General features: G+C 35.6%; 2 protein-coding genes across 2 annotated transcripts; both read right to left on the minus strand.

The window, feature by feature from the left end:
- Positions 1-10042: 10042 nt before the first annotated feature.
- On the minus strand, positions 10043-12465 carry LOC125842824 (uncharacterized). The gene is made up of 2 exons (XM_049522126.1): positions 12274-12465; positions 10043-11728 (listed from the first exon to the last, which is right to left on the minus strand). The coding sequence occupies exons 1-2, from the start codon at positions 12463-12465 to the stop codon at positions 10043-10045; spliced, it is 1878 nt and encodes a 625-aa protein (XP_049378083.1).
- A 6284-nt stretch (positions 12466-18749) lies between these two features.
- Positions 18750-20892, minus strand: LOC125842016 (3-ketoacyl-CoA synthase 20-like). Its single transcript, XM_049521206.1, has 2 exons — positions 20224-20892; positions 18750-19615 (listed from the first exon to the last, which is right to left on the minus strand). The coding sequence occupies exons 1-2, from the start codon at positions 20890-20892 to the stop codon at positions 18821-18823; spliced, it is 1464 nt and encodes a 487-aa protein (XP_049377163.1). The 3' UTR covers positions 18750-18820.
- Between the last annotated feature and the right edge of the window lie 51197 nt (positions 20893-72089).

Below are 72089 nucleotides of genomic sequence, written 5' to 3' on the forward strand. Positions count from 1 at the left end.
AAATACCCATCAAGAAAACAATACCAACCCTTTCCTGCAAGTCTATCCAACATCTGGTCCATGAATGGCATAGGAAAATGGTCCTTTTCTGTCCACGTATTCAACTTCCGATAATCCATACAAACTCTCCATCCAGTAACAGGCCTCATTGGAACAAGCTCATTTCTTTCAAGTGGAACCACAGTCATACCACCTTTTTTAGGCACACACTGCACAGGACATTCCCAACTACTATCTGAAATGAGATAAATAACTCCTGCATCCAGCCACTTGATGATCTCCTTTTTGACTACTTCTTGCATAGGTGGATTTAGTCTTCTCTGGTGCTCGATACTGGGCTTATAATCTGGCATGAGTTGGATTTTGTGAGAGCAAATGCCGGGATGAATCCCAATGATATCTGCTATAGTCCACCCAATAGCTCGCTTGAACCTTTTCAACACAGTCACCAAGCACTCTACTTGTCCTGCATTCAAATCTGCCGCAATGATGACCGGCAAAGTATTCCCTTTGCCCAAGTATACATACCTCAAATGCGGTGGTAGTGCCTTAAGCTCGATTTTTGGTGCCTCCACAATAGATGGTCTTGCGGGTGGGGACTCACGATTCTTCATGTCTAATTCATACTTCTTTGGTTTGGGCCGGTATTCACACCTATCGAGTGTGGCTACCAACTCGTCATACTCTTCAATGCCATCACTATCGAAGTTCATAATAACTGCTGCTAGTGCCTCAACACCTAGTTGCTCTTCAATTTGCACTTCTGTCCCAGTCTCCACTCTGTAAGTTATGGCAGATACTGTTTGGAGCTCACCACTCTGCTTCATGGACCTACAAATATTGAAAGTTGTTTCTTCATTATTCAGTCTAAATTTCATCTGTCCCTTTTCCATATCAACCAACGCACGCCCTGTGGCAAGAAATGGTCTCCCCAGGATGATGGGAACCTCAAAATCAACCTCACAGTCAAGAATCACAAAATCTGCCGAAAAAATGAAGGACTCCACTTTCACTAGCACTTCATGGAGTACACCAATGGGCCTTTTCACAGTTCGATCGGCCATTAGTAACCGCATTGCAGTGGACTTTGGGTCCCCCAAACCCAACTTCTTGTAAATAGACAAGGGCATAAGGTTGATGCTAGCACCAAGACACACAATGCCTTAGCAAAGTGTAACAACCCTATAGTACATGGGATCGTGAAAGCACCAGGGTCTTCCTTCTTCTGCACAAGAGATCATGTAGCAATAGCGCTACAATGCTGCAATCTATCATCATCTTCAAAACTCACAGACCTTTTCTTTGTCACTATATCTTTCATAAACTTCGCATACCCAGGCATTTGCTCCAAGGCTTCTATCAAATGAGCATTGATAGAGAGTTGTTTCAACATAGTAATAAACCTGCGATATTTACCATCCTCAGTCTTCTTCACTAACTTCTATGGAAAAGGTGGTGGAGGTCTAGGTATGGGGACCGCTTTCTGAGCTATCTCCACCTCTTGCTCTGTTGCTTTCTCAGACTCTGGTCTAACCTTTATCACATCATCTTCTTTTCTAATCTCACTTTCCACCACAGACGACCTAGGTGAATCTATGGTTTGCTTACCCCCTCGTGTAGTAACTGCCATACAATGACCATCATTCTTTGGATTCTGGATGGTGTTGCTAGGAAGAGTGCCAGGTTGACGTGTGTTCACTGCAGTAGACAATTGAGTCATCTGCTGCTCTAGATGATTTATTGACACTGCATGGGCGTCAACCTTTTGTCCAATACCAAACAAGTCGTTTCTCATCTCCTTCACATTCTCATCAATTGCATCAAACCTTCTCATCATCTTCTGCATCATATCTTCAATACGCGCCATATTGCCTCCAGTTTCCCTAGCACCAGATTCCCAATTTTGAGGGGGAACATAAGGTCCAACCCGATCGTTTCTATTGCCATAGTTGTTCCTGTTGTAGTTGTTGTCGCGATTGAAGTTCCCATCCCGGACATAGTGACTGTCACGACCCAAGACTAGGGACTAGACGTGACATGGCGAATGAGGAACCCGAAGGAACCCCAAACAAGCCTCTCAAACTTGTCATCACACTTCATCGGTCGCGGAAGTACAATCAACATTAATTAACGGGAAATAGGGACTAAGGGCAAACCATTTCAAAATGACATCATAGAACAAGAGTCAAGCTCATTTACAAAATACTTGTCCAACGCACACCTCTACATACATAGATAGGACGGGGGCCATGACATACTACCGGCTCCCCTCATAGTCAAAATACAATTGCAAGCTAAAGTCTCAAAACATAGGAGTAGGAAACATAACATAGCCCTCGAATCATTGAGGACTCACCAACAAACTCGGATAAGCACCGTACTAGCCACGTGAATGGAGAGAAGGATCAAGAGTAGCTCCGGTCCCTACATGGTGACATCATGTAGGCAAAATATGCGTTAGTACTTGGAATGTACTAAGTATGCGGGGTGCAACACAACAATAGACAAGGACACAATCGAAATACAAGAAATAGTTTCATAGGCATTATGAATAACAATATGAGGATGCATGATCAAAGTGAAGTCAAAACATGTTTAAGTAAATCTATACTAATAGTAGATATCATATGTGTATGCATGATCCAACCAATCTATAACCCCAACTTAGGATGGGGGATGCCGTTCACACCCGGACACCCTGGTGGCAAGGTATAAACCCCTCACATGGTTGATGTTGGTCACACCCCAAGCATCCTAGGTGGTGAGATATAAACCTCTCACATGGTTGATGTTGGTCACACCCCAAGCATCCTAGGTGGTGAGATATAAACCTCTCACATGGTTGTCCGGTTCTTTTCCCCCGGACCGGGCATGGTCATGCAACACTTTATATAGGAAATTCCCATTAGGCTCTAATGCAATCTCACGTATGGAATGAACATATACACAAGCTTAGTTTGTCATCAACACATCTCTGGATTGCCATACATCTCATAACTCAAGCTTTAAAGCATCGATTCATCAATTCTCCATAGTTGGACATTTTGTCAAACACCTTGAAGGCATGTAATGGAATCAAAGAGCATGGAAAATAGGGTAGTAATTATGCAGCCAAACCAGTGAACAACCTACAACAACACCTTTTAACACCCACAATACCACATGAAAATCTCCACATCCATTCCAAATTTAGATTCAAGTTCTAGAGTCACAACATGCTCAAAACAATCACTTTTCATGTTTAAAATTCAATGTGCAGGAAATTATTACAAAGAACAAGACTAATTTATGAATCTTAACTTAAACCATGAATTAGTGAGTAGAATAGAGTCTAGGCACTATGGGTGGAAGGACCCATGAGTTCAACACCACATACCTTGAGTTCTTATGAAGGTCTTGAGAGTGTCTTCAATGGAAGCTTGGAACTTGGAGCAAGAGTCTCTTCAATCTTGAGGAAGGTTTTGGATTAGGGTTCTTGAGAGAACTTGAGAGAAAATGTGTCTAAGTATGGGAGAGGTGTTTTGGGAAATGTTTTAGAGATGGGAATTGAACTAATGGTATATAGGAAATAACATATGCCCTTTGGAAAAATGGTCCAACACTTAGAAAAAAAAATGAGGCGGGTGAACAGTAAAAACGCTCACTGGAAATTGCATTTTCTGCCGGACAAATTTTACGAAAATGGGCATAACTTCTTTGTCCAAACTCCGAATGAGGTGAAACGAAGTGCGTTAGGTAGCTAACTCAAAGGGATTTCCATGAATATGTTATGGGCCACACAATTATTTGTGTGCTAGGAGATATGACCCTCCAAAGTAGACCCTCGAAAAAGGCTTCACTTGGAAATTTTGGATTTTGATACGGTTGCTCTAAAATTTGGGTTAGACCCATTTCCTACTCAATTTGACCCCCTAAACAAGAATATGAAGTCGAATTTTCGAAAAACGAAACGGATTTTTTTTTGATATAGCTAAACAAGTTTCCGGTAACTTCCGAAGCACATTTTTAAGAACTTTTTGGGTCATTTCAGTGACCCTCTCGATTGTAATTTCCATAGTTCCGACCTTGGTTTCCTTGACCCTGGCGCTAATTTTCCATGTTGGATCCTTGGGTATTTGGTCGGAAACCCCCCGTCTGATCATTCACAGCATAAGCATCTTCTTTATAGTAACACTCTTCCGCGGGTGGTGGAGTTCTAGTTAAATAATTCACAGCATTTACCTTTTCTGGTCCTCCGCTCACATGCTTCAATACCAACCCCAACTCGGTCCTCATCTGGGCCATGTCTTCACGAATATCATCTGCAGAGTTGTTATTTGTACTATGAACGTCAAATGTGTTTCTCCCAGTATCTGACTTCCGACTGCTCCACGCTTTATTGTTGCGAGAGATCCTCTCCAATTTTTCAGCAATCTGTGCATATGTACAATCACCATATGAACCTCCGGCAATAGTGTCAAGTACTGCTTTATTGTTATCATCCTGTCCTCGATAGAAATACTCCTTCAGTAACTCATCATCAATACGGTGGTTTGGGACACTTCTTACGAAGGCAGTGAATCTGTCCCACGAGCTACTCACAGACTCTCCAGGTAATGCCACAAAATTGTTGACCCTATCTTTGTGATTGAGCTTCTTAGACACTGGTTAGTACTTTGCTCGGAACACCTCTGCCAGTTGGTCCCATGTGAATATTGAGTTATACGGAAGCTCAGTAACCATACTGCAGCATCGCCTGTCAGTGACAGAGGGAACACTCGTAATCCAATAACATTCATATCCAAGTCTGGTCTACCTACACAACTTTTGCAAACCACCCTTAGCTTGGCCAAGTGAGCATGTGGATCCTCCGATGGCGATCCTGAAAATAAGCCTCTTGCTGTAAAAATCTGCATCAAACTACTAGTCACCACAAATGTGTGCCCTAGAGGTAGAGGAGGTAGGACAATGGGTCCATCAGAGTCTTCTATATCGATGTTGCCCCGATAGTTGTCATGTTGTTATGGGCCTGGTGGACTATGCACTCTCACTGCATCTCCTAATTGATTTTCAACTAGACCCCGGTTTTCCCCACCAACTACTCTTGGCTGTTGTAACTCAACTGCTTCATCTAGATTTCCTCCGATTGGATTAACTGGAAGTCCTTGATTGTTCATTCTTCGCAAAGTTCTGTTCAACTCTTGATCGTACGGAGTAAGTGGTTCGCCTTGGCGCCATGTACATGGCATACACTAGAGTCGGAACCTGAGAGAGACAAAACAAAGGGAAAAAGTAAAATTAGGAAATATTTGAATTACGTTCAATAATGTAGTTAAAAATAAACCTAAAAGCCAGATTCCCCGGCAGCGGCGCCAAAATTTGATATGCTCAAATTACACCTCCTTAAAAAAGTATAAGCGATCGTTATCAAGTAAAGAACCCAACTTGTAGGTTGGGGTCGCTCCCATGAGGAAAATGGTTTAGTCTTTACTTTAACCAACATTTATATTCAATTAGCCAAAATACTTCCAGAAACAAGAAATAAAAAGGGGGATTTGTGAAACAAATTGTAAGAATTCAGTAAGTAATCAATAAACAAAAGTCAATTTCAGTTGTTATCAAGATGAGAAAATTAACGAGGGTAGACGTGTTTCCCACAAGCTCATAACGCAGTAATCCTAGTAATCGCAATCCTTTCCTAGTGTGTTACATGCAAAGTGATAAGTTAGGTATCTCTAATAATGTCTAACCCCCAAAAACGAGGTTTACATGCCCTATTTATAAAAAATAAATCCTAAATTAAAAGGGAAACAAATTAAGGAAAGTTTGTTCAGGTACGCGTCTTCAATCCACGAGACTGACTTACGGACCGTCGATAGATCTACGGTCCGTAAGTCCCTTCCGTCAGCCAGGACTTAGAAAATATTTCCGCTTCCAAAAAATCAGCTTCTCTGAAGCAAACGACGGACTAGCAGTACAGACCGTAGATCGATCTACGGTCCGTCAATCCCCTCCGTAGCTCCATACTTAGAATCTTCAAAAATCTGGTACTGGAACCCTCGCAGTATCACTCTACAGATCAACAACACGGTCCGTAGATCAATCTACGGACCGTCAATGGACCCCGTGGTTCCACACTTGGTCAGATTTCCCTGATTTGTCCTCAATACCATGCCTGCTGATCTACGGTCATCACTTACGGACCGTGGATGAACCTACGGTCCATAGATCACCTCCGTGAATGCCCTGTTTCTGCATTTCTTTCAGCTATCTCTATACTTTCGCGCCTGAACATCTTTCATGCAAAACATGATAAATACACATAAAAACCAATATAAAAAGGCCCTAGACACACACAACTTGTAAGTGAAATGTATTAGAAATACCGTAAACTCACGGTATATCAATATCCTCGTATGAAAATATGAGTTTATTAGCGCTTGAAGATTCAATTCGTTTGGAACAGAAAAAAGAGTGCTTGGAGGCTAGTCGTCAAGATTTGACTAACTATAAGTTACGCTTAGATTAGGCTTTTTCTTCGTGTTTCCCTTTTTTTGTTTTCTTCAGCATTTGATTGATGGTTTAGACAATTTTATAGTAATGAAGTTCTTTTTTCTTTTTTTCATATCATGCATATTTATTGCATAATCCAATTTGAATTTGCTCTTTAATTCTTGATCCCAAGCTTTTAGTAATTCAAAGTCATTCCATATTTTGCATGCCAATAAGAATGAATATAGTGCAAGTTCCACATTTTTAAGTTTGCACATTCAAACTTGCCTTATCAATTTTGTAGAATTTAACTCGTAACAAGTTTTAGGGCTTAACTTGTAAATTCATAGAATTCGAAGACATTGACTTGTAACTTGGTTGATTTAAGAGTCTAACATGCAAACTTGTAGGACTTATCATATTACTTTGTCGGATTTGAAGACTTCAACTTGTATATATAGAGGATTCAAATACTTCAACTTGTATACTTGTCTGAATTTACACACTTCAAGCCTACTGTCAAAGAAGCTCATATTTCATAAGGGTTCGCCTCCATCTATTGGCCATTCAATACTTCGTACAAGTCTACAGTTTGATGAGACAAAAGATAAAACAAAATACTTATCGCTTTGACTGACAAGTGACAGATCAAGTGGGAACATGTGGTTTTTTAACACTTATGCAACTGAACTTAGGATATATTCTAAGCGCCTACGTACCTCAGTGAAGAGGATCAAGTCACAACGTAGTTTTGGGGGATTGAGTGATTTTTTTTTGTTTGTTTTGTGTTGTACACAGTTTATGCTCTTGCGGGCCAGTAGTGACATGCAGTTTAGGCTCGTACCTTAAGGAGCATCATCTTACTTCAAGGGTAGTACCTCTTTGGGAATTTTGCATTAATAGGACCGATCCTTACACCATCTGCATCAACAAGCTTGTAAGCTCCATGTGAATATGCTTCTTGTACAACATACGGTCCATCCCACTTTGAGGTAAATTTGCCCCCAGACTTGTGCGAAGTAATGATGGGTCTTCTTACTGCGAGAACTGGTCTCCAACTTGGAAACACCTCAAGAGAACTTTCTTATTGAAAGCACGAGATAGACGAGCTTGATAACATTCAAGGTTTTGTTGGGCTTCTAGCCTCTTTTCGTCAAGTGCTTCTAACTCGCAAGACGCAATCGAGCATTTTCTTCTTCAGTGAGCGCTTCTTGAATAGCAAGTCTTAAGGAAGGTATTCGACGCTCAAGTGGCAGGACTGCTTCAACTCCGAAAGCAAGTGAATATGGTGTTGCTTGAGTTGGTGTGCGGTATGTTGTCCTATATGCCCAGAAAGCTTCTTCCATTCTTTCATGTCAATCCCGTTTGGACTTGGAGACAACTTTCTTCAGAAGGTTGCATAGAGTCTTATTGAATGCTTCAGCAAGACCATTGGCGTAGAAGATTTACGCTGCTTGAACCCAAAGAGATCACAAACTTTGTTCATTAACTTGTTATCAAATGGCTTGCCATTGTCCGTTATTATGTAGCAAGGGATACCAAAGCGATAGATGATATTCACTCGGATAAAATTTGCAACATTCTCTTTCTTCACTTCTTTAAGAGCAATGGCTTCAACCCATTTTGAGGAGTAATCTGTTGCAGCCAAGATTTACAAGTGTCCACCAGAAGATTTTGGTAGTGGTCCCACAACATCCAATCCCCAAGCGTCAAATCGCCAAGATGCGATAGTTGGGTGCAATACTTCAGGTAGCTGATGTATGAAATTTTCATGAAATTGACAAGCATCACACCTCCGAGCATAATCTAAGCAATCCTTCACCATGGTTGGCCAATAATACCCCATCCTCTTTATGTGAAAGTGGAGTTTCGGTCCAGATTGATGTGATCCACATACTCCTGAGTGTGCTTCTTACAGAGCTTGAATTGCTTCTTCCTCTCCCAAACATCGTAATAGTACACCCTCAAATGATCTTCTATATAATGTGTCCTTGTAGTAAATGAAGCGAGGTGTACAGCGACGAATGTCAGTGCTTCTCCTTGGATTTTTTGGAAGTATCCTATAACACATGTAGTCAATAATGGGTTGTCTCCAATCTTCCTTTATGACTTCAGAAACGGGAACGAGATGCTCAAGCTTATTTTCTAGATATTCTTCCTCATTTGGCGGTGGTACTATCCATCTTTGACAAATAGTAACTTGTGTTTGATCAGGAAGGGTTAACGTTGAAGCCAGGGCAGCCAATGCATCAGCTTTCTTATTTTCTATTCTACGCACATGGTGAAGGGTTACATCTCCAAGACATCCTATCAACTTTCGAGCATAGTCATGATAAGGACGCAATTCGGGGTTCTTCACCTCATAACTTCCCAAGAGTTGGTTGATCACCAACTGAGAGTCACCAAAGACTTGTAAGTGTAATTGCTTCATGTCGACAGCCATCTCAAGTCCAAGTATCAACGCTTGGTATTCAACGACATTATTAGAGCAACATTGCTTCAAAGTAAAGGAGAATGGTAGAATCTCTTCTTGCGAAGTGATGAATACCACGCCAGCGGCAGCTCCGCCACAATGTGCAGCCCCATCAAAGTACATTTTCCAAGGAGATTGAATTTCAATAGGCATCGCATCTTCATCAGGAAGATCATCAGTTAATTCCCAATCGTCGGGTATCGGATGGTCTGCCAAGAAATCAGCTAATGCTTGTCCCTTCACAGCTTTCTAAGGGATGTACACAATCTCAAACTGTTGGAATTGGAGGTACCATCTTGCTAGTCGATCACTAAGGACATGTTTTGACATAACAAACTTGATGGGATTTGCTCTAGAAATGAGGCGGATAGCATGCGCTTGAAAATAATGCTTCATCTTTTGAATTGAGAAGACAAGTGCCAAGCACAACTTTTCAATTGGCGAATAGTTCAGCTCATTGGGTGTCATCGTTCTACCTAAGTAATAAAAAGCATTTTCTTTGCCTTCACTATTCTCTTGAGCTAGTAGGGCTCCTACAGACCTTTCTTGTGCCGCAATGTAGAGTATCAATGGCTTTCCAGGTATAGGGGCTGCCAAAATCGGAGGTTTCGCTAGATACGATTTGATACTTTTAAAGGCATCGCTACATGTTTGATCCCAATTAAAAGGAGCACCTTTCTTCATGAGATGACCGAATGGTTGGCATATTCCCGCTAGATTTGAGATGAATCTCCTCAAGTAGGCTAACTTTCCTTGGAGACTTTTTAACTCATGAATATTTCGAGGCTCAGGCATCTTCGATATTGCATCAACTTTGGCTTGATCAATTTCAATTTCTTGATGTCTCATAATAAAGCCAAGGAACTTGCCAGAAGTAACTCCGAAGGCACATTTCAATGGGTTCATCCTTAGTTGATATCTTCGGAGCAACTCAAACACCATTCTTAAGTCTTTCAAATGATCATCCCTCTTTCTTGACTTTACCACCAAGTCATCAACATAGCATTCAACATTTTTATGGAGCAAGTCATCAAATATATTTTGCATAGCCCTTTGATATGTGGCACCAGCATTCTTTAAACCAAATGGCATCACTTTCTAGCAATAAATACCCTTAGGCGTGCGAAATGCGGTGAGTTCTTCATCTTTTGGAGCCATGCGGATTTGATTATAGCCAGAAGAACCGTCCATGAACAACATCACCTCATAACCAGTGGTGGCATCAATCATCAGCTCCGGAATGGGAAGAGGAAACTCATTAGGGCATGCATTATTAAGATCTCTAAAGTCAACACATACTCTAATTTGACCATTCTTTTTCCTTACAGGAATAATACTTGAAATCCATGTAGGATATTTGACCTCACGAATAAAGTCTGCCTCAATAAGTTTGTTAACTTCATTTTCTATCAATGGAACCAAGTCTGGCCTAAAATATCTTTGAGCTTGCTTAACAGGACGAGAACCATTTTTGACTGCCAACTGATGGACCGCTACTTTAGGATTCAATCCAGGCATTTCTTTGTAACTCCAAGCAAAGACATCCCTATATTCTTTGAGTATATTCATAGAAGCGATTTGTTCATCAACTTCTAGAAAGGCACTCAAGTAAGTTGGCCTTGGGTCTTCATCAGTGCCAAGGTTAACTTCTTTCAAAGGATCTATTGTGGTCTTTATTCCTTCTTTAAGTTCCGGTGCAGCATCTCCAGCATCTTTCTCTTCTAAAGGATCATTGTCATTGATAGATTTATGACAACTCCAGACAATATCTTCTAACTCTTCATCAATCTTCATTTGAGGCAAATAATCGTACTCATTTTGGATTGTAATATGATTTGAGGAGCCTACACTTTCTTCATCTTCCTCGTGCTCCTTGGTGTAAACCACAGTGTGAACCTTTGCCTTGAGTTCCTCTTTACATGAAACTACAAGTTCCACTCGTCGCCTCATTCTAGAAGGAATCGAACTTTTGAAATCCTTTCGAACCAAATGTGAAGCAGGCGTTGTAACTTTTAAATAACTTCTCAAATTCTTATTTTTCTTCACCAGACCTAACCTCTCAAACACAAAAGTTCTTGTAGTCGATTCTCCAAGTCGATCAAAGACGGAAGGCTTTTTGTTGGGAGTAGTGACATCATCTTCAAAAGTTATATGGTTGTTTCTTGCCCTTCTTATGGAAATGCGAATTGGTGGTGGTTGGCTATAGCCTAGGCCTTCACGTGCTTGCCTAAGTGTGTCTTCTGATACAAGTTTCCCTAACATTGATGGCTCATCAGGGTTGTATCCAGCTTTCACAAATAACTTGTAAGCATTGGGATCAAAACCTTCTTTTATGCGTTTTGTAGGGAGCGCCACATCTCGCACTTGATTTTGAGAGATTGACTTTTCTGGCAGCTTTGAAGACAAGTTTTTTGCATCAATCTGTCTGATAGGAAGAGTTAGCCCTCTCAATACATTTTCTTGAAAGTTAGATGATTGATCTTCTTCTTTCTTCACCTTTGGAACATAGCAAAGTCTAGAAGTCAGCTTTTTATTCGAAGACATGATCTTCCCTTCATTAAGAATTGGACAAAGTTCTTTAGTGTCGACGTTTACCTTTCCGACTGTTGCATTGATTCTTTTTCTTATGACCTTATCGGACATGATTGGTTTTACATCATTAGATTTGGCCCCTTTAACAACATAACTTTTCAAATAGAATTTCGCATCGACAAAGTGTGTCTCAACTTCGGTGAAAGGATTATCATATGCAACTATCTTCCTTTCAATCCCGCCATCAAGATACTTCAAACATAGTAAGAAGATGAGACAATTCTATTCTCATGTACCTAAGGTCTGCCACGTAATATATTGTACGACGTCTTTGCGTCAATCACATGCATCCATGCGCTTGATCGCAAATCTTCCATGTGGATCTCTAATTTAATAGAGCCTATGGACCTCTGCCCCCTTGATTAAAACCTTGTTTCAACAGATGATTTTCACTAAGTTCACCAGTCGTGATGCCGAGTTCCTTCAATATGTGGATAGGTAGAATGTTGACTCCAGATCCTTCATCTATTAAGATTCTATTTATCTTTTTCTCTAGCACATGACCCGCCATATACAAAGGACGATTGTGTAGTGTTTCACCAAATAGAAGATCGTTATCTGTAAATGTGATTTTTGTATCACATGCATGTGCTTCTTGGGAAGAAGGTTCAGTAGGTGTTTTAGAAGGTGAAGGAGACATCATTGATGATATTTCCCTTGTTGTCTTTTCATAGTCATTATGAGACACTTTTTGGGGAGGATTCCCTCGTTATTCCTTCTTTGTCAGTAGGAGGCACCTTCATTGTTTTTGCTTTATTAGCATTGAAACATGATGCCTCGACATTGTCTTGAGTAGACTTTATGTCGAGCAAACTTGGTAAGAGTTCCTCTAGAGTCACAGGACGTCGGGGTTTTTGGTAGTGATGCACTTCTACCTTTGCCCTCTTTGGGCGCTTGATTGATTTCTGCTTCTCCAATTTCTTCACCATTTTCCCTTTAATCGGTGGCTTGGATGGTTCTTTTCGTAAGCTTGACTTGTTGCGTCTTCACCTAATTACAAGAATTCAGCCTTCGTCACCATCTATATCAACTTCCTACTCCAATGACTCTTCTTCATGCTTTTCAGAGATATATATTTGGACCGGATCGAGTGAGCCGAACGTGAAAGAGATCTGATTAGAAGTAGCCTTCTCATCATCAAGGACAATTTTCTTTTCGTTAACCAATCGCATCACTCTATCCTTGAAGACAAAACATTTTTCTAGAGGATGGCTCACAAGTCTATCATACTTGCAATAATTTGGGTCATCAGCTTTTCCAGCTTCATTGGGTCACTTCATCTCTGGCAAGTCAATGAGCTTTAACTCGAGCAACTCATCAAAAATCTCAGAAACGTCAGAATCCAAGAAGGGATATTTTTTTCCTTGCATTTCCCTTAGTGTCGACTTTTGATTTGAACGTGCTTGGAAAGCCGTTCTCATATTTTGCTTCATGCCCTCATTCGTAGTGATCTTCGCAGGCGACACATTAACATTCATGGATTCTTTATTGTCATTTCTAGGCACAAATTTACTCTGTATCTTGGGTTCCTACTTGTCGCTTCCTTTGCAATGGTCTCGAACATACGTCATATCTTTTCCAGCAGAGGACATGCTTAACTCCATATCATGAGCGCGAGTAGCAATATCTTCGAAGGATTTTGGTTTTATTCCTTGTAAGATGTAAAGAAGCTCCCAGTGCATTCCTTAGATACACATTTCGATTGCAGAAGCTTCACTAAGCCTATCCTTGCAATTTAGGATCGTGTTCCTCCATCGATTTATGAAATCTATAACCGGTTCATCCTTCCTTTGGTGAGTATTTTTGAGTTCTACCATGCTCATTGTACGCCTTGTGCTATAGAAGCGATTGAGAAATTCGTGCTCTAGTTGGTCCCAACTATCAATAGAATTAGGTTTGAGATCCATATACTAATTAAAGGCATTTCTTTTTAGAGAGCGGACAAATTGTTTGACGAGATGGTCTCCATAGGTTCCAACATTATTGCATGTCTCCACGAAGTGTGCAACATATTGTTTTGGATTTCCTTTACCCTCAAATTGTTGAAATTTGGGAGGTTGATAACCAGCAGGCATTTTGAAGTTATCAATTCTCGCAGTGTATGGCTTGGCATACATGTGACAAGACTTGGTGGAGACTTCATACTTATCTTTGATAGTGCCTTCAATAAACTCTTTCAAGCGATCAAGTGGGATCATTCCTTCAGAAGAAACTGGCATCTTATTAACAAGCGGTGCTTTCTTCGTAGGATCTCCGATCTCTTGAACTTCAACACCCTTTCCAGGCACATGACTCGCTTCTCCATCTAAAAGTCCTTCCATCCTATCCATCAACTTATCAATTCGAGACTCTTGGTGTTGTACATGCTTTGTCAATCCTTCAACCAACTTTGTCAGATTTGCGAGTTGTTCATCAGGAGAGGAAGCAACAGTTACCATCGTTTGCATGATCATTGGAGATGTAGGAGAGTAGCATGGATTGTCGCATAAGTTAATCTTCAGCGGACTCACGTTACGCGATGTATATGGAGATGATTCATTAGTTGAATCATAGTTCTCCCTTGTGGTAGAATTCTTGGAACCAGATTGCTCAAGTAGAGCCAATGTCTCCTTGATCTTTTCAGCAATACTGTTTCCTCCTTCCAAAGAATTTGTGGAGGAACTTGCTCTTTTTGGAGTTAAAGACCCAAAAATAGGAGTTGATGCGGATGACACTTGCAGTGTTTGTTGTCCTAGTGTAGCAGCTTTGTTTCTCGTAACAACTCCGAAACTTCCAAAGGTAACATCAAGAATGCCTTCAACTTCAGTAGAGAACTTGGAGCTAGTGGCCTTAGAGGCAGTTGATCGAGAGTTTTTCTTCATGGAAGTCATCTCGATGTTGTTTGATGCTTGAAAAGTTGAGATGAGAGGTAGAGATTGTCCCACTGGGCGTGCCAGAATTTGTAGACAATAAAATTCGCATCGAGAAAATAATAATCAAGAATGGAAAATTATAGCAACAATCGTATCTATTATTTCAAAGTGCGAGTGTTACAATCTCTATGATTCCTCTGAATTCGCCTTTTCAAATATGAATTCAAGGACTTTAAAGCTTGTTCTTGAATCTTCGATGAATTTGAACTTTGAACTTTATCTTGATCTTGACTTTTACTTGAATTCAAGGGCTTCGAGCTTGTTCTTGAATCTGATGGTCTTGATCTTGATTGTTCTTGAACTCGAATGCTTGAATTCTTAAACTTGTAGCTTTATAGAGAATTTTATGGTGTTTGTACCACAAATTTTCTCTAGCTTCTTGTTTAGAATTTTCTGTCTTCTATTCTGAATTATGAGGACCCCTATTTATAGTTTTAGAATAGAGGAGTTGCGATTGGAACATGATTCCCTTCGACCAATCAGATTTAAGTGATATGTCATATGGGCTTTATGGAGCGGGCTTGTCATCTTTGACACATGTCATGATCCTATTGACTTATTTGTTTGACTTGGCATGCCACGTCATTTGCCACGTGGCACCAAAAGAATGGGCCTCTAGGATAAGATGACATTGGACTTAGCAAATTGGGCTCATCTATAGCCCAAATCAATTAATTTTGACTTTAATTAAATTCATATTTATTGGACTTGAATAATTAGCTCAATTATATTAATCCATAATATTTATTTGGACTAATATATTCATGAATTTAATATAATTCGAATCATTTTATAAATTTATATTTAATAAATTTTAAATGATTACAATATGAGTTATATATAAGACATGAGTTATATATAATTCAAATGTACAATTTTATTAACATTATATCCACTAATAATTATTCATTGATTTCATTTGTAAAATAAAGGGTGAAAATAAAAAAAAATAAAAATATAATAATCGGTGACTGCATAAGTATTATAAATACATTTCAAATAAAAAAGAATAGCGACGAAAATAAATTGTTACATATGCGAAAAAATGACATCTGAAATTAATATTTTATTTTTCAATTACTTTTTGCAAGTATAATAAAAATGAAACTCCTAATCATCATAATTTTTGTTGTTGTTGAAATGGAATAAATATATTAATTGTGCTTCATAAAAAAAAAGTAGAATATTAAAGGACCAAATGATAAGCATTGACAAACATGTAGCTAAATTATTTATAAAAACCAAAGTTTTTTTTTTTTAGCAAAAGTAGCCAAGTAACTAATACAAGTCAAAGTAAAAAAAAAATAGCAAAAATNCCCCCCCCCCCCCCCCTCGTCCTCTTCTATCATCTTCCTTTGCAAGTAGATTCGCCATCATATTTTGCTCCATATGTTAAATTCTTCATCATATGATATCAATTGAATGAAAAAAAATATATGAATAAATAAATATCATATACTAATTAAAAAATAATTATATTAAAAGAAAAAAGAATTTAAATTGTATGTAATATATCTATATATTATTTTTTCAATAGTACTAACAATACTAAATAATAATCATCTCTCGAAACTAACAAATATTATAATCAAATTACATTATATCCCAAAAACTAACTATTCGAAAGAACAATTGCATACTAACAACACATTATTCATTATTACTAAGGTATTTTTTTTTTTATCATACTTGCTTAATGAATGATAATACATACATAAATAAAATATTAAGAAAACATATCTAAGTAAATAAAAGTAAAAAAAAAGACTTGAAAATGAAATATATCTCACCTTCATATACTTCTTTTTTGTTACATGTCAGTTTATAATTCGCAACAAATATGATGAAAAAGAGAAATGATAATATTGAATGTGAATTTTCATGAAACTAAATATAAATTTATATAGGCAAAATAGAGGAAATGAAAAACTAAAGACTTTGAATGAAATGAAACATTTCTAACCTTCATGTACTTTTGTTTTGTTACTTGTTAGTTCATTCACAAACCAATATGATGAAGAAGAGAAAGGATAATCTTGAGTGTAAATCTTCATGAAACTAACTATGAATTTATGGACAAAATAAAGGAATATCATAAGACATTATAAACTTACGAATTTAAGTTTGGAGGTTATGGAAATAAAAATTATGAGAGATGAATATTATTAAAAGTAAAAATTAAAGAGGTGTAAGTCATGACTAATAAATCCTTGTTAATAAATTAAGTAATAAAGAGAAAGATTACTTAAAATATAAAATAATATTTTCTTTTTATGGTTAGAAGTGAGGCAAACGAATAAAAAAAGAATGTGAAAAGTTTTTGTTCTAAATGTTCCTCCATTAATAAATATTTATTTGTAATATCCCTAAATGTTCCTTATATTTAAGGAATCATTTTGAATCTATCATCAAATATAAGGGATATTTTTGTTATTTTCTCTCATATCCAAGTAGGACTTTACCAAGTACGGCCAAAGTTATTTTTGTCATAAGTGAAGTAAAATTAAATGATTTTCATGCAACAAAATAAGAACAGTGACTTTTGAATAATTAATGAACACAAAGTTAGATGACCACATGAAATTTAATAGATTTATGGCAGTCTTGAACTTCTAATCATACTTAAAATATGGCTTAATATATTGATAGCCCTTTCAAGTTGCTACCATTTTTACTTTAACACTTTAATTATAGCTAATTTCAGTTGAACAACCCAATCTTAACAAATTTGTACCAATAGACATTTAACTAGCTAGGACATGTTTGGAAAGTCACAAGAAAATTGTATTTGAGTATAATTGAGCCGTGTAGAAATGTAACATATTTCTTTGACAAAGTAATTACTTGAGTAGTAAGGAATTATGTGGATTGATTTGTGTAAAGGTAATTTGAAATATGCCCAACTGCTTTATCAAGAATTTAAGTTATTCTCAAGGGCTTCTGGCTGGAGGCTAATAGTGACAAGAGCTCTATATATTTTGGAGGGGTTAAACAAGAGGTACAACATGCTATTCTGGAAGCTTTAGGGTTTACAGAAAGGTCACTTTCCTTCAAGTACTTGGGTATTCCTCCGAGTACTAAAAAAGTGATCATTATGCAGTGTTTACCTTTGATTGACAAAATGCTCCAGAAAATCAAATCCAGGAGTAATACCAAGTTCCTTATGCTGGTAGGTTGCAACTTGTGAAGTCTGTATTGTTCTTAATTCAGGTATTTCTTTTGCCAAAGAGAGTGATCTAATTGATTGATGCTACCTGTAGAACCTTCTTGTGGACTGGAGGATGTGAACTATCAAAAAAATTACTTATTGCTTGGGAGAGACTGTGTTTACCTAAAGCTGCTAGAGGGTTGAATATTCTTGATGTCTGTTACTGGAACCATGCTGCAGTTGGCAAACTATTGTGGAATATTTGTAGGAAGAAGGATATATGCATTATGGATTAAATGGGTGCATCTCTATTACATGAAGGATTGTGCAGTGTGGGAGGCTCAGGCACAACAAGCTGGATGGTACAACAAATTCTTAGTGCCAAGAAGACTTTTTCTATAGAAGGGATGGCTGAAAGCAAAGTGACACTAATGCCTAGCTACTCTATTAAGAAGATTTATGGATTGATTAGAGAAGAATGGTCAAATATTTCATGGAGAAGACTAGTTTGCAATAACAAAGGAGTGCCATAATGAGTGTTTTTTCTGTTAAGGCTCCAAACTAGCTAAGGACAAATTAGCTTGTTGGGTGAATTTGGAAGATATTATTTGTCCACTATGTCAAGAGGAGGATGAAGACATTGACCATATGCTATTCCAGTGTGATTATGCAACAAGGTAAACTGCTGCAATGGTTGGCTATTGCCAGGCAAGTACAAGACTGGGAAGTCTGAAGTTGAATGGGCTGTGGCAAACACTTAGGGAAAAATTGCTCAGCATATATAAGGTGTATCGAATGGCATTAGCAGGTGGGTTTATCACATATGGAAGGAAATTAAAGAAATGCTAGAGTGTTTGACACCCATCACAAAACTTCAGATCAAGTAGTTAGGCAGATTATACAAGATATTCATAGTAGAGCTCAGCAATGTAGTAAGCTAGCAAGTAGGCTAATGTCTTTAAATTTCTCTCCATAATGATAGGAAGTTTGCTTTGAGTAGTTGATTGTTGCTATTGTAAGTTTGGGAGCTGTCCAAACTGCATTTTTTTTTCAGGGATGTATTTTTCACTTGGAAAATAAAACTTTACTTACCAAAAAGAAAAAAGAATTTGATCGGTTGAACCGCCTCTGTATAAACCACAAGAGAATTTATGGGATAGAATAGTAATCCGGGGGAGCTAACTATCCCCTTGGACATACAATTGAAATAATTAATAAAAACATTCAACTAGAAAGAGGCATCACTGCAGGAACATGAACTGGGAAGTCTTGAATCTCATCAGTCCATGGATTTTTCTCCAGATCCTTAGGATTAATAGTTTTGAGGGCATGCCAAACAACACTGTTACATTTGAAACCTGAGCCAAAACCTATTTGCCATGCTCTATCACCCTTTTTAATCCTCCCTTTGGCCTCAGAGTAGGCCAATTCATACCACAATGAGCTACTTGATGTGTTTCCGAATCTGTAAAGTGTCATTCTTGACGGCTCCATATGCCATTGTGTGAGCTCAAGATTCTTTTCCATCTCATCCAGCACTGCTCTTCCTCCCGCATGAATAAAGAAATGTTCGAAAGCTAGCTTGAAATCAGGTATATATGGCCTCTTGAGAATATTATTCATTTTAAAAATCTTTCTAACAATGAATGACGCGAAAAAAAGAAGTTGCTCAGACATAGGAAGTACCAATGGTCCTAGAGTTGTTATATTACATTTGAGAGTTTCTCCAGCTACAACTGTTAGGGATTTCGAGAGTGATATGCCAATATTTTCATCTTCGTCTTGTTCTTGGTATACGCTTTTGAAAGCCCTGTCATCGGCTCCTTTATGAGTACGCACGACGTGCTTGAGTTTATATTTTGAACGACGATAGTCTGAGAAACGATTGGAGAGAAGAATAGCGGCTGCCCCCATACGGAATAGACAGTTTGTTATAAGCTTTGATCGATCCTTGCCTAGATAGTAACCAGCATTGATGCTTTCTGTGCTAACTACCAATGCGTAGCCACTCACTTGTGTCTGTACTTTTTCAAAATGAAAACATTATATATAGTCACAAAAATACTGTTTAAGCAGATTAAGGCAATGCCTACAACTGTATAAGAGATATAATGTAATAAACTTGTAGGCCACTAACAACTTTAAATTTTAGTTTTATGGTCAATCTACAATAGATTCATTTTTACATAATATAGGAGATCTAAAAAAATATATTTTTTTTTAATTCATTTTGTAAGAGGCTAAGAGATCTTATTTTGTTTTTTAAATTCTTTGGTATGATCTCAATGTGAGAAATGGTTTCTAACCTTTTACAATATATTTTTTTGTTTTATGATCTCTTAAAAGAGATGTATATTTACACATGAGAGATGCGAAAACTAGACCATTTTCTTTTATTCAAATGGTAAGAGATCAACAAAAGATCTCATTTCCTCAAATTTCAATCCGTACATAAAGTTAATTAAGGGCCTTTGACATTTGCTTGTGATTTATTATTATTTGCAGTGTTGCAAAAAGATTTTCAAAAAAGTGTGTACTACATTTCTTTCTTCAAGAAAAGAGAATGGAGAGAGAAGCTTCAAAACATGTTTTTGGTATGTAGTTATTTTTACAGCAAAAAGACTAACCTGCAAAAGGCGGTTTGCAAGGTCTATAGAAATGAGACCAGCACTACATCCCATGCCACTAATATTATAAGTGAGGACATTAACTCCAAGCTTGTAACGGTTAACAATCATGGACGATAACGAAGGCGTTGGATTGTGGACGCCAATGTTCACTATCACTATTCCAATCTCATCTGCCTTCACTCTTGTTTTCCATAGTAAATCGTCTATCGCTCCAAACATAACCTTCTCTATTTCCTTCCTTGAATTATTAAACGTCAGTAACTTGTCTGGTAACATTCTAATGCCCTCTGGAATATACGTCATGTCACTATATCCACATCTTTCTAACACTTTCTTTTGCAAATCCACACTCTCCTTGTCGAATGTTGATGTAATTATGTCTAGCAACTCTTTTTTGCTCATCATATCACTCGGATCTGGCTTGTAACATGAAAAATCTACCAAATAAACGGATCTTGGACCATGCTTGAAGTAGAGTAGTAGTACCGCGGCAAATAAAACAATAAGAAGAATAGACAATGATTTCAGCGTGATGATTTGGTTGTTGAGGTCTTCGACGTTAAGAGTAAGAAGGTAAATTGCTATGAAGGGAAGGATTAATGGAATCGCATAGAGGTACACAAGTTTTATGTTTTTAACACAAAAGAAAGAGGAATTTTCTTTCATTTTATTGCTCTTCAAAGGATATATTGTAGAGAAAGTTAAAAGGAGTCTATTTAACAGTGCTCAAGTAACTGTTTTAGCAAGCAATACCATGATCAAGTTGTATCAACAATTTATTAATTTTTCTTTGTTTCAGCCCAACTGCACTTTGCCATTTTATCTTATTTTTCATATGCAACTTCTTCCTTCTTCTCTCCCTCATTTTCTTTCTTTTAATTCTTTTTTGCTTTTGTATTATATTTTTAAAATTCTGTTTTGTGCATTTCATTTTCTGGTGGTGTAACAGTTTTCAAATTGGCATATATGATTAGTTTTGAAACATATATGAAGGTTAGATATATATTTTTTAAATTTAGGATAAATTAGACATAATATTTACGTGTTTTTATTAAAAAAAATTAGTTTGAAAGGAAGATGAACTGATATAATGAGGAATAAGGAATAAGTACCGAATATCCATTTATGGTAATAAATGGTTTTATTTTTTTAAGTGAGTTATTCTTTTGTGTAACAAATATAACCTAATGGACATTTTATTTAACTTTTTCTTGTATTTATTAGGCAAACTACATAAATCCCACTAGTTTAGGTCCTAATTACTAAGATTCCCTATAGTTATAAATATTACTTCCTCTACCACATTTCATGCTTAGGATACATGAATTTGAATCCACGAGATACATGTATCTGCCGAATTGACAATTAATTCTGAAAATTTAAATTAATCAAATCCCTTAACATAAGGCGAAAATCAAGGAGTGTATCCATATTTAATTAATTTCATTTTATTAGTCTTTGAAATATAAAATTAATTAATATTATTAATAAAAGATAAAAAAAAACATGTATATTTTTGTCATTAATATCATTTTATTACTCTTCAAATAATAGATTTATTATTTGATGTATCTATTATCAATTATATGTTGTATCCAACAAATCAAACACTTAAATACATGAGTATCATACAAGTACATTTATATGTATCATAGAAGTATCTAGTATTATTTTTGTGCATTTGTTATGTATCTAATATTAATTTCATGTATCTATTTATATCATCTAATATTTAATTTCTTGTATCTATTTATATGATCTAATATTAATTTCATGTATCTATTTATATGATCTGATTTTAATTTCATATATTTTTTATATGTATCTATTATTAATTTGATGTATCAAGTATCAATTTCATACATTATATTCAAAACATGTATCTAGGATACATTGTAAGCATATACATATAATGTGTATCTAAATATGAAATGTAACTGGGACACATGTATTTAGAAACAAATGTAGATTAGTATCTGTCTTATCATTAATCCAAAAAAAAGTTATAAAAAAATCAAAATTCTTCATTCTTTTCTTAGCATCTGATATTTTTTCTCAGAACATATAATCTTAACTTCGCTACACGAACTCTTAACTAAATACATGTCCAACAAGTTGCACTTGATGTGCACTTAATTACTTATTTAATTTCTACGACCCAACTAAAAAACGACAACCAATAACTTCCCATTTTGTATAATTGATTGCGGGTCGTGCTAATCGGGTTAGCAAATTCTATAAAACCTCTCACTCTTCCGAATGAGCAATTTTTTGGCAATGGCAGAAGTCTAAAACTCTGAACTTTAACCTCTCCGACTTCCAAAACAATGGTGATTACCCTATCAACTCTTTTATCTTCAACCCCATTTCTCCAGAAAATCATAAAATATCCTCAAACTTTTCTTTAAATGCTTGCCGTGTAATCAGATTCTTGATTTCCCCTTATCTGTAGCCAGAATTAAGCCTCTCAAACTTGAATTGAAACACAAATATTCTGGGCTTTTTGGTAGTAATTGTGGATTTCAATTAAGTAGGAAAAATGGGTTTGAAAAACAACATAATCAAAAAATATAAAATCTAATTTGAAAAACTTTTTAAACTTGAACTTTAGAATATTATGAAATTTAACGAAGATACAAAACTAAAATACATGAGAATAATAAAACAATAGAAACAAACTGATATGTATAATGTTGATTTGAACATGCAAACATGTATTGAGAGGAGGAAGGAAAAAAGAGGGAGAAGATGAAGGAAGAAAAGGGCTGGTGGACGTGGGGTGGGGGAGAAACAGCAGATATAGTAGAAATTTTTAAACCCTAATTAAGGAATTTAAATTTAAGATAATTATTGATAGAGTACCATATTCAAGGGATTTGTGTATCTATTTAAATATTTTAAAATATATGGTATAAATATTAAAAATGATAGTATGTGTAATTATTTTAAACTAGAGGTAAATATAGTATATATAGTAGTAATGTATGTGTAGTTGAGTAATTCGTCCTATTTATTATTCTTTTATATAGTTTAGCCCGAAAACTGTAATAGTTCGTGTATTCATTTTTTGAATTGGTGTGAGTTATGATTCCTGACCCAACTGACTTTCTATATAGTAGTAGACTAGTAGTAGAGGAGATCCGAGGATTCTTTTCTGCTTTAACTTTGAGCACAAAACATGTTTTAGCCGTTCTCTTTATTTCTCTCTAACAACTCAAGATTTCACATGAGTATCAAAGCAGTATTTTCAACCCATTTTGCTTCCTTTCGTCTGATTTAATTTCGTATCACCTCAAAGCTTCCTCCACCTTAAATATACATGAAATAAAGGAAACTGATAAAATGTATGCATCCACTAAAAGTCAATGGACCAGATCTCTTGACAGAATAAAAATGAGGAAAGTAAATAACTCAAAGTAAAACAGACACGAGAGTTTTATGTGAAACCTCTTGCTTAAGGGAGGAGAAAACCACGACTTGTCTCACAGGATTTCAACTCAACTCCATTTCACTCATAACGGAGCAAAGACTTTAGATTACAAATCTATATTAATTTAGGAATCAAACTCTTATTCCTTTCTCCCTTGTTGTAGCAACTCTACTACAAGCAAAAGAACTAAGCAATAACTCTATTGCTCACTGAACCAACTAACTCTAGTCAATTTAGACTTTAAGAACCCAGCATAACTAACTCTAGTCAATTTAGACTTTAAGAACCCAGCATAGCTAACTCTAGCTAAACTTGGTTATGATGTTGTAGAATTGAAAACTGATCTACTTCTTTTATATCTTAGGAATAGATCTTACAAGATTAAGCACTGAAATATAAACCCTAGCAATAACCAAGAACAATGATAACTCAATCAGGTCCTCCGACTGTTCTTGAGCAAAATTCCATTGAGACAGTGATTTTTTTTTTTTATCTTTGAAAAAATATGTTTTCAAAAACTTGTTTGTGCCAATGAAGAATAGGCATATTAATGTAAATTTCTATGGCCCGCGTAATTATATTTTGGTTTAATAATTAATATAAGTTAAATCTTAAACATGTGTGGAGAAGNNTACATCGTGTATCACCATCAAATACAGTGTCAAAGGTAATGATACTCTTGTGAAAATATGCAACGATATGGGAGTACGGGTATATGTTCAGTCGAATCCAAGTGACAACTACATATGAAAATCCAAAACAAGTGGCAATGACTCTTAATGCACTATAGTCTATAGGTCTCCAATTGTATATGTAAATATCCAAGTGCATATAAATTGTTTAGTATAAAAGATTTGAAAAGTATAAATCTCAATTTCTTTCTTCTAGTCACATTAGTACACTATAAAGTATACAAGTATATATGTATTCAATTCTATTAATATTCATACGAATGCAATAATATACTAACATTAATTGAAATACAAATAATCAAATGCAAATTATTAATGTATCATGTATCATGTACATCCGATTAATGTGGCAAAGTGAAACTAATAATCAATTGNTTTGTGCCAATGAAGAATAGGCATATTAATGTAAATTTCTATGGCCCGCGTAATTATATTTTGGTTTAATAATTAATATAAGTTAAATCTTAAACATGTGTGGAGAAGTTACCTAGTAACTTCCAACTACCCATTAAGTCTTCCAACTACCCATTAAGTGGGGAGTTACTTGGTAGTTTTAAAACTATCCATCATCTCCACTACTCACCATGATGGAAAGTGGAAATAATGTTAAACACTCTCTTATTAAAAGGGTCTTCTCTCTACCATAAAGATATAATCATATCCATCAAAGTTATTCATAAAGTATAAGACAAGAGAGAAACAACTTCTGAAGAACAACAAAGAAAAAAACTTTCGCTCAATTCAAGTCAAGATTCTAGAAAAAACACTATGGCTAATTCAGATATGTATTCTTGACTGAATTATTATAGTAATAGATTTATGTGAAAATCATATAGTTCTACGATCCTGAATAACTGATAGGATTTATGAATGTTTAGATTGTTTATTTTTTCACGATCCATTAAATCCTTACATGTGGTATCAAGAGTCTGGTTTAAGAACTATTGATTTTCTATAGAATTAATATTGTCTTTATTTGAAAACGGTAATGAGTATTGACTTAATTGTATGGCTGCTTTGGGAAATAAATGTTAGTAATGACCTTCAAAAGAAGTCATGTGAATTAAATAGTGAAGTGTTGATCCATAATTTGTTTGCTTTATAGCATTACTGTATATATTATGATTAATAGATGCATAATGTTATTATCCCTTATTATTATACTAATTTTTCCATATAAAGGTGTTTACTATTAAGGGAAATAATTATTTACTATTATGATGTATTTTATTTTTGGAATTATGTATATGTGATTCGTTAATCACCAAAGTGGTCGAATCTTTATAAATAAATTATTCCGAAATAAATAATTAAACTTATGTTCAATTACTCATTGATTTTGATGCTTATAACCGATATAACTCTTAAGGGTAAATTGAAGTTTTTGGTTATAAGATATTTATGGATCAACCAAAGATTGATTTTTTTTTATAACCATTTAACATTAAGGAGATAATTTAGATGTACCGTTAGTTTTATTTATTTATCCAAAGATAATAAATATTATTGATTGACATATTAAAAATTATTGAATTACGTTAAATTCACATTAAACATCATTATTTCTAAAGTTGTATTTTGATGTTTCACCCAAAGGAGGACATCAATATACATTTAAGAATTTATAAATAATTTCTGAATTTGATAGTATGCTTAAATTCATAACTCAAAGTAATAACAAATGAGCATCTTATTTGTAGCATTTGCTCTTCATTCGTACTCTACCTCTGTTATGAACTATAACGGTCTTAACTTCTCAAATTGGTGGGAACAGATCAAATTCCATCTCGGAGTTTTAGATCTTGATGTTGCATTTTACATTGAGAAGGCAACTATTATTACTGAAACTAGCAGTACTGAAAATAGGTCATATTATAAGCACTGGGATCGATCTAATAGATTAGGCATAATATTTATGTGAATGAATATTGTGGGCAACATTAGGACTACTCTTCCCAAAACTGAAAATACAAAAGTTTTTCTGAAACTTGTGGAAGAATCCTCTCAAACTGTTGAACGTCTCTTGTTGGGATGCTAATGGATACTTTGACCACCATGAAGTTTGATGGTTCACGTACCAAGCATGAGCATGTCATTAAAATGACAAATGTAGCAACAAGACTTAGGTCTTTGGGAATGGAAGTGAAACAAAATTTCCTTGTACAATTCATCATCAACTCATTACCGTCCAAGTACGGCCCTTTCAAAATGAACTACAATACCATGAAAGACAAATGGAACGTGCATGAATTGCACGAAATGTTGGTTCAGGAGGAAATAAGGCTCACGAATCAAGGAATCACTCCATCAACTTTGTAAGTCATCAAGAAGCTGGAAAGAAAGGAAAGAAATATGCTAAGGGAAATCAGAGGCACCATAATGTGAGTGAGTCCTCCTCTCAAGTACGTAAGAAGGAACACAACAATGATAAGTGTCATTTCTGTGGAAAATCTGGACACTTTCAAAAAGATTGTTTGAAATTTAAGGCATGGCTCGAGAAGAAAGATAAGCCTAGTGCTTTTACATGTCTCGAATCAAATTTAACTGAAGTTCCTTATAATACTTAGTGAATTGACTATGGTTGTACTGTTCATGGTTCTAATACGATGCGGGGATTCCTTACAACACAAACCCATAAACTAGAATGAAAGATATGTTTATATGGGGAATATAGTGAAGGCTCCAGTTAGTGTTATATGGACTTACCTTTTGATCCTTGATACTGTGTGTCACTTAAATTTACTTGAAACTTGTTACGTATCTTCTCTTTCGAGAAATTTAGTTTCTTTGTCTAAGTTAGATAAGACTCGATATTCTTTTAATTTCGATAATGGATGTTTTAGTTTGTTTAAACATAATTATCTAATTGGTACTGATACTCTTTGTGATAACTTATACAAACTGAATCTTGATAATCTATTTGCCGAAACACTCTTAACTTTACATCATAATATTGGAACCAAACAAAGTTTGGTGAATGAACAATCTGCTTTCTTGTGGCACAAACGTATAGGTCACATATCCAAAGAAAGATTGGAAAGATTAGTTAAGAATAAAATTCTTTCAAATTCGAATTTTATAGACCTTAACATTTGTGTGGATTGTATTAAAGAAAAACATACAAGACACAAAAAGAAAGGAGCCACAAGAAGCACACAACTTCTTGAAATTATACACACTGATATATGTGGTCCTTTTGATATCACATCTTTTAGTAAAGAAAAATATTTTATCACTTTTATTGATGATTTTTTACGTTATGGGTATGTCTATTTGATGCATAAAAAATCTCAAGCGATAAATGCCTTAGAGGTCTTTAATACTGAGGTTGAAAGACAACTAGATAGAAAGGTGAAAATAATCAGGTCAGATAAAGGTGGTGAATATTATGGAAGATATGATGAAAATGGACAACACACAAGTCCATTTGCTAAATTCCTCGAAACGTATGACATATGTGCTCAATACACAATGCCTGGAACACCACAACAAAATGGTGTAGCAGAAAGGTGTAATCGTACATTAATGGACATGGTTAAGAGTATGTTAAGTAATTCATCTTTACCTCTTTCATTGTGGATGTATGCTTTAAGGACTTTCATTTACTTACTTAATAGGGTTCCTAGTAAAGTAGTTCCAAAGACTTCTTTTTTTGAACTGTGGACTAGTAGGAAAACTAGTTAAGTGTAACACTCAGAAAATTAGTAGGTGAAACTAGAGCCTTACGTTAGAGTTTTTGAGTTTGATGTGTGGTTTAGAATTGTAGAATGGCTTCCCGAACTTAGGATGAGGGGTTTAGGGGTTAAACATCAAAGTACAACCCCTCAAGGATCAACCAAGGGTCTTTGATGAGGACCCTAAAGCCTAACCCCCAAGAGTCCCCAAGACTGCCCAAGGCTGCCCAAAAAAGGGCCACCTACGGCCAGTAAGTGGACCCACACCCCGTAGGTGGGGGTCGTGGGTCAAGCCCTCACAGTTGAGCTACAGGTAATGACCTACGGACCTGCAGAACGGCCAGTAGGCCCACCTACGGACCGTAAGTCCCAGGCGCAGGTCATTCCTACAAAATCTACCAAATCTCGGCCAAGGAGGGGCATTTTAGGTAATTCCTTTTGAGGTTAGTTTGAAGTGAGGTCATTTTATATTGTTTATATAGACTTATATTATTACTTTTAAGCCTTTAACCACCTCATATACTTCATAAATCTCAACTACCCAAATCATAACCAACTTAACCCTTTCCAAAAATCTTCTCTCTAAAAAATCCATTGAAGAAGAAGAAGAAGATCAAGTTAGGGCTTGAAGAGGGGGGATTTATCACACGATTTTGTTGGATTTGTTCACCTAAGGTATGGTGGTCTTTGATTCATGGTTAGCTTTCATCCATGAAGTCATCAAACTCTCAATTTCAAACTAGAAAAGTCTCCAAAACCTAGGGTTTTTCACTCCAAGTCATTGATTCTTTATAAAAATGTTTCTAATGATTTAATTATCTTATATTATGATTGAGTTTCTGTTTTATAGTGGTTTTATGATAAAATCTCCCATGAATCCATGAATTACCCTAATTTCTCAAATTGGATCTTAAAGTGTGGGAATTGATTGATATTAATAGAATGTTATATAATCATGAATATAATGAATTGATTACTTGAATTATGTATTAATTGAGGAGTCTCTATGGTTTTTATGTTGAATTTCCTCCAAGAACCCATGAACTCCCATGTCCCCAATTTGTGATCTTGTGATATGGGTGAATTATGGTGAGATGAATATTATGAGATTATGTTGTATTAGTTGAATTTTTTGAATCATGTTGTCTTCCATGCTTAATGTAGTAATCCTAAATGTGATTGGTTGAAATTGATCCTTGATCCAAGAGGGGTAAAACATGAGACTAATGCCTAAATGTGGCTTCATGTGTATACTTTATGAACATGATTATAATCTCTAAGCTAGTATGTGTGTTAAATTGTGTGTGGTTTTATTGTGGAAAGACTCCACCAACATGACCTATATTATGAGTATTTAAGATCATGTATTTAGTGACTTGATTACTTGAACTATGATTGTATCCATGTCTAATATAATTAATTCTAGATGTGTTGATTGAATATGGTCTTTGGTCCTTAAAGGGGAAATATATGATATTATACATGCTTTATGAAAGTGTGTTCATGCTTTAAGAACATCTTTTGAGAAAGTAAAGTGATCATGACTTTGATGTTATTGTGGTGTTGTTGAAAGTCCATTCTCACACACACACTTATGCATGACTATGAATGAAGAGACCATGATTATAATGATATTATTGTGTTGATTGAAAGTTCATTCTCATAAACACATAATGAGTATATTGTGAAAGTGTTTCTCACATATTAAAGATTCTAGGTTGAAAGTCAGTTTTCACCTAATTGAATCTAACATGAAGACATGGAATATGAAAGTTCATTCTCACGCATGATCTAATGAGCTATCCTAATGAAACAAGTTAGGATTCAATAAAGACTTCATGGAATTATACCTTTGCACTCAGCCCCATTACAAGCCTTGTAAAGATCTTTTTGATTTTGAGTGAGCTGAAACAAATGTCGATTGGAAAATATGGGCATACCTATGGGTGAAAGCATGCATAGTGTCTTCTTTTTGAAAGACTGAGCGTTGCATTTGATTTTGGAACTTTAAATGATTAAACCTTTGTGTATGAATATGGAATCATCCTTTGTGTGAGGGCATTCAAATACTTTTGTTAAGCTTGGACTTGCATTTGAAGCAAGTATTGCGAGCTCGAGAATCTTTGGTAATGGTGTGTCACAACTTGCATCTTTGGGTGCACAATTGATCCTTGCTTGAGTAAATTGAGTCTTGTTGTGTACATTCATGATCGAGTCTTGTTTAGCACTGTTTGAGACATCCTTTTGAACTGCTGAACTTGAGTTTTACTTGAGGACAATCAAGTTTAAGTTGGGGGTGTTGATGAGTCCACAAATTGGACTCATTTAGGGCTATATTTTGATAGAATTAGTGTCCTCAGATGCATATTTTGTCTCAATATCTGATGAAAATACTTAAGTTTCAGGTATTTGGAGTTTGAGGCAAAGCATGGACACTACTTGGCAAGAAGGAACAAAGCGGCTGAAAAGAACAAAGAAATCAAGACCTGAAGATCGCCGAGCCTAGTTGGAGAGTCGCCGATCGGCCTGGAGATCGCCTTTTGGTCCAGTGTGCTGAGCCCTGAAGGAAAAGATCAAGTCGGCGATGAAATAGAGCAGTTGGCGTGTCGCCGAGTAGTTCTGTGAAGCAGTACCATATCGCCCAACGGCTCAAAGCGCGAAAAGGCTGAAGGCTAAAGCAAGAAGGCGATGAAATCGACCAAAAGGCGGATCGCCAAGTGTATCGACGATCCCGACTAACTGCGCCGAGTGATCCGCTGCAACACAAATTTTCAAACACTATAAATACTTGCTTAAAAGGTTAACTTAAAAAAAGTGATGGACAATTATTATTCAGTCTTAGAATATTTTCAGTTTCAAGGTTTAGAGGGTTTTGGAGACTTTGTTCTAAGATCTTGAAGATTCAAAGGGTTTAACTCCAAGAAATTGGACGTGGGTCTCTAAGATTCTTCACTCTTGACGTGTTTTAAGACTTAATTCTTCATACCCAGTTGATGGAAACTAATATTGGTATTGATTTTTACCTCTTTTACATGTCTAGCTAAAACCCCAATTCTTGGAGTGTGATTTTGTGAATATAGGTTAGATTATCTATTGGGTCTTTCTTGTTGATGGTTTATCTGTTGTTTTAATGTGATTTCATTAAGTAGTTGTGTATGAACTTAATGGGATTGTAGTTGTAAATACGATTTCATCTTAGCGTTTTTGGCTTGCTCGAGAGAGAGATCGTAAAACTAAGACTACTAAATTGATAGCCAGTGGTATTGGGTCGACATGGGTTTAGCTCGAGAGAGTGAATCCTAGTCCTTGTCCCACACATTTAGCTCGAGAGAGTGAATGGGCTAAGGCGGAGACTGTGTTTAATGCGGCAACTCGATGTTCGAGAGAAATCGAGTTGATTCGGGGTAAGTTGCTCGAGAGAGAATTTACCCCACTATAGTCTAGCCTAGTCATAAATGTTCAACAATTTACCATCAAAAGGATGTACCCGATAGTTTAGTTTATCCCATATTCCTATCACATCCCAAGAATCCCGTCTTCATATCTCGATTTCTTATATTTTTGTTTGTTTTTGTTTATTAGCTTAATACAAATCACCCCCATTGATAATTGACGCTTGCGTCACCTTATTAGATTTAATATGTTTTTAATCGTTAATATTTATAGCTATGACTAATTAGAACTATATTTTATTTTTCTATTAATTCTCAAAACCACTCCATGTGGGAATGATCCTAACCCTTGGTTGAGTTATATCACTACACACGATCGTATTTTAGTTGAACCGAAATAGTGTCAGTTGATTACTTAACATCAAAATGGTGATGCTTGCATTATGTCTATGTTGGAGGCTATGTTTATGATTATGTTGTTATTATTTATGCTATGATGATCTATACATGAGTTTCCTTATGGGTTATGTTTTCCAACTATATTTCAAAGAGGATGTTCAAAATTGACATATATCATTGTTTCAACTAAAATGTCCTTTTTTTACATGTTTTAAAGGTTTTTATGCATGACTATCATACTTAGTACATCTTCGTGTTAACCCATTTTTCTTCCACATTTTTCACAAAGTGTAGGATTTGGCGATATCGACTTCCATCCTTGTGGCTAGGATCATAGTAGATCAAGAAGAAGAAGTTTGGTAAGTCCTCATAGTATTCGAGTGCTTGACCACTATGTCCTTTATGTCTTTCATTTTATGTTTAGAGATTTTGTATGGGTTGCGTCCCAAAGTTGTAGTCTTAATGGTTATAGATGGTTTGAGATAAAGTATAGACTTTCGCTTGTTTTTATAAAAGACTTTGATTGTAAAAGAAAAATTTTAAATTCCTCACCATTTTCTATTATCTTATGTTATGATATGCTATGAGGCTTTTTGGAGTCTTGTACGCCGTGTTACATCTAGGAGGTACTCCTGGGTCGTGACAAACATGGTATCAGAGCACAAGATTTTGGGATGGTTATAGGATTGTCTCAAACCACGTCTAGTAGAGTCTTGTTCATAGTGTGAAGCGCGCCATATTTATGAATAGGAGGCTATTGGATATTAGGAAAATCTCACTTCTTCATTCTCTAAGTCATGCCATAGAGTTTAACTCTATAACATCTCTCTCCTACTCCTTATCCAATGGTCTTTAGGATATGACCACTTGAAGGGCTCATGCTACAAGGATCTAGGGAGAAAAGGTTAGTAGTGATGCAAATTATGGTTATATGGCTAGATGGGATTTGATATGATAGGTTTAGATGATTCCTTTGGTACATAGGTTGCATTATGGTTTTGTGTGTTATTAGTAGAACCAGACTTAGTTATGATGAATTTTAGGGTGTGTTAGAGGATTTGATGAATAGTGGTGTTTAAAGTGATGCTTAGAGGTGTTGAGTGAGTAGACTCCTTTAAAAGGGAGTAGAAGTGTATCTATGGTTTAGAATCACCTTGTGATGTGGGTGTGAAGGATTAGTGATAACTTGGGCCAACCTTAGAGTTGAAAGAAATGGTGCTTAGAAAAGTCCGTATAGGTTTACTCCCAAGGGGGAGATAGTGTGCTTAGATAGCAAGGTCGTTGAGTGTCTTAGATGTTCATGATTTGGATTGGCTTGAAATTCTCACCTTGAGAGGTGCAGTGAGTTTGAGAAGTTTAGTCTCGGTTGGGTAGGCTCATATGAGATCTTAAGTGGTGTTGGTAAGGTTGATTGTGAGCAAGAGTGCTTAAATGAGAACCTCTCTAATTTAGAAGTTTCGGTAGAGGTCATAGACTGACAAGTTAAGAAATAGAAGAGTGAGGGAATTGTTTTCATGAAGATGTGAAGGAGTGGTTTTTGAGTGAGGGTGATACATGGGAGGCCAAGGGCCAATGAGATGTTCCGATACCCTTATCTTTCCTTCTATTCCTCCTTTATCTTGAGAGGATAAGTTTTCCTTGACTTGTTTCATGATTGTGGAGTCATAAGTGATTTATGTGTTTCGATGGTCTCCTTATGTTATGCATGTCCTTGATGAATTCATGTTTAGAAAGAAAATGAGTTTTCATAATTAATGTGTTCCTCATGTTGATGTGCATTTAGTATGAGTTGCCTATATGCTTCATGAGATGAATTGTTGAAAATGCTTAAATGTGCTTTTGAGAGTATTTCTTCATGATGTTATGATGAACATGCTTTGAGTTAGAGAAGGTAGTTCCTCCCATGAATATTGAAATGATGAAGTTTTCATGCATAACGGATTGTTAGATGTAGTTCCTACTCCCTTGTGTTGCATTGAACATGTTGAGATGGAGTTGATGTTTCCTCCTTTGAATTGTGCCTTATTTTAATGTTTCATGCATGATGGGCTAATAGTCTTGAGCCTTTAATTCCATAAGGTGTCTAGATCGTCATTCGAGGACGAATATTCCCAGGGGGGAAATATTGTAACACCCAAAAAACTAGTAGGTGAAACTAGAGCCTTACATTAGAGTTTTTGAGTTTGATGTGTGGTTTAGAATTGTAGAATGGCTTCCTGAACTAGGATGAGGGGTTTAGGGGTTAAACGTCAAGGTAAGACCACCCAAGGACCAACCAAGGGTCCTTGAGGAGGACCCTAAAGCCTAACCCCCAAGACTCCCCAAGGCTGCCCAAAAAAGGGCCACACATGGATGGAACCTACGGCCAGTAGGTGGACCCATGCCCCGTAGGTGGGGGTCGTGGGTCAAGCCCTCAAAGTTGAGTTGCAGGTCATGACCTACGGACCTGTAGGACGGCCAATAGGCCCACCTACAGACCGTAGGTCCCAGGCGTAGGTAATGTCTGCAAATTTGCCAAGTCTCAGCCATGGGAGGGGCATTTTAGGTAATTTCTTTTGAGGTTAGTTTGAAGTGAGGTCATTTTATATTGTTTATATAGACTTATATAAGTACTTTTAAGCCTTTAACAACCTCATATACTTCATAAATCTCAACTATCCAAATCATAACCAACTTAACCCTTTCCAAAAATCTTCTTTCTAAAAACTCCATTGAAGAAGAAGAAGAAGATCAAGTTAGGGCTTGAAGAAGGGGACTTTCTCAGACGATTTTGTTGAATTTCCTCACCTAAGGTATGGTAGTCTTTGATTCATGGCTAGCTTTCATCCATGAAGTCCTCAATCTCAATTTCAAAGTAGAAAAGTCTCCAAAACCTAGGGTTTTCACTCCAAGCCATGGATTCTTTCTAAAAATATTTTCAATGATTTAATTATCTTATATTATGATTGAGTTGCTGTTTTATGATAAAATCTCCCATGAATCCATGAATTACCCTAATTTCTCAAAGTGGATCTTAAAAGTGTGGGAATTGATTGATATTAATAGAATGTTATAGAATCATGAATATAATGAATTGATTACTTGAATTGTGTATTAATTGAGGAATTTATATGGTTTTAATGTTGAATTTCCTCAATGAATCCATGTCCCCAATTTTGGATCTTGTGATGTGGGTGAATTATGGTGAGATGAATATTATGAGATTATGTTGTATTAGTTGAATTTTTTGAATCATGTTGTCTTCCATGTTTAATGTAGTAATCCTAAATGTAATTGGTTGAAATTGATCCTTGATCCAAGAGGGGTAAAACATGAGACTTGTGCCTAAATGTGGCTTCATGTGTATACTTTATGAACATGATTATAATCTCTAAGCTAGTATGTGTGTTAAATTGTGTGTGGTTTTATTGTGGAAAGACTCCACCAACATGACCTATATTATGAGTATTTAAGATCATGTATTTAGTGACTTGATTACTTGAACTATGATTGTATCCATGTCTAATATAATTAATTCTAGATGTGTTGATTGAATATGGTCTTTGGTCCTTAAAGGGGAAATATATGATATTATACATGCTTTATGAAAGTGTGTTCATGCTTTAAGAACATCTTTTGAGAGAGTAAAGTGATAATGACTTTGATGTTATTGTGGTGTTGTTGAAAGTCTATTCTCACACACCTACTTATGCATGACTATGAATGAAGAGACCATGATTATATTGATATTATTGGGTTGATTGAAAGTTCATTCTCATAAACACATAATGAGTATAATGTGAAAGTGTTTCTCACATATTAAAGATTCTAGGTTGAAAGTTAGTTCTCACCTAATTGAATCTAACATGAAGACATGGACTGTGAAGTTTATTCTCACGCATGATCTAATGAGCTATCCTAATGAAACAAGTTAGGATTCAATAAATACTTCATGGGAATTATGCCTAGCACCGAGTGGATATTGAAAATGAGATAGAGGCTCTCCTGTCAACAAAGGCCGGGTTTCTAAAGCCCTCCTGTCAATAAAGACCAGGTCTCTAAATGTAATCTCATGAGATGGAAACTCCCCCGTTAAGTAAGGTTGGGTTTCTAGAAGCATTCTCCTTATCCCATAAACTACGTGCCCCCATAGGTTATTTAGCTATTGGATCCATTTCCAAGCTAATACATTTTAGTTCTACCTTAGGCAAGTAGGACACCCCTTTTCGGTGTGGAGCATACACTGAATTCCATGCAAGCTCTCATGGTCTATGTCGATTAAGTCTAATTCCCATATGGTCAAGTCTAAGATGAACTATGGTTACTCAAGAATCTCTATAAAGTGTGGGTGGGGGGGTATGGGACTTAATCCATGCATTGCACAAGTAGGCTTTGAGAGTAGTCATGGTGTGCTCCTGAATGTATAATGACTTATGAGATGATGAGTGCTTAAGTTGGATTGTTGCTATCAGTTTCTTTCCTTGACATGACTTATTAAACATGAATGTTTCCTTGTCTATGAGTAGTAACTATGGATGAGATAAAATAATGATAGGCATGAGCATGGTGGCCTAAAAGTGGTACTTAGTGTAGATGGGATTATGGGATCTTATCTATGCATTGCACAAGTATAACTTAGGATTACTTATGAAGTGGTTCTCTTATCAAATGAAAATATAAGTAGTTTACTATGTGTATAAACCATGCCTTATGATAAGTGATGCTTGCATTATGTCTATGTTGGAGGCTATGTTTATGATTATGTTGTTATCCTTTATGCTATGATGATCTATACATGAGTTTCCTTATGGGTTATTCTTTCTAACTATATTTCAAAGAGGATGTTCAAAATTGACATATAGCATTGTTTCAACTAAAATGTCCCTTTTTGAATGTTCTAAAGGCTTTTATGCATGTCTATCATACTTAGTACATCTTCGTGCTAACCCATATTTCTTTTATATTTTTCACGAAGTGTAGGATTTGGCGATATCGACTTCCATCCTCGTAGGATCATAGTAGATCAAGAATAAGAAGTTGGTAAGTCCTCATAGTATTTGAGGGCTTGACCACTATGTCATTTAAGTCTTTCATTTTATGTTTAGAGCTTTTTTATAGGCTGCGTCCCAAAGTTGTAGTCATAATGGTTATAGATGGTTTGAGACAAAGTATAGACTTCCGCTTGTTTTTATAAACGATATTAATTGTAAGAGAAAAGTTTTAAATTCCGCACCATTTTCTATTATCTTATGTTATGATATGCTATGAGGCTTTTCAGAGTCTTGTACGCCATGTTACATCTAGGGGTACTCTTGGGTCGTGACATTAAGGAACCTTCATGTTTGGAGTTGCCTGATAGAAGTTAGAGTTTATAACCCATAAGAAAAGAAATTGGATTAAAGAACAATCAGTGGTTTCTTCATTGGTTATCTAGAAAAATTAAAAGGGTATAGATTTTACTGTTTTAATCGCAGTACACGAATAGTTGAAACTAGAAATACTAGGTTTATTGAGAATGGTGAAGTTAGTGGGAGTGAAGAACCACATAAAGTGGAAATTAAAGAAGTTAGGGTGAGAGTTCCTCTACCTTTTACTTCTTTTAAAGTTGTTTTTCCTGAAGCTGTTGTACAACCTAGCAATCAACAAGAAAAACAAATCGATGCTTCTGTTAATCTCAATGAAGTGATAATTAATGAACCCCGTAGTAGATGTACCACAAGAAGTAGATTTAAGAAAATCTCAAAAACAAAAGAGATTTGTTATTTCTGGTGATTATTTGTTATATCTACACAAGTCAAATATTGATTTGGGAATTGATAATGATCCAGTTTCATTTTCAGAAGCTATTGAAAGTAATAATTTTGATAGATGGATAAATGTTATGAAAGATGAGTTGAAATCTATGGAACATAATGAAGTATGGGACCTTGTTGAATTACCAAAAGGTTGCGAAAGAGTTGGGTGTAAATGGATCTTTAATACCAAACGTGACTCAACTGGCACCATTGAACGTCACAAGACCAGACTTGTTGCAAAAGGTTTCACTCAAAAAGATGTTATCGACTATAAAGAGACATTTTCACCCGTTTCTAGAAAAGTTTCACTCATAATTATAATGCTTTAGTAGCTCATTATGACATAGAGTTACATCAAATGGATGTGAAAACAATTTTTCTAAATGGAAATTTGGAGGAAGAAGTTTATATGAATCAACCTGAGGGATTTTCTATTAAAGGAAAGGAACACATGGTGTGTAAGCTTAAGAAGTCAATATATAAACAAGTTTTTCGACAATGGTACCTTAAGTTTAATGAAACTATTGTCACCTTTGATTTTAGAAAAAACACTGTTGATCGGTGTATATATCTGAAGATCAGTGGGAGTAAGTTTATTATGTTAGTTCTGCATGCTGATAACATTTTTCTTGCTACTTATGATCTTGGTTTGTTGTATTATACCAAGCAATATTTCTCTAACAACTTTGACATGAAAGATATGAGAGAGGCATCCTATGTGATTGGAAAGAAATATTTTGAGATAGATCACAATAATTATTGGGATTATATCAGAAATCCTATATTAATAAAGTGTTAGAGAGATTTAGAATGGAAAAATGCTTATCAAGTCTTGTTCCAATTCACAAAGAAGATAAATTTAGTCTCAATCAGTGTCTAAAGAATGAATTGGAACATAAGCAAATGAAATATTTCTTATGCATTAACCGTTGAGAGCCTAATGTATGCCCAGACATGTACGAGACCAAACATCAGTTTTGTTGTTGGAATGTTGGGTCGTTATCAAAGTAATCCAGTAATGGAACATTGAAAGGCTCCAAAGTAAGTGTTGCGATACTTACAAGAAACGAAAGATAATATGCTCACTTATAGAAGATCTTATCATCTTGACGTGGTTGGATATTTAGATTCATATAATGTTAGTTGTGTGGATACAAGAAAGTCCACATTTGAATATTTGTTTCAGTTAGGTGGAGGAACAATATCATGGAAGAGTGTGAAGCAGTCTGTTATAACTGCATCCACTATGGAAGCCGAGTTTGTGGAATGCTTTGAGGCCATTGTTCAAGCTAATTGGCTGCAGAACTTTATTTCAGGACTTGGACTAGTCGACAATATTTTCAAGCCGCTGAAAATTTATTGTAATAATACTGCAACAATCTTCTTCTCTAAGAACGATAAGTATTCAATGGATGTCAAACATATGGAATTGAAATACTTTTCGGTTAAGGAAGAAGTCCAGAAGCATAAAGTGACAATTGAACATATTAGCACCAAACTTATGATTGTCGATCTTTTGACGAAATGATTACCACCCAAAAAAATTGTTGAACATGTTGAAAGAATGGGTATTATTGATGGCAATGAATGACTTTATGTAAAGATGTTATCATGTTCATCAAATTGACACTTTGAGCTCGATATATATATGTTTTTGTTGTTACCTATTTTCTCTTGTATACGTAATATTGAGAATGATGATGACAGGTTCTGACTTAGATAAACTATTCTAAGCATTATTGTGGACCCATTATGCATTTGAAAGGTTGTGTTAGGTAATAGACTAATATTGTAGTGCATGGAAGGGACTATGCCAAATAAAGTAGTGTACAACCACCATGACTCATATTAGTTGATTTACTTAATGACGACGAATGATGTTGGATTGAACATTAATTGTGCACATGACAATTAACATGCATATTAAACCATTAAGTTAAAGTTCGTGCGCCAAGTGGGAGAATGTAAATTTCTATGGCCCACGTAATTATATTTTGGTTTAATAATTAATATATGTTCAATCCTAAACATATGTGGAGAAGTGAGGAAGTTACCTACTACCCATTAAGTGGGGAGTTACTTGGTAGTTTTAAAACTATCCATCATCTCCACTACTCACCATGATGGAAAGTGGGAATAATGTTTAAAACTCTCTTATTAAAAGGGTCCTCTCTCTGCCATAAATATACAGTCTTATCTATCAAAGCTATTCATAAAGCATAAGGCAAGAGAGAGAAACAACTTCTGAAGAACATCAAAGAAAAAGACTTCCGCTCAATTCAAGTCAAGATTCTCGAAAAACACTATAGTTGATTCGGGTATGTATTCTTGACTGAATTATTATAGTAATAGATTTATATGAAAATCATATAGTTCTACGATCCTAAATAACTGATAGGATTTATGAATGTTTAGTTTGTTTATGTTTTCACGATCCATTAAATCCTTACAATTAAAAGATACTCACAAACACACAAAATAATTCCAGTGGTTGAGGGTCTGTTGTTCTGTGGGAGAAGCACACCAACCACAACAGGTGTTGCAGAGTTGCAGGCTATAATCAACTATTGTTTTAATGTACAGACACTCTCAATTTCGTCTAGAATCAGGTCCAAAGTTTGTTAAATCATCAAAACTTCAGAGACAACTTGAAATAATAGAAACACACACACACACACATATATATATAACGTATTTATAATAACAGTAAAGAAATCAAAACTAAAGTAGATACCATGAATACGTCATAATTTCACCATACATTCCCTAATGGCTTATATGCATGATGACTTAACCGTTATAATATAATCACATTCGAAGTAGTGAAATGACAAAAGTATTGCTTCTTTCCAGTGCAAAACTATTCTAGTTCCTTCTAAATCCTCGAGACTAATTCGGAAGTTATAAGGGCTATATGGATTGGTAAAAATATGACGAACATTATGATGGACATATACACATGAAACTGAAAATCATAACAGTGTAATAAAAGGGATCCGGAGACAAGGCCTAGAAATTTTAAAATAGGTGTGGGCAACTTGTTTGTTGCTCCCTCCTCAAACCTCATTCCAAACACTCAACTCATATAGAAAATCAAATAGGTTGATGACATGCAGTTGAAGATAGACTTGTGATAATTGATAACGCTCAACTACACTTCATCTAATTCTAAGTATAGGCGATCACAATCTAGTATAAACCCAACGAAGAGTTGGAATCGATCCCACATGGAGTGATACGGTAGATAATTTAATTATGAAGTGATAGGCATGTTCTAATCAGTTGTAGGAATATAAATTATTGACCGAGGATGTGAATATTTTTCAAAACAATTTGAAGAATTATGTATTGAAAAGGGTATTATCAGACAGTTAACTACTCCTTATACACCACAACAAAATCGTGTAGCTGCAAAAAGGAATAGAACATTATTGGACATGACAAAATCAATGATGGCGTAGGCTAATTTGTCTATCTCTTTCTGGGGAGATGCATTATTGACTGTGGCTTACATATTGAACAAAGTGCCTTCTAAATTAGTGTCTTTCACTCCTTATGAACTTTGGACTGGTCATAAAACAAACATGAATGATCTACGACAATGGGGTTGTGCAGCATATATTAAAGATCATTTTTGTAAGTTTGGTAAAATAAGATTAAAAGGAAAGAAATGAATCTTTATAAGGTACTCTGAAAGCTCCAAAGGGTATGTGTTCATCGATGAACTGGAGGATGGAAGTATTATTGAAATTGTATCACGGGATGTCAGATTTTTGCAAAATAATTTTCCCAAAAAGGGAAAAATAGATGAAGCTGAGCCTCTCTACGAAATATTGAATTCAGAAAATCAGGTAGTATTTTCAGACATACTTGATAATTCAAAAGATCAAGAAATTATTCCTCGTCCAAGTGGGAGTTATGAATCCCAAAATCCTATAAGGAAATCTTAACTTCAAATATGTAAGAGTACAAGAAAAGGTGTACCTAAATGATATTAGGAGATTGAGGATTATGTTTTCTTGGTTTCTCCTATAGAATTGGATGAACCTAATTCTATAATTGAGGCCTTATCAAGCCTTATAAGGGATGAATGGTTAAAATCGATAATTGAAGAACTAAAATCCATGCAAACCAATAAAATATGATATCTAGTTGACCTTCCTAAGGAACATAAAACTATTGGGAATAAATAGATTCTCAACGTTAAACGCAAATCAGATGGGTCTATAGAAATACACAAAGCACGATTGGTGGCAAAAGGTTTTACTCAAGAAGTTGGAATAGACTATGAGGAAACTTTTTCACTAGTTGTGAAGTTTACCTCCATACGATTACTTTTAACTATTGTTGAACATTTAAATCTAGAATTACACCAAATGGATCTGAAGACTGCTTTTCTCTGTGAAGAATTAAACGAGGAAATCTACATGGAACAACCAGTAGGTTTCATTGTTAAAGGCTAAGAAAATGAAGTTTGTAAATTGAAAAGATCTATTTATGGCCTAAAGCAAACTTCAAGGCAGTGGTACCTAAGATTTTATAAGGAGGTGATGTCATTTGATTTCACCATGATCAATGAAGACCATTGCATCTATGTGAAAAAGTCCAATGGAAATTTTGTAATTCTTTCTCTTTACGTAGATGATATTTTATTAGCTGAAAATAATTTGGAGTATGTGAAAGCTGTCAAGTCATGGCTTTCAAAGTCATTTGATATGAAAGATTTGGGTGAAGAAGACTATATATTGGGTGTTATGATCCAAAGAAATTGTTCCAAGAAATTTTTGAGTTTATCTCAAGAAACTTATATTAAGAAAATATTGGAACGTTTTCGAATGAATAGTTGCAAATCCATGGATACTCCTGTAGTAAGGGGTGAAATATTAAGCCTTGAAATGTGTCCAAAGATTGAAAAAGAAAAGGAAGACATGTCTCGAGTTCCTTATTCTAGTATTGTCGGGAGTTTGATGTATGCTATGATGTGTACTCGCCCAGACATTCGTTATGATGTGAGTCTGGTCAGCAGGTATCAATCCAATCCCGGAAGAGATCATTGAAAAGCAGTAAAGAGAATTTGCAATAGCTGAAGGGAACTATGGATCATACACTATTTTATAGTGAATCTGATTTATTCATAAGATGTTATGCATATGCTGATTGAGATGGTGACTAGAATGATAGAAAATCAACATCTGATTATGCTTTCTTATTAAATAGTGGTGCTATTTCATGGAAAGGTAAAAAAGCAAACTTGCAAAACTCTTTCCACCATGGAATTTGAATTCGCGACTTGTGCGTCTGTAGTACAAGAAGTTGTTTGGTTAAAGAGATTCTTTGAACATTTGAGTATTGCAAAGAATTCTAAGGGTCCCATGATTCTATATTGTGATAGTCAAGTGGCTATCACATACACGAAGGATCCTAAATATCACAACAAAACCAAACATATTTATATCAAGTATAACTTTGTGAGAGACATAGTGACAAGTGGAGAAATAACTTTGCAATACATTCCTACACGTGAAATGATAACTGATCCTTTTACGAAGGCCATCTCTAAAGACTTGTTTAGAAAAACATGTTAGGGCTCTAGGTTTGCGTAAGATTTAATGATATTTCAGTATTGTAAAATAACTTGATTGTTATAATATTCTCTTCTTTATAATTCTATTGAATTTATGTTCAAATGTTATATGCATGTGATATTTTGTAAAAAATAAAGTGTGTCGAACAAGTCGCGAGATTGTCTCTCTCACATGAGAAATCGTCTCTTATGTCGAGGAACATGAAGAGATGTGTTTTGACACCCTATTATGACTTGTTTTATGAGCCAGAGAAGTGTTTCTCTAAGAAAATGAGTTTAGGGATCACTGAAGAGAGAAACTAGGGTTAAACATCTCGAGGTGTTTAGACCAAGGTCTGTATGATGTTGGATAATCAAAAGAATGAGACACATACACCCATATAAGGTGAAAATATCGTAGCACGTGTTTCATACCACGTGTGTCAAGCGATCAATGGGTCAATGAAAGAATGGTTCCCTGCTTCTTCATTGTGTGAGACCCCGTAAAGTTAAAATGACTTTTTAATGAAATATCCTTTGAACTTTTGTTGTTTCTTGAAGTTTCAATCGATGTTGCTACTTTAGCATGTTACTAATATCCATGAATAATTCGGCAATGCAGTGCATGTCTAGGAAAGGAAGTGAATAGGAACATATAGATTCAAGTAGAAAGGAAAGACAATTAATTGAATAATAAACTTATATACACAAGCTGACTATTGCACTAACCATATTGGTATCGAGTGTAATTGTGCGTATAAATTTAATCATTAACTCGAGTTAACCTCCTTACGAGGATGAGAGATCGAATAAGTAACTACTGAAGTAGTGAACGAAGTCTGGGCTATTGTAAGTAATAGTGTCCCTAAATTAATAGTGAATTCTTTCCATATGTAATTGAATTCCTATGCAGGGCTTGTAAGCCTTAGTACTCACAGGTCGCATGAACTATTTGTCGTATGAATTGTGTGTTTAGTTGATATCTTGTCCACCATGTGCGAAGTGAGAGATGTAAGTTTTGGGTTGTGGGTTGCCCATATGGATTGACCCGACCCGACCCGATTATTTTTTCTTTTTTGAAGAAGAGATCATCATCAATTTGAAAAAAGTATACTGATTTCCCTTTTTTAAATGAGCGTTGAATGTTTTTCAGAAGAAAAGTATCAGGAACACAAAAACAGAAAAAAACAGAGGGAGAAACAGAAAATAAATTTCTATCTTCTTCAGTGATATTAACAAAACAAAAGTGACATTTAATTTGTGGAAACATAGCTTGGATTTCTAGAGACTTAAAGTTGAACTTGAAGCAACCTTTCACAAGACTTCATCATCATTCCGCTGTTGTTAACAAGTACACATTCTCGTTCCTGTTACGATAATCTAACATGGTGATTAAAATCTTCATTATTTATATTTCGCAATAATTGATATGAGATACATATGCCTGAAAATTAGTATTATAAGTGATTGCAAGTTCCTGCTCAAGGTTAGGCTGTTCAAAAAATTGAGAAATGAAATTAAAAAATGCTATTGATTACCAATAATGTGTTATTGATTGAACCATTTCAATTTATTTAAAAATCAAATTGTCAATTCTGTAATGATTAAGGGTTCTTTGTTAATGGATTAACTGATAATCTAATAATAATTAAGTCATCCCCTGAAGAGAGATGGCGACATGGTGTGACATTATATTATTAGGAGTATACAATAAAGTCGAAACTTACTCAATAATCGAATCAACTGTATGTTGCTACTATCTACTACGGTTGTGTTTCCAGAGGCGAAACCAGAATTAAGAGTTTGGGGGTTCAAAATTTCTTCAAAAGTTGTCAATCAATTTTATTAGGGGTTCACAAATTAATATACAAATATATTTGATTAATTTTCTATTACAAATATAGGGTCTACGGAAAAGCTACTGGGTACATCCGAACCCATGAGCCCTACCTAGCTCCCCCTGTGTGTTTCCATTTTGTACTGCACTTTTAATCTTCAATATTCAAGTGCATGTAATTGTGTTTCTATATAAAATAACATGACAATTAACTATAAGTACGATTCACTTAATATGCGCATTAAGGTGTTTTTTTATTGAAATATGCAGGTGTTATTTTGATATATTAGTTTCAGTGATTATTTTAATTTGAAAAAATTACTTAGTCCAATTTACTTTTAATTAAGAACTTCATTAATGGTTAATTTAATTGATAGCTAAAGGTCTTTAGAGCAATTTAGAAGTTAATGGGTTCAAAATTTTATTTTTTAAATTATTGGGTTCTAAAGCTTTATCTCGAACATATTATTTTCTTATTATTATTTTTTTCTAAAAGCTTACCTGTAGGCTGTAGGTACACCAAACAATGAATATGTGACATATCATCATATACAATCTTATAATTAAACCATAGTTGATACTCCCTCTGTTTCTTTTTATATGTTATCTCTTTCTATAAATAGTTGATCTATAATATTTGTCATTTTATAAAATCAATGCATAAATTATCATATTATTCTTTTTTTACCCTTGTGAGTTATAGCTTTGAAAATATATATTTGATCAACTTAGGAAAGCTAAGTAAATGATTCATGTTCATTAGTTAAATTAATTAATCAAAATAAATTAATTCATAGTTATTGATTGAAAACTTGAGTTTCAAAAAAATTAAATAAGGGTAGAATAGTAAACTTACTTAGCTTCTTAATACACGTGAAATCCAAAATGATGACATATAAATAGGAGCGGAAGGAGTACAATCATATCATTAAACCATCTTATTGGTAAACAAAGGATTATTGGGCATGTGCATTAATTAGTCTGAGTAATTTGAACATTACGGCACGAAGTGAGTATTTTTACAAATGCAAAATTGACAATACGGCACGCAGTCATTATTTTATTTTTAATTTATAAAGGTCAAATTAATATAAACTAGTATGGAGACAACGTCATATTATTTTTTCACCTCTTATGTGCCATTCAGAACATCATCACAAACCCAATCTGCCACTTTGGGGCGGTTTTAATTATGAAACTTGTAAATATTGATGGTTTGGATTGTACTTTTAGGCATTAAATAAAGATAAAATGTATATATACAATCAAATTTGCATAAATTTTGACATCTCACCAATATAAATATAATATATATAGTTCACTTTTACTATACTTCCGTTATCTTTTACTTGTCATTTTTAATGTATGTTAAGAAAAATATTACTCCCCTATCTCAATTTATGTGACATTTTTCATTTTTCGAAAGTCAAACAATTTAAGTTTGATCGGAAATTTATGCATGAAATCTTCAATTTTTTTGAAATGAAATTTATATATTTGTAAACTATGTAAAAAGTACTATAATTCACCATAATTGATAATTCAAAAGGCTTAAAAGATCTATGAAAAGTTTACGGTCAAAGATAAATTTGTTTGAATCTCGAAATCTGAAAAGTACCACAGAAAATGAAACGAAGGGAGTAATTTTCTTATAAAATCAATTACTTCCTTCCCCAAATCATTTCTCAAGACCTAGAACTATGCATCAAATAACATATGTATTATAGTAAGATAATCATATTTATCATTTCAATATTCCTTAAAGAATGTACACAGCTTAAAATTGACCAGTAAAAATGAACTAGTATTTCTCGTCACGAATAGAGTTATTTTCACGTTTTAAGACATTTGCTTCATTCCTTAAAACCAGCCTAGTGTCACAGTGGCAGTTTCCGTACACGCGAGATTTCTCCCGATTGTGCGGCAATCGAGATTCACATACATCTTTTATTGCTTCATTAATATATTCTCAACGTGTACTAATATATATGCAAGAACACACGAGTCCAATACTTAGGCTAAAAATGAGTTAATATTTAATAATTCACTCTATTTAGTATTAATAAAATTATTTAACTTAGGCTTTTATCTTTCAAAATTACTTAATAAAATTTATCATTAAAAAACAAAAAAGGGCCAAATATATCCCAAGTTCAAATCTCAGAATTTTTATGGTATAGCAAACATGTAATATTGTATTAGAGATTTTTTAAAAATAAAATTTAATGTCGGGCCATAGACCCCATTTAATGCAAAATATATATAACATCATTTTGTACAAGACCACGCCCAAAAGTCGCCTGGTCCAATAAGACAAAAATGAAAATAAGAAAAAAGGACCAAATAAATAAAGAAGTGGAAATGCCACTCTACATATCTTGAACAAATCTTTTGGAAGAAGTTGGTCATAGAGGAAGGCAAGGTTGCTGTCATTTTTCGATCCCCAAAGGAAGCACCATAATTAAACGTGTAAGCTACTTGTTGCTGTCCAACCCCCCGAGAAAACATCACTATCAACTTGGAAGGTAATCTCCATCTGCACTTCTAGCTGAAAGTAAAAAGAAATTCCAACAGGAGCTAGGATCCTTAGAGCTTCAAGATTGATGAGTGTTCTCTGAGCGACCTCATAGAGAATCTTGCCTCATGTAAGAAATTATTAGATACTATTAGATCTATTGATATCGCCACTATGCATGCACTAGATCGTTTCTTTATGCTGAAGTAATGGAACAAAACAATCTACATGTATAAATTTTCTAAACTAAAATTTGATGGATTGAATCTCAAAAGAAATTAATACTACCATTTAAATTTTAGTCTAAAACATAAATCACACTTTTAGAGGACAATCTTGAAAGATATGATACAATGTAATTTCTTTGCAGATTCAAAAGACGATAGATAATAAAATAGGTATCCATTATTAATAATAATGTCTTGGTTAGGTATTCCTTGGACACCTCAGAGCTCTTACCAGATACAAAACACTAAACAATAACAAAACTTCTTCAGACATTACTGTAGTCACTGAATACTATTCTATAAACTTTTATGCCTCTAAAAAAGTTGAATCTACATCAAGTAGTAAATCAACAAATTGTTCCGCTAAAAATCTTCAGATATCAGGAGTACCACCTTTATCCATGTATATAATCTTCATGCCTTCATTGAGAACTTATTGTACATAATTAATCAGATAATTACCTGCAAAATAAAAAACTAAGTTAGCATAATAATCAGTAAGAGTATTTCCTTCCCCGAGGAAATGTTGTACTCTTGTGGACACAATTCCCTTCTAATTCTGAATGAAGCCGACTTCCAAATTCACACTCCATGGAGTTTCCCACTGTCCCTCTAGAATATGAACCATTGCCAAAGAATTAGTCTCAATAATAATCTGAAACAATATATTGTCTCTACAAAACACCAAGCATTCTCTTATGGCTATGGCTTCCACAATCAAATTTGTGGTCTCCTGAAGTTTGACCTCCTTAACTACAATTATATTTCATTCATGATCCCTAATACAAAAAAGCAGTTGAACTAGGTCCAGGGCTGCCCTTAGAAGCACCATCAGTATTACCTGTAAGCCAATTTATCGGAGGTGGAACCCATTTCACCACTTTGAAGTTATAGACTACTCTATACCCTTCCAGATACTGCACGATTAAAGACCATTTATTCAAACCAAAATTACCCTTACATGTGTGCTTAATGAACTTCAGAATAGTGTTATTAATTTCCCAAATTATCGTTCCAATCAAATAAGATCCACCATTTAGTATTATATTTCTCATCTTCAACAAAAACCATATTATAAATATAGAAATAGCCTGATAAATAAGCTTTATCCTATTGTTACAATCAGTGGACCACTATCTTCTCACCATCTGTTTTACATTCAACATGGCCCCAATTATTCCAGCAGCTCCAGAGTAATTATTTTATTAAAAAAAATACGAGTCGCCACTTAATTTTTAAAGTAAAATTAAGAAAACTACGTTTTCAAAAGACTAAAACAGAAATTTGATGAAAACTTAAAAGGGGTTCGGGGTTCTTATTAGTGTTCTAGGAAGGGTTTTAAAGCATCTAGAACACCCGCTAATGCGGTTATCCGACAATTAATTATTTGGCTAAATTTATTTTAACTTGGCTTGAATTGCAAAACTGAACTATTTTATAGTTAAGACCATTTTAAGGGAAAAATAGAAAAATATTGCAATATTATTTAAGTGAAGTATTTTGTAAACTTATTTATTTATTAAGTCAAGTAAGAGACGAATAATTTGGTTAAGTGATTAATTCAAAATGGGTGTCCTTTGGGGGTTTGAAGTTTCGAAACCTTAATACTAACTTTTAACAAACAAGCACATAAAATCAGTCAAGTAAATAGGGAAAGAAAATTTGGGCCCAAGTCTGGATCTGTCCGCCTGGGCGAGTACTTGGGCCTAAATTCAGCTTTGGGCCTATGGCCCATTTGCACCTGTCCTAAGATAAGCTAATTTTTCCATTGGGCTTTAGGCCCACTTCTTGTATTTGGTACCTGTCCTAATAACTAACACATAATAATAATGAAAATAGAAGGGCTTAAGCCCAAACATAACAAAATACAACTTCTTAAAGAAGAGTGGGCCTCTTTAAGCCCATCTTCTCATTTTTCGTATACACTAGGTGTATACTAGTGTATACAATCTCGTATCCGCTCCAAATCCTGTTCGTCAAATTTTCATGGGACCTTTTCTTCGATTGCTGTGATTGGTTGACTCGAAGAGAGAAATTTGAGCCTTTACGGCTCTCCGAAATGCAAGAGGGAATAAGAGGTCATCGTGAACTCGGGCGGCTTTCACATGCAAAAGAAATGGACGTAAGTAAGGCTCATAAAAGTTCAAAAATGATAAATGAATAAATAATAATAAAAAATGAAGCCATAGAATAGTGCGCAACATAATATACCACTGTTAATGTCAAAGCTGCTATCCTATAATTCATCCATTCCAGAAGATACTAAATGAAGCATTTTAATCTCACATAACCAAATGAACTTGAAGCTACACCAACATAGTCACTTTGATAATGAATATAATTTCATATGAGTGAACCAATGCTACTACAATATATTAGGAAAGACCACCAAATCAGGCCAAAAGGAAATGAAATAAATAAACCCCCCGGAGACAGTAACTAACAAAACTGATGGCAAAATGCACTTCAAACAAGCTTAATTTAGCTAGGGAAATTGGTGGGGCATATCATCTTACGAATTCAACTAAGGCAAAGAGAAAAAAAAAATGGAAACATGCTGGACATGTGTTTAATAATTAACCACGCTTACAGGCATAATGTAAAAAAAAAATAAAGCTCCAAGTGAACACTTATTCATATGACAAAATTTGATGCTAAACTAGGCCAAGTGAATACCAAATAAATTCAGAACGGGGTAGTACGAATCAAAACAGAATAGGCGGGTAGACGAATAGAAACTAAGGTAGACACGACACTTAAAACATTCATGAGCTTTAAACAAACTAGAACCTGAAATTTAAACTTATATCACAACGATTCGCAACCAGATTCTTGCCAATGAAGAGAAAAGACAAACGATGCTATAGTAAATAGGGGGTCGAGTTAAACGAGTATGAGGGAATTTCAGATTAAGATGTGTCCCAAGTCATTCAAACGAATAGCAACACTATAAACTCCATTGGAACAATTGAACATCAAAACTTGAACATAAAGACTACATGTATTTAAGAATGTATCCCGCAGTTCAACATCAAAATTATGACCCAAGAAATCAGAAACTGTGCTAGGGTCGAGGTACTGTAACTTTGAAACAGGCGAGCATGAGGCTATCTTAACAATAGAGTTAAAAAACGAACCGCTAAAGTGAGAACACTTCACTTAGAATGGAATAAACATCAGAAGATTGATTTATGCTAAACTATACTAAAAAATTATGATTGGAGTAAAATTTAAACATATATAAACCTGAGAATGACTCTGAAATTCAGAAGCTAAAGAAATGAGAGATATGCTAAATGCACAAAAAATAACAACAAAGGAAACTCACTGGAATATGCATTTTATCATATGAAATGGGACTGTAACAAAAGAGAAGAAGGGAAGTAACGTTACCTTATTTCGGGCAGGGAACTGAGACGAGAACGAGAAAAGGATGAGCTTTCCGACCACAGCCAAGCTTGGAGAATTCTTGCGAATCCCAGCAACCCACGAAACAACCAGGAAAAAATGTATCTTAGATGTATTCCTTATACGATTTTATGCCTTGAGACTATTATCTCTGTGAATTTTGTTCTCCCTGCCAACGTCTCTTTTTTCCAACTCCTCTCTGCCTTGGTAAAGAGTTTCCAACTAAAAAATCTCTCCCCTCCAATTTTCACTGTTTTTCTCTAACGATTATCTCTAATGCAATTTTTTCAGGCTAAAAAAAAATTTCCCCCTTCTCAATAGTGAACCAAAGCAATTATATAGAATGGAAATAGGGTTCGGAAAAAATAGGAGGGAAAAGGAACAAAAATCTGGGTTCAAGGCCCATTCCAAATTCAAAATCGAAAATCTTTCACAAATTTGGACAAACACCCTTTTTCTTGCAAGTTTCGTCCCATTCCGGAAGAGGAAATGGGACAGCCGCGTGCTGCTGCTACTATACTGCGACTGCGAGTGAAAGGGACGGGAAAAAGAGAACAAAATTTACTTGCTTTTCCGTCTATCGCCGTGAATCTCTCTGTTCCGTTTGAAGAGCCAACGTTTGTGAACGTTGCTCTGTCGTTTGTGAGCTGCTACTTCTGGAAAACTGGGCAGCTTCTGGGTCTTTTGGAATTGGCAAGAAGGCCGGGTCAGATGGAAAATTGGGCTGGGATTTCGCTGGGCTGGAAAAGGGTTGGAGAAAGAGGTGGGCTGGAAAATTATTTGTATTGTTGGTATATAATGCTGGAAAATGGAAGAGAAAAATTGGGCTACTGGTTGTTGTGTTGGTGCTGCTGTACGTGTATGTTTGGATTGCTGAGAATTGTTGTTTGCATTGTATGCTTTGGTTGGTTGGGTCGGTGCGTTGGCTGAAAAGAAGTGGGAATTATGGGCTGAAACGTATGGGTTGTAATGGTCGGCTTAAAATTTGGAATGGGAAAGGGTCCAAGTGAATTGCAATTTGTCCATTGAATAACCAAATTGGATTTACTTAGCAAGCTCGACTAATAATTAAGTAAGACAGATTGATATAATTAACCAACGAGCTTCCTAATCTTAACAAAAATAAAATAGTTAACTCAAATGTAAACTAAATAATTTAAAATATAAACTATTATATAACTGAACTAATTAACCAAATTTTCAACTAAACAAAATTTTTTTGAGACGATTTTCGAATAATCATAAAATGTGTTAATTATATACAAAACTATATAAAACATATCTATATATATTATCTTTTTAAATTTTTTTTTATAAAAAGTAACAAAACTACTTAAAATAACTTGAAAAATATTTTGACTTTTATAAAGTCAATTATCTCAAATCGTTTGGAATTTAAGAAGCTCGTTGATTAATTTATATTGTGGAGGTTCAAAATTGGGTGTCAACAATTTGCAATCTCTCTTCTCAAGAACAAATGATTAGTAGATCCATTTTGATGAATGTTACAACACCTACAATTTATAGAGATATTAGGATTCCAAGCATGCATTAAGTTACCCACATGTACTTTACCTCGCCAAATCCTTCGGGCTAGAAATGAGAACTTGAAAGGTAAACCTTTCACCAATAAAGATTTGAAATCGTCACTGACATTCTCCTTTTTCCTTAACACTTCTTAAACACTCTTAACACTGAAATATCCAGTACTAGATTTGGTTCACCAGAGTTTTCCTGCTAAATCTCCCTATTGTAGAAACCTCATATTATGTTTGATATGATCCACTACATATTCAGGAACAACATCCTGAAGAGCATCAAAATCCCAGCCCTCCTCATTAGTAAGGTTCCCTATATCCTATTAGAGAAAATAGCAATGCTCTTCCAACGTATTAGCCAATTTCCAATATATTAGTCAATTTTCAACTGCACACCTATATTTTATTAGAGTCATATTACCCCTCCACCTTCTCTGAGCTACTTTAAAAATAAATAAATTGGACCTTAAAACACCATATTCATTCTATGTCTTGTGATGAAATACACATGTATTTAACTAGTTAATTTTATTTTTCTAAAACAAATTTTCCTCCTCCTTCAATAATATTTCATTCCTAATTATTTCTATGTGAAAATTTCAATTTGGAGAAAATATTGGGGAACACATTGAGAATCTTTTCATTTATTTATTGTCTTTTTATGCAGTCGCATGGAAATGTGAATTCATAAATGCCTTCATCCTGTCCTATACCGATGTGCCACTACAGTATGAGAAATCATCGTCACCACCACCATTTCCTTCATCTCTGCCTTTATTGCCTCTCCCACCTTCACCATTGGCTCCTTCAACTACTTAAAAAGACCATCCGCCACCTCCTTCTAAGAACAAAGCCTCAAAAAAGGAAATTTTCACCTCCATCAAAACCCCTATAAGTCTAATTTAACTTCACCACAAAGTTTAATCAGGAGAAAAACTGGACTTAATAATTGTGGTATTGCCCCAATCTTTCAAGTATATGTTGTGGCATTTCTGATAATCAAGAGAAGACAATTGTTGAAGGCAAGTCCTTGATTTTGAAGTCACATTTTCATTTGATGAACCTGTTATGGATTCAATCTTTTATCTTCAAAATTGTTGTGTCTAATAAGCACATCAACTATATTAAAATTCTTATGTGTTTAACAAGTGTCAACCTAATATCCGAAATGGAATAAATACCCAAATGGGTATTATTGCTTCGACGAGCCTCAAGACACATGAGTATGCTAAGACTATGATTTGATATCAAATTTGACTCCAAAATATCTATCCACTAGCAATTCTTCATCGGAATGAAACAAAATAAAAAATGAACAAAAAAGCTTCAAACTTCAACCAAGACAAGTTTCAGATAAAAAAAGGTTGATAATGAGAACAAAAAGAGAAAAAGAAAAAGAGAAGAGACCGAAAAAAAAGAAATAGTCAACTCACTCTCTCAAAGAGAGTGTGAAATACACTTTATATGTCAACTTAGCACGTAAAGAGTTATTTATTTCATATTAGTGTAATTTAGAGGGGTAATAGAATCCCCGTAAAGTATGTGTCTATAGTTGACACTTGGCTAATAGGTTAGAGGAAAATTTAACTATCTTTTTATTGTATTTAATAATCATAGATAAACTTTTAAAAATTACATTTTAGAACTATATTTCACTTTTTTCTAGCATCTCTCAATCTTGTTCGTCTTTCTCCTCTATATCATCTCTTCCAAGTAAAAAAAGGTGAGGCGCTTCAGGAGGCCACCAATATATTTATATAAACAAACATCAACAGTTTTTCCTCGTGAACTTAAGACAATAATTGATGGATCTTATTTAAATATATAATATTAACGATGATTACTATAAATATTTTAATGTTTTATTTTATACATAATATATCTCTTATAAAATATTTTAATACACAATATTTGAGTAAGACTGTTATAGATGAGTAATTTTACAAAAAATGTACTGCTATAATGAATTTTATGATCATTATAGGTAGAATGTTGTTGTAGAGAAGTAAAATATAACATCAAAAATTAGTTCCGGAGAAAATAAAATTGTTTTGGTGAAATGTCGTTATAACGAATCATCGTTAAAAGAATGTTTGACTGTATAAGGTATAATTCATAGAAAAAGTAATTAAAATAAATTCAATTTTATAATCAAACAATTAAAATTAGAGTGTCCACAATGTATTTTGTAGTGGGATACTTTTGTCGATTCTGCGGTTTTAGTGCAATTTGGACAGATTTTAGTTGCCACATATTAGTGATATAATTGAGCTACTTTATGCAGTTGTTGTTGTTTGAACTGCCACAATATGCAAATAATAAATCTTGATTTTTCAATGAAACAATTATGATAGTTAATTTTTTTTATTAGGCTAGTGGTTGATCTAATTATCCTTCTTTCTTTCCTTCCTTTCTATCGTAGAACTACTTCCTCCAATTCATTTAGTTTTTTTAGCTTTAAAACTTTATTTCAAAATACTTATTAATTTATGAATTGAAAATTACTACTAACACGATTTCATGGACTCCCAAAAATACTTGAAGTCTATGCTCCAATATTAATTTTGTCATAATCTGTTTAGACCTTTGGACGAGATCAACACTCGAAACCATTACCGACCCAAGCAGACCCTTGACCTGGCATGATGTAAGCCTGAATACTCACTAATGTGGAAGCTTTTAAATTGTGAGTATACATTAACATAGAAAACAAACTCAACAACTTTATTTAAAAATCTAAAATATGTATAGTATGCATATGCTTGTAAAATAATGGTGACACCTATAGCTCAACCGAGTGATCATGAACCCTCCAATATATTGAAGATAGGTTGTCGGAACAAGAACCCAAGCTACCTGAATACTCTACTAACAACATATACTAACTACTAATATTCAAGATAAATTAAAGCCTTCTAAAAGAGAGGAGGTGTCACCAAAGTTGGATGAAAGTAGTCCTAATAAGGTGTCTGTTGTCGATCCTAAATTTCTAAATCTGAATTATTAAAGAATGTAGTGCTGAGTGAACGTCAGTACATGAAATGTACGATATGTAAAATATTTGAATGAAATAACTGGCTAAAACTAAACATGCTGAGCTAAATGAAGAATATGAAGAGAGACTGAAATAAAGTCAACTGAATAGTAAAATATGGATGTATGGTTTAACAACTAAACATAGAAACTGAATATATGCAATAACAGAAAATGATGAAAATAATATGTTTACATTTCTTGAGGAGTTTTTTCAACTGACAACCATCAAATGAGTCTCGTGATGATATAACTTCCTATCCACATTCGTAAAGTCATTATATACTCTGCCAAGATAAAGTATGAACTTTACTAATGACTCAAATCTTTGAGTCTGTACTAGGGGCTTTCTGAGGAGTTGCCAAATCAATGACACGATCATATCCTACGCCGGCGAAGAAATTTTGAGGTTTAGATTATCTGAAGTAATTCTTTAGAAATTCGATATATTTTGTTGAATTCTTACTTGAAAGAATGAACTTGAAGTTAAATACACTTTCTTGAACTCTATCACTTGAAGCTAAATATATTTTCTTGAAATAATTCACATGAAGCTAAATATGCTTTCTTGAACTCTTTCTTAAAATAATGCTTAAAAATATGTAATATACTTTACTCATGTAAATAATGCATATGAAATACTATATGACAAGGTTATCAAAATAACTTTAGCTAGGAAGGTCCATGTGGTAAAATAAGCATGAACCATAAATTAAAGATCATCAATAATATGAAGTACAATAATTTAAATAATAGGATAAAGAATCAACAATTGAAAGAAGAGAGAATTCAAAATCATAAACTTTGGGTAAAAACCCCAACTTTGATCTTACTAATTGAAATTGTAGATCTAGAACTTGGAAAAGAACTGGGTTTCTCATCCTGATATCCTTACATACGTTAATTGCTTCAAATATTCAAGAAGTTATGATCTTGGAAGGGGAAGAACCACAAAAAAACCTTTCTTGAACCTTCGAGATGAGTTTCCTTGAAAACTCTAGGTTTTGAGACTAGATTCTTACTTAGGATATATAATATAGGTTAAAGCCACTAGGGAATCGTGAGAGTATATTTACCTTGATTTGGAAGGAAGTATTATCTCTTCTATAGTAGTGGATCTTGCTCAAAAAATAAGTTTTGAACCCTAGAAATTAATTCATGATATTCATTCGAGATAGGAGGATGATTTGATGTTAGAACCTAGTAAAATTCAAGGATTTATGTTGTAAGATCATGAGAATACTTACCTAGACCTAGTAGTATTTAGAGATATTGACTATTTGGGTCGATCAAAGAATGAAAAGTGACAAAAGAAACTCAATAGCATTTTCTATAAAAATCTGGAAAACTGATATATCAATGGTATACAATAATATACAGAATGTATACATGGTCTATGAGCTGTAAAATTAAAGAATTGTCCTTTATTTGACATGTGCTACCCCCATACAACTTTTCTACTCACAACCAAGAATTACTTTATGTTCTTTTAACTCATGGAACCGACCACTATTTCTTCTGTTGGGCTGTCGATTGCCACTGCTTGACAATGTTTTACTAAAATGAGCATAAATTTTTACTACAAACTTGATTTTATTGGTGGATTTGGAAGGAAGACTCAAATAACTATTATTTGATAGGTAATGGGATACATAGATATTCTTAGCTATATACTCATTTAAAGTTGATCCATGCATGGTCTTATGCCAAAAACTTGATGGATATGGAAGCTTTGAACTCAATTTAGTGCTAGATGTTCTTTATGACCCTAATTGCATCAAATACAATTTCCACCCTTAGGACTTGTTAGTAACATATGCACAGTTACAAATTACCCGATTCGGGCTTATATGCTTACAATTAATTGTTTGAATCCTAGAGTAGAATTTTTGGGTGTTACAATATCTCCACTTGGGATTATCATTCTCAAATAAAGGATAAACTGGACTTGAAGAGAAAGGATCTAATCTTACTACCTATCTGACTTCTGAACTTGCCTTCTAACATAGATGTGACTAGTTCATACTAAGAATTTGGAACTCACCACATAATATAAAGAATTAATGTACACATAAGACTACAAGGAACAAATCATGAAACAAAGTTTCAAGGAATTTGTCTCAACCCGATTTCTCAGGTCATGATGTCAACTACTACACCCAACCATTAGGTAAGCCTATACCTTAGCCCAGAGACATAAGCAACAAACTACCAAGCGGAAGCCAACAATAGGAAGAAAGATCCTAGAATAAAGAAAATAAATGATAATCAACAAAAACAATACATGAACCATCCCAAGACTAGACCTCAGTTAGTAGTTAAACATCTAATCCAAAAATAGGAGTACAAGGCTTTTACAAATACAAAACAAGTACACATTATCTCTGAATACAATATAAAGACTAAGCCTAGACAAAACATTCAGAAATCGGTAGCTCCAAGCTCTAGGAGTTCACCTTAATCTCCAGAACTCCAAGCTTCTCTACATGACTCCAAATCAACGAAGATAACTCCAAAAGCCTGCACCAGATATCAACACTTCAGCTGGTTTGCTTAAACTAGGAATTCTTCGACGGGTTCCCAGAATTCATATAGAACCCCGTTCGTGCAAATGAAATATGCTACCCCATTGAATTCAGGACTCAATGAAACCATCAAAACTTCCATCCGCGGCCATATTGATGAAAAATGGGTCCCACACCTAAGTTCCGTTTAAGCTAAAAATCACAAGAAGGCTCAAAATGAGACCGAAAGCCTAGGAAACCGCACAAAAGGTTGGTCTATACCAAACTCAACATCCAGAGCTAACCACGCTAACATAATTCTTATCCTATAATGTTTACAAAGAATGTAAACCAAATTCAACCCTTAACTTAAGATTTAAAGTTAAAATGCCTAACAACACAAACTCACACGAGAAATCTCGAGGTCTAAATCAACCAAGCTTGAGAGCTCATGGAATTGTCAAAATTGAATTCTAAGGCCATTTTCCTAAACTTTTGACTGCAGTCAACCGTTCCAGTTGCAAAGGCTCAAATATACGAAACCTCACACGAATCCAAACAAACGACCCAATGTTCGAACAGTTAGTCCCAGCAAGTCATAAATGACTTCTGGTCGCTAAACGAAAGCTATAAATGTTGATAAGATCGAAAAAACAAAAAAGATGACCTGGAGGGTTAATACAACCCACTACTAAAAGGACATTCGTCCACGAAAGTAGAAGGATCGACACAACATGGAGGCAAAAAAAGATTAGGATACTAAGTGAACATGCACCGCCAGACCCTTCGACAACCTCTCAGATCAAACAATGCTATCTCAAAACATAAGCAAAGAGGAAAATCCTCAAATGCTGTAACACCCGGGAATTAATAAACTAAACTAGAGCTTTACGTGAGGGTTTTAGAGCTTTATGTTAGAGTTAGAGTCATGAATTTAGATTCCCGTACTTAGAGTGAAGGTTTTAGGGATAGGAAATCAAGGTAAGACCCCTCAAGGACCAACCAAGGGTCCTTTAGGGGGACCCAAAACAGTCCCTAGAAACTGCCTAAAATGGGCCACCTACGAATGGGACTCACTCCAAGTAGGTGGACCCATGCCCCTTGGGAAGGGGTCGTGGGTCAAGACCCCAACTTAGGACCTGCAAGCCACCACCCATGGAGGACCAGCACTCCCCGTGGAGCCACCCACGGTCTGTGGGCGTAGTCTCGTGGGTGAGGCAGCCTTGGTCCCTTAAGTTTAAATTGGGGGGTTAAGGGAAGGGTCTAGAATTAATTAATTATTATGTGGGGTCATTTTATTAGTAATTAGACCACCTATATAAACCTAATAGAACCCTAAATACATTTAGCCTAGTCATTATTTCAATTCACCAAAGAGACCCAATTCCCTCCAAGAAATTCTCCCTCTAGGAAGCAAATAAGAAGAAGAAGAGAAACAAGCTAGGTCAAATTATTCCATTATTGCAAGCTTTGTGAGGGCTTTATAATCAACGTATGTTAGATATTCATCCATGGATTCTTCCATCCATGGAGCCACTTAGATTTCCCCCAATTGTGAAGATGAACCCCAATTCTAGCTAGGATTTCTTCCTATATTGTGGGTAGTGTTGAGTATGATTTCAATTGAGTGGATAATACTTGTTTATGATTGATTTAGTATTGAATTATTTTATTATGAAGATATTATGTGTTTTCCATGGTTAACCATAGTCTAATTGATGAAATTGATATTATGTGGGTTTATGCCATGAAAGGTGAAATTGATGATTCATAGATGATCTTATAGATTTGTTGACTTGTATAGTATTTGTTCAAGAATAGAAGCTTGTAGACATGAATTAAATTAGATTATAGTATATATGATGGATTATGACTAGTAAGGCTTGAAGTTGAACCTTTATGATGATTTATGACTAGAATCACCTAATAATGAAGCATGTGTTAGAATGCCTTGAAATCTAGGTATGTGTGATGATAGTAAGAAGTAAAGTTTTGAGTGTAAGGCTTGTAGTCATGAATGTTAATCACTAGGGTTTTGAGAGTAAAACCCATATGATGAAATATGTATGTTAAGGCTTTGATAGTAAAGTTTATATGAGAACAGAAGATTAATGGATAGAATTATGGTGGAAGGCCATTAATCACCTAATCTACCTCATGAATGTTTGAATGTATGAAGTGATAGAATCATTTGAGTTATGATGATATCCATGTCTAATGTAGAATTCTAGATACGGTGTTATGCATGAATATGATATGATATGATATGGAAGGTTCTCTCTTACATACAATGATTCTAGGTTGAAAGGCTTGCTCACCTAAAATGAATCTAAGTCCAAGGACTATGAAATGTGATGAGGTTATGGTGATTCCCCTAAAAGACCTTTATATGAGAGAAATGTGAGGTGAATTCCCTTATTCCTATTTAGATAAACATGAGGTGATTACCCATGTCTTGATATGAGAAGTGTGTGGTGATTACCCTTAATATATAACTTCTAAATCAAGGCAAGAGGTGAATACCCATTAGCCTTTAAAATGATATGGAGGAGAATACCTATATCATAATATGATGGACATGAAGTGAATACCTACATTACACCTTAAAATGGATATGGAGGTGAATACCTATATTTAATTAAAATAGTTATGGAGGTGAATACCTATGACTATACATGTAGAGTAAGAGGTGAATACCCATTTGGAAAATATGATAGACATAGAGAGGTGAATACCCATTGGCCCTTATTATAGAGATAGGGTGGTGAGTTCCCATTTCTTAGACTTAAGTACAGAGTAATATGAGCATGACTAGTTTGGATTGTAGCTTGAAAGGCCCTTCCAATACATGCATGACTTGAGGTAATTCCCCTTGTCCTTTATGATTCTATGATATGTTTGACTTGAGGTGATTCCCCTTGTCCTTTATGATTCCATGATATGTATGACTTGTTATGATTCTATGCTATGTATGACTTGAGGTGATTCCTGATGTTTGTGTAATCAAGACACAACTTTCAATGCAAGTGTCTACGATTTTACAATAGTAAAGTAACCCAACCAAGGGTTGCGGTCGAGTCCCAAGGGAGCAGTTCCTGAAAATTAGTGGTTAAGAGCGAAAGTGCTAAAGCCAACCGTAGCTAAAGACTTTATCGAATGAAGACATGACAAATTAAAGGGTTTGACATGGGTGTCAATTATCAATGGGGGGTTTGTAAACAAGTAAAGAGAAAAATCAACAAAAATAAAGAGAGATACGACTATGGAGACAGGATTCTTGGGATGTGATAGGAATACGGGCTAAACTAGATCATTGGGTACATGATTTTGATAGTAAATTTGTTGAATATTTGTGACTAGGCAAGACTATAGTGGGGGTAAATTCTCTCTCGAGCAACTTACCCCGAATCAACTCGATTTCTCTCGAACATCGATTTGCCACTTTAAGCACAACCTCCGCCTTAGCCCAGTCACTCTCTCTCTCTCGAGATGAGTGTGTGGGAGAAGGACTAGGGTTCACTCTCTCAAGCTGAACCTCATGTCGACCCAATCCCACCGGCCATCAATTTAGTAGTCTTAGTTTTACGACCTCTCTCTCGAGCAAGCCGAAAACACAAAGGTCAAATAGTATTTGCAACTACAATTTCATTAAGTTCCACCACAACTACTAAACGAAATCACATTTACACAATAAATAAACCATCAACAAGCAAGACCCAATAGATAATCTAACCCATATTCACAAAATTACACCCCAAGAATTGGGGTTTTAGCTAGACATGTAAAAGAGATAAAAAGTTATACCAATATCAGTTTCCATTAATGGGTATGCAAGATTAAGTCTTAAAACAAGTCAAGAGTGAAGAATCCACAAGACCCAAGTGCAAAATCTTGGAGTTGAAACCCTTTGAATCTTCAAGTTCTTCAAAAACTCTCTCCAAACTTAGAGAGAATATTGTCTCTCAAAATTGTATTCTAAACTTAATATAACTAAAACTGACTACTAAGAATAAAAACTGAACTATTATTTAAAGTTTTCAGAAAATGTGCTGTGAAGGAGCCATTCGACATAGTTAGTCGGGATCGCCAATACACTCGGCGATCCGCCCTTTGGTTTGGTTCATCGCTTTTCAGCTCTTGCCTTCAGCATCTTCGCGTCCTAAATCATTGGGCGTTATAGTATTGCTTTGCGGAATTGCTCGGCGACACGCCGACTGCTCCATTTCATAGCCGATTTGATCTTTTCCTTCAGGGCTCTTCACACTGGAACAAAAGGCAAGGATAAGACCTTTTGGCGACTCACCGAACGGGTTCGGCGATTCTCAGATCTTCATTTCTTCGTTCTTTCAGCTGCCTTTGTTCCTTTTTGCTAAGTAGTGTCCATGCTTTCCCTCAAACTCCAAATACATGAAACTTAAGAGTTTTCATTAGATATTGAGACAAAATATGCATTTGAGGACACTAATTCTATCAAAACATAGCCCTAAATGAGCCCAATTTATGGACTCATCAACACCCCCAACTTAAACTTTTGCTTGTCCTCAAGCAAACTTAAGTTCAACCATTCAAAAAGGGTGTCTCGAACAGTTCTACATAAGACTCAATCATTAATGCACACAACAAGCCTTAATTTACTTATGCAAAGATCAAATGTGCACTCAAAGATTCAAGTCGTAACTCACCAATATCAAAGAATGTCATGCTCACAATACTTACTTCAAATGCAAGTTCAAGCTCAACCAAAATGTTCAAATGCCCTCTCACAAGGAGTGATTCCATATTCACACACAATGGTTTGCAATTTAAAGCTTCGGAATCAAATGCAACACTCACACTCACAAAGATGAACACGATGCATACTTTCACCCATAGGTTTGCCCGTATTTTCCGATCAACACTTGATTCAGCTCACTCAAGATCAAAAAGGTCGTTTCAAGGCTTGTAATGGGGCTGCGTGCAAATGTATGGTCATTTAGGCTCAGTGACTTTCATCCTCATGAAATGTGGTGCTCATAACACTTCCTTTCCTTTTCCTTCATCATTTTCTGTAGAGCTCATAAGTCATCCTATTATTCACTTCCCATGGATTGTTTGGGAACCCTATTTCTTTTGTACTTTATTCCACAACTTTTTTTTTATATGGAGGGGTTCCATTTTTCTCAACACCATGGGTTAAAGGAGACTTTCCTTGCACTTCTTGACTTGCTCTTATCTTTTCACCTGACCCCTAACTTAGGCTTTTGGCAAAAGTTGGCTATTCAAACTAACCACAACTTCATGAGGATTATAGGTAATGGATAAAGAAAGCTAATGATTTCATTAAGTTTCTTCCAAAGAAAGGTAAGGCTCAAGGGGTGTTACAAAGAGGTTCACAAATGCTCACAAGGTAGGCTACAAAGAGGTATATGTCAAATTGGTTCACACTCTTTAAAGTTGCCTAATATCATATCAAGAGATAGCCTTACTTAGTCGACCGGACTAACGAGGCAAATTCTAGGATCTATCATGCATGTTTCAAAGTAAGCTCATCATACTAGGCATTGACGCTACTGTCAAACAAGACTCCACACTTTCTCTAGTGTGCAATGATCATCACAAGAGACTCAATTCGATACTAGGCTAGTCATAACGAGATGCAAAGAGTTCACATATTGTCTATGCAAGTTCATTTGGCCTCATCATAGCCGCGCATTCATGTTCGTTCGATTGAGAGCACTATTCAAGTAATCAGTATTGATCGGAACTGAGACTGAAATTTTGCAAAAGAACAGCCACATTCAATCACAGAAGGGGTGGCAATTTTTTTTCTAAAGGGTCAAAATAATTTGCAATTTAAAATGCGGAGCCACAAGCTCAAACATCCACAAAAAAGTAGTGTAATAACACAGTAATAGCTCAAAACCCAAAATATATAATCAAAATAAATATGCACAAAGGTGGGCCTCACCCCACCACAAACAAAAACCATTTGTCCTCAAATGCGAATAAAAGTATTCAAAAGTAAAAGTAAGCAAGACAGAGAGGGAGGTAAAGAAAGGTCTTGTCTACGCAGTCTCTCCATCTGGCGGGGCTTCAGTGCCCGGTGTAGCAGTCTGAATATGGGCATTAGTGCCCGGAGTAATCTCAGGAGGAATAGTAGTGCTAGATCCACTAGGAATTGTTGTGGACGTCTCAGTCAGCGATGTCTAGATCACCGACTGCACAACCCTCTCCACAAGATCTGGCAAATCTCTAAATATGCACTCCTCTCGACACTCTATCATCTCCTCCTCAAGTACTGCTATCAGCTCCTCGTCGGTCTCTGTATCTGAAAAATCAGCCCAGGTGTCAACATCTACTCCATTCCTAGCTATGTGCTTTTTTCTTTTGCCTTTGTGTCCCAGTGGGAGTTCTTGCCCTCTTTTATTTGGGAGATTTGATCCCCATTCATTTATAGTAATTCCCTGTGCTTTTGTTTTGGGTGGCATGGTTAGATTTGTACGTACCATATCTGCAAAAGATCGGGAGAAATTAGGAACACAAGCACAGTAAATCTGTTGCAGATAGGCTCGCCGAACCGCTTTGGCGAGCTGGATCGGTTCACCGAAGGGATTTGGCTTAAAAATTATGGCAAGTTGGCGATGGAAGGCCCTTTTGGCAAATCGCCAACTACTTTCGGTGAGCAAGGGTTTGTCCGCCGAAAGTTATAGTGCAACAAGGGTTCATGGGAGCATACAAAGGGTGATCAAGAGTACTTTCGACGACCTCAGGCTTCTCGCCGAAAGTTACAGACTTAACAATACATATAGCATGAATTTAAAGGCGAGGTGGGGTCATTAGACGAACCGCCGAATGGTTCGGCGAGCTTGACCCAGCTAGCCAAACGGCCCAACGTGCCTATTTTCAATCCACCTTATTGAATTCAACCCCGCAACCCCCAAAAACTAAATCAAAGCATGCACTAATGGAATTCAAACAAGACCCATAATACCCATCACCCCGGAATACTCAGATTTCTCCCGGTTATGCCAAATTTGCTCTTAAGAATGGTGTCAGCCGTTCTATCATTGAGAAATACATGTCATTTAGTGCAAAGACAGGCAACTTAGACTTCACCCAATTAATCTAAACATGATGCAAGCACAACCCAATAAAATTTCATTCATTTAAAAGCACAAATACATATGCATTTGACGATCAAAACAATACGGGCAAGTTTTTCAAATTGAAATTGGCATGTTAACATTCTGATCCTATCAGAGAGGCCCAACACACAACCATACGATACGATCATTGCAAATGAGTACAAAATTTTTGAATGTACATTCGGGATTGGAAAACCAACCTTATATGCCAATTAAAACGCGATTGAAAAGCTAGGCGGCAAAGAAATACTAGTTCTGAGCACCAATCAACAACAAAAATACTAATGGAAAGCAAGAATATTGAAGATACTAACTCGGTGTGAGTTTGTGAAGTTTAAAAGCGAGGGAAAGTGAAGAAGTTCAAATTCTGAGACTTTTGGCCATTATAAACCATCCAGTTCGCGTCCATTCGGTGACATTAGTCACAATCGCCGATCCACTCAGCGACATGCCGAGTGGTCAGTTACCCCGCTGATTTCTACAGGACCTTCATTCTCTTGGGGGTTAAAATGGTGGTCTTAATGGTGGTCGCCGCCCTGGTCGGCGACTCGCCAAAATGCTCTTGAGCTCACCGAGTTTTACAGACTCTGCAATGAAATTGTGTTGAGCCAAACAACGGATCAAGTCGGACGCACCAACCTCTTCGTCGATACACCGACTGGACCATTTGCTCGTCTATCTACATTTTCCAAACACTTTGCGCATTTAAACCTACACAACTAACACACTATTATTCACAAAACAAAGCTAAAACATAAAAAAGGTTTTGGGTTGCCTCCCAAATAGGGCCTTAGTTAACGTTGTGGCACGACGCAAGTCAACACTTAAACTTCATTTTTGGGGTTATCCATAGTATCACTAGGGAACCCCCTGTGTTGCTGTGGGTGGAGATGGGGCAAAGCATGACCCATTAGGTTTTATAGTAGCTGGACAGATCTGGAATGATAACAAACCATTCACTTCATCCCTTCGATGCTTTCCTTCATTTCCTCCAGCTCTCTTTCTTGCTCAGTCACCTTGTGGAGAAGGGTTGAGTGCATTCCCTCAAGGCGTTTAACCTCATTGTCCTTTGGCCTTCTTCGCTCATGAGGAGGGATGTATTTATCCTTCCTTTTGCATTGGACTTCGATCTCTACCATATTTTTGGCCAACTCATCCATCTGAGTCATTAGTGTGGCCAACATGAAATCCTTTTCTACTTCTTGGTTTATTTCAGCCATTTGATCAAGCAGTTGGGCTGCTATCACATATGGCTGTTTTGCAATTCCTCCTGGAATGAGTTGGTCGACCAACACCTTATTTCCGAGGCCAAGGCTTCTGTAGAAATAGTCAAGGAGGGCTATTCGATATACTCACCTTCCAATTTCTTGAAGGTTAGGATGCGATCCTGGAACATTATTACTTCTAATGGAGGGAACTCCATTAGCTCGCAAGGGCTATTCGATATACTTACCTCCCCTGCTTTAAAGTACCAACAAGCAAAACAAAGCTAAAAATTAGGTAAGTAAACTACAACTAACAAAGAAAAGCTCGTCTTAACCAAAAATTTTCACGTAACACCACTCCCCGGCAGCGGTGCCATTTGATGTATGCGTAATCAAGACACAAATTCCAATGCAAGTGTTTACGATTGTACAATAGTAAAGTAACGCAACCAAGGGTTGGGGTCGAGTCCCAAAGGAGTGGTTCCTGAAAATTAGTGGTTAAGGGCGAAACTGCTAAAGCTAACCGTAGCTAAAGACTTTATCGAAGGAAGACATGACAAATTAAAGGGTTTGACATGAGTGTCAATTATTAATAGGGGGTTTGTAAAATAGTAAAGAGCAAAATCAACAAAAATAAAGAGCGATACGAATATGGAGACGGGATTCTTGGGATGTGATAGGAATACGAGCTAAACTAGATCATTGGGTACATGCTTTTGATAGTAAATTCGTTGAGTATTTTTGACTAGGCTAGACTATAGTGGGGGTAAATTCTCTCTTGAGCAACTTACCCTGAATCAACTTGGTTTCTCTCGAACACCGAGTTGCTGCTTTAAGCACAACCTCCGCCTTAGCCCACTCACTCTCTCGAGCTGAGTGTGTGGGAGAAGGACTAGGGTTCACTCTATCAAGTTGAACCTCATGTCGACCTAATCCCATCGGTCATTAATTTAGTAGTCTTAGTTTTACGATCTCTCTCTCAAGCAAGCCGAAAACACAAAGGTCAAATCGTATTTGCAACTACAATTTCATTAAGTTCCATCATAACTACTAAACGAAATCACATTTGCACAACAAATAAACCATCAACAAGCAAGACCCAACATATAATCTAACCCATATTCACAAAATCACACCCCAAGTATTGGGGTTTTAGCTAGACATGTAAAAGAGATAAAAAGTTATGCCAATCTTAGTTTCCATCAATGGGTATGCACGATTAAGTCTTAAAACAATTCAAGAGTAAAGAATCCACAAGACCCAAGTCCAAAATCTTGGAGTTGAAATCCTTTGAATCTTCAAGTTCTTCAAAACCCTCTCCAAACTTAGAGAGAATATTGTCTCTCAAAATTATATTCTAAACTTAATACAACTAAAACTGACTACTAAGAATAAAAACTGAACTAGAGTTTATAATTTTCAGAAAATGTGCTGCGAAGGAGCCATTCGGTGCAGTTAGTCGGTGTAACACCCCGAAAATTCTATGACTTAAGTTAGAGCCTCACCTTATGAATAATGACTTAAAAATAGTTAAAATAATGTTTCTAAACTTAAATTAATGCAATTAACTTGGTTTGGAAGAGTAAAAGTCTAAACATGAAGAAAGGACCATGACGTCTGGAAACTAGAGAAGAATGTGTTCTAGTGTGTCCTTAGGTTTTGGGCAGGTTTGGGAGTGTCGTATGATGGAATAATCTTGTAAAACGGTTAAAATTAGGTAAGTATATGTTTATAGGTTTAAAACGTTCAAATACGATGCCCCGCTCCCACCATAATGGGTCCCGAGGAGGACCCCAACCTTGGCCAAGCAAGCTGCCAAGACAGCTTGCAAATTGCACTTGGAGGAAATAGGTGCGCATCGCGCACTAGCTCCCCCAAGGAGAAAAAATTCAGTTCGCGATGCGGTTGTGTCGCAAACTCTACTGTCTCCAAATTTTATTCCAAATATCTTCAAGGAACATCTCCGTGTCGCGGACTGGTTCCGCGACGAAAATGCAGAATTTCAGATATCAATTTTTTATTTCATTAAAGAGTCCTACTAAGTGAGGGGCTTAGGGTACTTTGTGGGACGTGTATATAATGATTTTTAAGTCAATTTACTTCACTTTTATCACTCAAGGACAAAACCCCAAAGAACAAACCTAAAGTTCCTCCTTCTCTGTACTCTCTCTCTCTTCTCAAGAACTCCATTGAAGAAAATTGGAGCTTCAAGAAGAACACCAAATCTCCAAGGTTTCAACTTAGATTTTTGTGGTTAATTCGTCAATACGGTATGTTTCTTATCACTCTTGGGATTACTTTCCCCAAGAGGCCCCTTCAAGATGAATTTCAAAATCTCCAATTTCTAGGTTTCAATCCAAAAATGTGGGTGTTCTTTCTAAAGTGAAATTGATGTTATAAACTGACTTTGATTGATGTTATATGAACAATTATGGATGAATTTATGTTGTATTTGTGATTTCTTGAAGAATTCCTCATGAGACCTATGTTTCTCCTTCTTTTCCTAATTCTAACCCTAGTTTGTGTTGGACATCGATTGAAGGCTATGAATTGAATGTGATGTTATGTAATTCATGTTTGTATGATGATTCTACCCTAGGTTATGTATAATTTCTATGAAATTAGGGTTGAGTCTTTGAATAAAGCCTTCAAGGCTATGAAGGGAATATGTCAATTGCTTATATTGATGTTGATTATGTTATTACTTCATGAATTACCTTGTATCATGTATTTGTTATGAATTAATTTGTAGTTGAAGTATGGATGTCCCAAGAAGGGCAAGAAGGTATAAAGGTTGGTTCTTTTTCGAACTCAAGTATGAAAGGTGAATTACTTATATTGTAATGATGCTATACCTAATGTATTGTTGTGGTGTTGATGACCTAGTTTCCTCATCCTTAACCCTCTACACTTGAATTAGCTATGAAGTATGTATGTATGTTATGGTATGATTTCTATGTGACTGAAAGGTAGTTCTCATGATTATAATGTAATTTAAAGTGAAATGTTTACTCACTTGCTAAGTTTTTCTATAGTGAAAGGATTGTTACTCACTTATGAACACATATGAGATATTATGGTAAGATGTCTACATAAGAGTCTAGTAAAGGCTAATGTGAACTTATGTGATAACTAAAGAAGATTACAAAAAGGGAATTAGATGCTTAGCACCGAAAGGGCATGTAAATGAGATGTGGGTCTCATGTTTAGTAAGTCCGGCTCCCCACATGGGTTTCCTCACGTTTAGCAAGTCCGGATTACCCACGGTATGTGTTGTCTCATGAGATAGAAACCCCCATGTTTCGTAAGTTAGGGTTTCTAGAAGCAATCTCCTTGACCCTTAACTATGTGCCCACATAGGACTCTAGCTTAGTGGATCCACCTAGATAGCTATGTACGAATGGTTACACCTTAGGCAAGTGTTAACCCTCTCTTTTCGGTGTGGGAGTAGAACAGCGGATTCCATGTAGCTCTCATGGTCTATGTTCGGTTATTGTAATATTCCCATAATGTAAAAGTAAATTAAGGAATGAAATGTGTGAACTCTTACTAGAGCTTTCTTAAGGGTTTCTACATAGTGTATGGGAGGGTATGGGACTTCTCTTGCACATTGCACTTGGGGGATCCTAAGAGATGGTTGTAGTAGTGTTCTCTAATTATTATGATGATTATGACTTATGTATGTTGAAGCTCTGTTATGTATGATCATTATGAACATGGTAAGTTATGATGAAATATGATCTTATGAATATATGTATGAAGTAGGTTGCTTAATGTGATACTTGGCTTTGAATAGGGTTACAGGGTTCTATTCTTTGCATTGCACTAGTATTGCTTGGGTTGTCTACATGTTGGGATGACATTATGTTGGTTTGGACTATGATGCTTACTTTACGTGCATAATGTATTTACTTGGTAAAAAACATGTTTTGACTAAATGTCCCTTTTATGCATGTTTCATTGGTTTTTATGCATAGTAGCCATACTTAGTACGTGTGTTGTGCTAACCCATATTTTCTCCCTTTGCCCCGAACATTTAATTTTGGGCAGTTGAAGATTCAAGCTTACTTCTCAAGACACTTGGAGTTGCTTCCCCAAGTTGGTGAGTCCTCAAGTCCGAGGACAAGACCCTATGATCAAGCTTCTATGTTTAGTTCTTTGGTTATGTTGAAAGACATTGTTGTACTTTACTATTTTAAGACTTCTTATTGATGTAAGGGGTAAGTCATATTTTCGATACTTCTATGTCTATATGGTACATTGTGATAAAGTTAGATTCTATTTTTCATATATGAAGTGAAGTTGAACTTCCAAAGTAAAAGTTTTAAATTTTCCATGATTTTATTCTATGATACATGCTATGACGAACGCTAAGGGCTTGTATAAGACCTCTTCGAGGTTGAATACGCCGGTAAGAACTAGGGGGTGCTCTCAGGTCATTACAAACTTAGTATCAGAGCATAAGGTTGAAAATAATGTAGGATTGATGTCACAAAATAGCACGTCGAGTAGAGTCTTGTTCATGGGTGTGAAGCACGCCACACTTATGAATGAGAGGCTATGAGATGCTTTGGAACTTCCACTCTTTTGTTATTCCATTGTCGTGCATAATTGTGCTGCTGATAAGCCCGAACCAGAACCTTTCTACTAGGTTTAGTTCTTTCTTTTCGATAAGGGGTTCCTTCTGCCAACTACTTTGGAGTACCATCAGAAATTCGTGAAGCCAACCATTGCTTCAATTCATCCAGCTTGTTTGATTCGATCAGGTGTTGGTAATGATCCCTAATATTTGTAGACATGCCCATGACTGAGTTGATTGCCTCATTATCACACTTCACGCTCTTGCCTCTGACAACCACATAATCCACTTCTTTGAAGTTTGCTGCTAGTTGCTTTTTCTAGGGTATTAGTGCACTGTATGCACTATAGAACTCTCTTACCCAGCTTGGAATATAAGGGCCACAGACTTTGGTGAAGATTTGGAATTTATGGTACCTTAGGCATTGCATTATTTCTGAGTTCCTGTCGATCACACCGTCTATGGACAAACGCTTTTCTTCCAGGATCGTCCTCAGCCCCTCAGCCTTTACCCTATTCACAGATTTTGGTGGAGGTCCCTGTACTGGAGGTGCTAATACCATTTCCTGCTCTAGAACTGGAGTTGTAGGAGTGGTAGGATGGGAAGTCCTGATCTTGGATGGATCATTCAGCCTCTTAGTCTTACGTTCAGCTCTCTGCGCTATCGCCAGCTCATCCTCATCTGATTCTACCCCTTCACTATCAGTTTGGTTGGGGTCATTTCTGTAAAAATAATCACTGTCAGTGCTTGCATCTGACAACTCGGAGGTCTTGTCTTTGCTTGGCTTTTCCACCCGTTGTGGAAATTTTTTCAACCTTGCTTTTGGATGCAGCTGCGCCATCGTTGATTGTAATCCCTTTGTTTTCTATCGGGGTGTTCTTGCCATTTCTGCAAAGACGTGGAAAGGAGTTAACACAAGTAAATCAAATTCCCAGGGTTATAAATGCAGTTAAACTTGCCGATTAGTTC

This window comes from Solanum stenotomum, chromosome 10 (genome assembly GCF_019186545.1).
Source record: "Solanum stenotomum isolate F172 chromosome 10, ASM1918654v1, whole genome shotgun sequence".
NCBI lineage: Eukaryota > Viridiplantae > Streptophyta > Magnoliopsida > Solanales > Solanaceae > Solanum > Solanum stenotomum.

Bases quoted from the DNA above. Each gene is read 5' to 3' on its own strand.
- LOC125842824 (XM_049522126.1), bottom strand. From the start codon at position 12,465: ATGGTGAAGAAATTGGAGAAGCAGAAATCAATCAAGCGCCCAAAGAGG. The intron at 11,729-12,273 runs GTGCCTCCTACT...CTATGTTTGAAG, and splicing joins ATAAAGCAAAAACAATGAAG to TATCTTGATGGCGGGATTGA.
- LOC125842016 (XM_049521206.1), bottom strand. From the start codon at position 20,892: ATGAAAGAAAATTCCTCTTTCTTTTGTGTTAAAAACATAAAACTTGTG. The intron at 19,616-20,223 runs GTTAGTCTTTTT...GAAAAAGTACAG, and splicing joins TTGCAAACCGCCTTTTGCAG to ACACAAGTGAGTGGCTACGC.